Genomic DNA, 72,089 nt, shown 5'->3' on the forward strand with positions numbered 1-72,089 from the left:
TGGCAGGTGGGAGCGTGCTCGGGGCTCTGGGGGCAGTAATTCGGCCTTCTGGGCAGGAGCTTGGTCTTCCGTGTGCTTACGCGTGGCCAGCTTGATACGGAGTGATTTGGCACGTGAAAATTCTGCACATCAGCGTGTAATTCGAGGAAAGGCCCTTAGCGCGTAAGTGCGTCTGCACGCATATGCAATTTCATTGGACAGAAGGCCCCTCAAGCGCAAGCGCCACTGTGACGTGACGCGCACAGGCGTGCATGGGCATTTCAGCGCGCGTGAAAAACTGCACGTCCACGTGTAATCCGAGGAAAGGGCCCATGCGCGTAAGTGACGTGATGCGCGCGGGCGTTTCCCTCAGCACGGGTTAAAGGTGAGCGGGCCCAGCAGTTCGCTGTACGTGCCTTTCGTGGAGACCGACTTGTGTTGCTGCTTCCTGTTGTTTCGCGCGCCATCACAACTTCACAGCTATCAAGGACGTATCTCTTCTTTTGGCGGGGGTATTGGCTACGAGTGTTTTTCTGCATCGCGCTAGTCAGACGGTGAGTCGCACACGCTCTTTTTCCCACTGCGGGTGCCCCTGTGTATCGCACCCATTTTCGATGTCATAGTGGCCTGCGTGTCCCACGCGTATGTGATTTTTGTGTTACTGGGTTTCACCGCGTACTGCGGGAGGTTGATTCCACGCACGTAGGCTGCAGGGTTGCGTGCACGGTTTTGGGGTGCCTGAGAGTTGCGTGACCCGTCACTACATCACCGGGGTCACATACAGCCTTGCAGGTGCAGGGGGGCTGTTAACATCTTCCTTCCCACCCCCTTCACCCCAATTGCCCAGGTCAATTGTGGTGTACACCTCCTATTGGCACCACTCCATCTTTGCCGGCACTACTACATCTGTGCAATGGTTGGGAGGCCACCAAAGGTGAGGGGCGCCTCAGCTGGGCGTACTCCTCGTGGCGGGCGTGGTCGGGGACGTGACCGTGGTGACCAGGGAGTAGGGGGACTCCAGGGTGTCCAGGGCAGCCACAGAGGGGGAAGAGGCAGGGGTGCGCCACTTGAGCACAATGTTGTGCCATGTGTCGGTGCAGTCATGCCACCACCCCCTGTGGTTCCGGGGGATGCAGCTTCTGCATCTGGCACTGGCGCCCGTGTGACCCGGCAGTCCGTTCCATCGACTGCCACGGGCCCAAGGGTAGTGGTAGCTGCAGGTGCAGCTGTGGACACCGCCACCCAGGCTCAGGGTCTGCCAGTGCAGGCTGCGTTGGCACTTGAGGAGCCCTTGGTAGATTTCCAACAGGCCAGGAGGGAAACCATAGGGGCAGGCCGGGCTGCTCAGACCAAGACACGTGTCCCTGTGGCAGTCATGTCATCTGCTGCCCCGAACAGCCGGGTGTTGGCAAGTGCAGGGGCAGATGCACCCAACAACACCCCGGTTGTGAGTCTGCCAACCAGGACCGTTGCAGTCAATGACCCTGCCACAGCTGATGTTGCTGTGCAGGGTCCATTAGAGGGCACCCAGCTGCCACTGACACAAGTCAGGCCTTTGGTCGTCCCTCCACCTGCCACTCCCTCGGCTCAATCCACCGAACCCACTGGCCATACTGGTCGTGGCGGCATTAGCCAGCCAGGGTCTGCGCCACAGTCCAAGAGGAGGGAGGTTGCACCTGCAGCACAGGCTGGGACCCCACACACAGCCACGACCTCCTGCACATCGAGGAAGAAGCCTTTCTGCAAGCAGGAACTGGACTTCCTCGTGGACTACGTGCGGGGCCACAGCCGTGACATGCTAGTGGGTGCCAATAGTCAGACTACGGCTGCTCAACGTGACACCCACTGGAATCATGTTGCGGAACATGTCAGTTCATTCGGCCATGAGGTGTGCACGGCGCAAGAGTGCAAAAAGCGTTGGAATGACATCAAACGCAGCACTAAGGCTAAGCGTGCCTCTAATTACAACTTGACTCTGGTGACTGGCGGTGGGCCTGCACCAGAGGAGGAAGAGCTCACTCCGCATGAGGCACTCGTTGCGGAGTTCATACCACCTGAATTGGTCGAAGGAGTGGGAGAGATGCTGGACTTTGATGCCCAGTCCAGTGAGTGTTGATGCGTGTTTGTTGAGGATGTGTGTGTTTCACTTGTGGCATGTGTTGTGCATGATTGCCACTACATGTGACGTGTACATGGTTCTGATGTGTAAGTAATGCAATGCTTCCGTGATACATGTCTCCTCTGCCTGCATGCGTGGACTCCATGCAGGCATGCTCCCTTGCCCCTCCTCCGCCACTCTGCACCCCAGTTCCACCTTTGCACTGGTCTGCTTCAATCTTGCCAATGTGTACTTTCTTGTTCATGCGTCCTGTGTAGATGTTAACTTCCAGCGCAGAATCTGCCAGACATATGCCGTGTGGTACAGCCTTAGTACTTGATGCAGGGTATCTCACTTGTACTGTGCATAGGTCAAATGTCCCGCAGGGACATGAGTGCCCATTCATGCTCCATGTGCATTGCACGCATGCTCCTATGTGTCCTTGACTGGATGATCACTGTAATACAAGTCCTTGGTTACATACATTGCATGGCATCTCATCAGCCTTCCCATGTCAACTGTGGCTCAGTACTGCGTTGCACACCTGTTTAGGGTCTGACAATCTGTGTGGCTCACAGGCCTCAGCCTGTTCAATGGCCAATGACTCTGTCCAACTGTTGTTGTGTCTTCTTCACACATGGGCGGCATCCAGAGTTTTCATCATGTGTCCTGCTTACTGTCCCATCATCATTTGCAGTGTTGTCACTTGAATCACATTAAGCTGTTGATGCCAGTCAACACTGCCTGTCAATACACAGGTGTATGGGCAGCCTTTTGATACCATGCTAGGCATCCCTGCTTTGGTACTGGGCTGGAGGGGTGCTTGGCTTCTAGATATGGTACACATTGAATGCACAATGCACATGATGCCTGAATTTCACATTGCACTGCCTTCACATTTCCTGGCACACACCATGGAGTCCTTGTACATGTAGGTAGTGAGTTGCGTACACATTTTCTGCACTGCATAGACCCACTTCCATGGAAACTGCCACCTTTCAACAGGTCTGATCACAGAAGCAATTCAAAGTTGACCCAGCATGCATGCCAGGTTATATGTTGTGTGTCACAAGTCTGCCTGATGCAGTTGCTGTCGGTGTGTGTGTGTGTGTTGTGTGCTTCTGACATGTGTAGTGACCTTTTTTCTCTCTATTTTTCAGGTGATGACGCAATGGAGGTGGAGGATGGTGTTGTCATGCCAGACACAGGGTTGTTACCACTACATCAACCCGGCACTAGTGGGGGTCGTGGGGTGGTAGGCCACGAAAACCCCCAAGTGCTACAGTCCATCTTGTCTCTGGCTGCCTATGAGTTCAGCCTTGATGACGACTCTGACGTCCATGTTGAGTTGGATGAGCATCAAGTCCATGTGTCAGGGGTGAGTGATTCTGATGTGGACACTCCTATGTCTGCGACACCTGCACTGAGGGATCAGACAGTCTTGGATCCTCCGCCCGTGGTGGATCGGGACGCAGGGTCACCCTCCACACCAGTCACTGATGTGCCTGGGACATCACGTCGACGGGGGCATGTAGTCGTGCAGCCACGGGCGGTGCCAACACAGCGAGGACCCCCGGTCCTTGGGTCCCGCAGGGGTCAAGCCCGGCAACACGGTCGCCGCGCGCAACCGCAGTATACTGAGTGGGAGCAAGACATGACTGCCAATTCAGATCGGCAGGGGGCAGCAATGGAGAACATCGCTGAGAGCATGGAGCGTGTGGCCCGATCTGTGCTCCCCCCTGCTAGGCAGGTGCTTCTCCAGCAGCAGGCGGCACGGTCCACGGCCCGCTCGCTCAGGCTGGGCATGGCGGCCTCAGACAGGGCACGCCAGGCTGAAATGTCGTCTCTGCGTCAAGCAATTGCTGCTCATGCAGAGGCGCACATGGATGCCCTGAGGGAGGAGTATGCTTCCCTCAAATCCACTCTGGGTGTCCTTATGATGTCCCAGAGGCAGCGGGCAGAGGAGAGGTTTGCACAGCTTGAGCGTACCATCTCGGCTGAGCTACAGGCTTGCCGGGAGGTGCAGCGGTTGTCCAGCCAGGCCTTGCAGTCGTCCGTGTTACACGTGCTACCTTGCAAGAGGAAGCACGTGTATCACGTGAGGTTCTGCATGCATACCTACGTCACATTGCCACACAGAACCAGGCTCACCCATCCGGCAGACTTGCTGCCGACGAGGGGCAAGCTGCGGCTAGGCGTGGCCAGGCTACTGTGCCATGTCCTCCTTTCCAGGATGAGCCAGACTCGGACGACCATCTATCTCCCACATAGGTCGGGCTGTGCAGGCGTTGAGCCCATGGAGGTTTTTTTTTTTGGCTCAGCATCATCGCATGTGGATGTTGAGCAGCACCCTGTACCTCCCCCCTCCTGGGTGCCTCCCCTCCCCCCTGGGTCGTATGTGGCCATTTTTGATTTTTCTTTTAGTTTAGTTAGTTAAGTTTCTGTTTGATAGTTAGTTTAATTAGGTAATGTAGGTTTGCCATAGTTAGTGTAATTAGTTAATATAGTTTAAAATTGCTTGTCTATTGTGCTTTCATGTGACGGTGCGGTGCTTTGTGGCTTTTGAAAGCATCCACTGTCTGTTCCATCTGGGCCCTTCAGTCTTGTCTTGTGTATGTGTTTGCTGCTTGGGGTCCTTGACTCACATATGCCACTCCTGCCTCCCTTATCCATGGGCTCGCAAGGATGGTTCGGTGTCACAACCTATTACACAAGGGCTTTGGACTGTCATATCTGTGGCATGTCTGGTGCTGTGTGACTTGTGTTTACACCCCTAGTGGGGATGATTTTGGTGTTATTGTCCACTGTTCAGCTTTTGCTAGATGGGGTGTTTCATGATTAATGTGTACATTCATTGCTATGCATTGTGTAGTATGTTTCTTATCTTTACTGTACACGTGCTTGTTGCAATTCATGCCGTAGATAGTGTTCCACACTTTGGATGTGAAAGACGGACTGATGGTGTGATTTCTGATGTAACTCTCTGACATGGTCAAGTAATGAGATGCCTAAAGAGACACACACAGATGACTCTAAAGCATTTTTCATGTGTTTCATGCCCTTACTGCAGGGGGATGAGCCTCCAGAGCACCTTTGCCAGCAGACATGACCCATTGGACGTCTGAATTCTGGACATGTTTGTTGGTGCCCACATGCACATGTGTGCACAAGCAGAGGCACAGGGATTGCAGACCTACATCCTAGAACTGCTGACATGTTCCAAGGAACTCCAGGCAAGGTGAGCAGCACAGGGGGGCCACAACACAGCAAAGCTTGCACCAGGCGAGTTGCACATGCAGGCTTAGTCACAGCACTGAGGGTGAGCTTGGACGAATATTGGTGTTGAAGCACACAATGCAGCTCAGACGTGTTGGTGGACTGATGGCTGTTGATTGTAAGGTTGTCTGGGACACCTGCAGGGGCAGTGGCACTTAGCCTCCGGTACACCAAGGTCCATTGAGGCACTTGTATCAACCATGTAGCCTTCCGAGACATGGAAAGTGGCAGCTCACAGGGACATACAGCAAAGGACATACTCGGGTGCAGTGCATTTCTTTTCCATGTACATTTTGATAAATGCACTGCCAACTTTGTTTCGGTCATGGTGGTACACAACTTGCTCTGAAGTCATGCCTTGCTATATGGGTCTGTCTGCTTACCCAGGGAACATTGCATGTAGTGTGAATTGTGACACATTGGTGTTCCATTTGCCACGCACCCACCGGCGGCTGACTTACTGCATTGACTGTGTATGACCCATCACAGGGGTAATGTTATATATGGGTCTATAGACACCAGATTGTCTGTTTGTAGAGTAGTTTGTTGCTATGGGGCATGTTTGGCGGTGTGTTTTTGTGTAATGGGCACGTACAGGTTGTTGACTGTGGCTCACTTTGCAGCATTGCAGTGCTCCTGTAACCAGACCTGAGAGTGCGCAGGCAGGAGGCCAGCACTCAAAACCAGAGCTAAGTGTCTTGTTGTTTTTCTTTCAAACTGCTCTGCATAGGCTTGCTGGGGGGTGCACTAATGCATGGATGAATGTGTAATTCAATTTGGTATGTTTTTTTACCCCTAATGAACCGTAATCCTATGCAATTTTGAACCCTGTACCCTCTACCCGGTGTTCCTGCTTCCCGTACCTATCCAAGCAACGTTCCCTAACCCTCTTTCCCCGCTGGGGTTGTGGATTCCTGTGTAAGCCCCAAACTTGCAGGCGCCAAAACCCTAGAGGGGGTGGTTGGTTCGTGCCACTCCTAAGCCTGGACTACAGAAGGCCATGACAATGATGTCCAAGTTTGTTTGGATTGTGTATGTGTTCTTGCAGGTAGTACATTTTTGTGCATTCCCAACTTTCATGTGTCATTCCTCCTCCCCTCTCCTGCCACTCATTCCAGTTATCCAGTGTGCCAACACCTGTCCCGACTGCATATCCCTGACCCTCCTTCCCCACCAGGGTCTCAGAGGTCTGTGTGAGTTTGACCTTGCAGGCACCCAGGACACGGTGGGGGTGGTTGTTTTGTGACACTCACGCGCCTGTACACGGGACCTGTGACAGTACACATCCGTTCATGGTGCATCATTCTATGTTATGTACCACACATGGTTCACATCCTGTTGTGACATTGTTTTACTGTGCTACCTTGGTTGTTACATCATTGTGGTAGTACTTGGCCTTTGTGAGGTACTGCTACGTCAAGTCATCTACTGGAGGGTGTTCTGGTTTGTTTTTCTGGCTTGGATTTTGTGATTTTGGAAATGAGTGTGGACTCTGAGGGTGTAGGCACCTTTTTACACACAAGGTGGGAGATGGTGACGAAGGGGAAAGGTGATCCTGTGGCCAGGTGGAATTGAGGGTTGAAGGATCCATGACCCAGGTGCAGTTGTTCAGTGGGTCATGGTCATTTGTGAGGAAGGGGGGGTTGTTGTTGATAGTTGCCCTGCCCTGCAGTGTGATGGGAACCGTGACATTGTAATGGTGGTATCCTATGTACATGTTGTGTTCTGCTGATCAATGCCTGTTCATGTGTTGTGTTTACCTTTCAGGTGCGAGGGGATAGTTGTGGTTTGACATGCTGGGGTGTACACATGGTGAATGTTCACATGTGATGTGTAGAGGACACTGATGGCCACTTAATTGCACATGCATATGTTGAGTGCATGTCCTTACTGACCCACACACTTGCACTCTGATGCACTACATGTACAACCACCCTTGCATATCTACGTGTACAATGTTTGCCTTCTGGTGCCCACTGTGTCCCTGCAGCACATGTTCTGTGACCAATTATGGATTCTGAACATGCCCAATTTGCTTTTTGATGTGGTCTGTCGCTTAGATGTGATGCTCAGGGTGTGCATCACACACAATGGCTTTTCACTGTGCTGTGCGCTGAGCAGTGTGTTGCAGGAGTTGGACACAGCACAAGAAGCCGCAGTGTTGATTTTGCAATGCACAATGTGCATGTAGACAGGCATTCATTGTTATGTTACGTCTTTAACTTTTGTTATGCATTTGGAAATGACTTATTTTGGGTGGGAGGTTGTTGGTCAGTCATTTCATCTGATTCCATGTCAGGCATCATTGTCTGATGCCACTGTACATTTTGGACATGGCAATGTGTACCTTATTGTTACTGTGTTGGTGTATGGGTATTGCTTGCCATGTCATGTTGTGCTTTGGGAGGGTTTGAGTGACATAACAGTGATAGCCATGGCCTGTTTTGCAGGTGTGTGTGATTCACGCCTTGCATGTCAGGGTCATCTGCTTCTCAAAGCAACTAGCTGGGGGAAGATCTCTCTCCGCGGCAGGGGCCTCCCTCTGGAACAGCCTTCCTGCCTCACTGGAACTTGAGGAGAACCATCTCCGGTTCGGGAAGCACCTCAAGACCTTCCTCTTTGCTTCTGCTTTCTCTCTGCCTCTCCCTTGCAAAATTCTTCACTGGAACTGCACTGGATCTGCAACTGGGCCACTCTCACCGACCTCGGTCCCTGGCCCAGCCACTCTCCACTTGCACTGCCTCCCTGGCAACCCCTGCACTGCAGGACTGTCTCTCTATCCCTACAGCCCCCCCTTCCCAGCACTTGTCTGCACTTACCTTTGCAGTTGCCACCAGCTGGCCTATGTATTTGTTTTTTAGTCTACTTACCCTGTACTGCACTCCCCCTCCTCCCCTTGCACTTTTCCCTTCCCCCTACCCCTGCACTTGCACAATCTAAATGACACCTGGCCTAGTAGTATCGTTGTCTGTCTTCCCTTGTTCCCCCCTACCTGCCTCATCGCACCTTGAAATACTTGTGTATAGGCCATATCATGTCATGTCATATGTGTGCCTTTTGGTCACACAGGATAGCTTGTGTTTAAGTAGCTAGGGATGCAGACAATGTGGCACTTCCATAGCAACTATCTCAGGGTGGTAGGGTTGTGACAGTTGACTGTCTCTTTGTCATCATCGATTGTCACCTGGTATGTGCCAGGCCTGTGTGCACTCTGCAGGGGTGGGAGTTTAGGTGAAAAATGTGGCCACAAGCTGGGTCCGGGCTTCCTCGCCATGTGCCCTGTCCCCTCCCATGGGCAGCGCCTGTGCCTGTGGTTGGGTATGTGGGGGCACCACCATGTCCACCGGTACGCCCTGCCGTGTTGCAACATTGTGCAGGACACATGCTGCCACAATGATCCTGCACACTACTGGTGGTGCATAGAGTAGCTGCCCGCCAGAGCGGTCAAGGGAGCGGAAACATGACTTGAGCACTCCGAATGTGCGCTCCACTATGGCCCTGGTTGCAATATGGGCGGCAATGTATCTTACCTGGGGTGGTGTGGTGGGGTTCCGGATTGGCGTCATCATGTGGTTGCTCAGAGGGTAGGCATTGTCCCCTGGGGAGGTGTAAATGGTTGTGATTATTGGGGTTTGTGTATTTGCGCGTGTGTGTGTGACATGCATGCATGTGCAAGGGCATTTGTACTCACCTAGGAGCCAGGTGTCGCCATGCTGCCCAGCTTCCTGGGCCCAGCTCAGGGCGGACATTCTGTATATGAAACTGTCATGGGTGGAGCCAGGGTAGTTTGCATAGACAGAGGTGATGATTCCCTTTGCATCGCATACCACCTGTACATTGATGGAATGCCAGTGCTTGCGGTTTCGGTAGATGTGCTCAGTGGCCCTAGGTGGACATAGGGCCACATGGGTGCAATCTATGGCACCGAGCACTTTGGGGAAGTGTGCCACCCTGAAAAAACCCAGGACAACGGCCTGCCTTTCTGCGGGTGTTATGGGCATGTATATGTGCCTGTGGACTGAGGGGCGCGCTGTCATGATTGACAGTACCTGGTGTAGGCAGCGTGACTGCGTGGCCTGTGAGACCCCCCCCACTATGGCAGTAGTCCGCTGAAATGACCCAGTGGGCAAAAAATGCAGGACATTGAGCACCTTCTCCAAGGGGCTCAATGCTTGGGAGCAAAGGGTGGGGGATGTAAGGTCATCTTCCCACTCCCTGACCAGGTCTAGGATGATATGGGGTGGAAAGCTATACCTGCCGTAGACCTGGTCGTCAGGCATCCCAAAAAGGCTTGTCTGTGGTGCGAAAATGCGTGCCCTGGCTATTCTCCTCCTCCTGCGGTGTCCCACGATCAGTGCTGCGACAAATGGGGCATTCATCGTAGCTGTATATACGTGTTTGTTGTTTGCGCGCACTTTTATACTGTGCGCGGGGACGCTTCCGCCTGCCTTCGTGTGGCGGACGCGTTGACACCTGTGTGCGTATTTTGCCGTGCGCGGGTTTCCCGTATTCGAATCCATGAATACGGGTTGTTGGCGTGTGTGTGGGCGTTCCATGTAGTTCCGTGCAGTACTTCCCCAGTTACGCCTTCTTTTTCACGCGTTATTCCCCATTCCGCGTGTTACGTGTTACGCCCACTGTTCCGCCCACTTTGGTTGTGTGCGCCGCGCTATGTGAGCTTTTGCTGTGCGTGTAGCGCACACCGAGTGTGCCTGCGTGCACCATGGCAGGATTGAGCGCACGCACAGCGGGAAACACGCGCAGCGTCTTCCTTGAATCGCACACTGCGTTTCTCACGCTTGCGCTACCTTGCGCCTGCTTGCTCTGGGATTTTCGGCGCACGTTTGCTCCATGAATCGACCCCTGAATGAAGGGCTCCCTTGCTATCACTGTGAACCATTTTGTCCTGCCTGTTAGGCGGAAACCTGTGCAGTTCCCTCTGGGACCACTGCAAAAGATTTAGGACTACAGGTGTTTGGCAGTAAACCCACTTGGTAGCAGTCTGTACCACACAGATTCACTTGGTAGCTGTGGCTGAGCAGTCAGACTTCCCTCAAGAAGAGTTAGGCAGTATGTGGAGTATACAACCTAGGGCAATTCTACACAGTAAGATAAGCAAACACGCAACAAGGGTTCAGTGTAAAGATATAAAGGTATTTATTTATAACGACACATCTAGAAAACACTCTGGCACTAATACGGCAAACACTTCAATTACAATTACTCTACGAAGACAAAGATCAATCCCCCTAACAATAGTTCGACAAGTCTAGGTTTACCAGCATCACTTATTTGCAGACAGAGGTGTATGCTTCAATCTAGATGGCACTCTAGTATACGTTAGGACGGGAGAGAAAAATAGGCAGGTTATGAAATCAACACGGTTCCAATACTTTACGGACAAATGCAAGCCAAGAAGACAAGAACCACTGTAGATCATAAAGTTCAGAGGCCAGGCCCACTCGGAGAGAGGCAAGGCAATATGTCCCAAAAAGTATCTTAGTGGAAATGCGTTTGAGTCTTTGAAGCAAATTGTTATCGGCAGATTGGACCAGTTCAGAACAACACGCTAGAGAAAGCTTGGAGGCGACCCTATGGAGAGGCGAGGATTAAGACACCTCACTCTATCCGTCAACAAGGGAAGCCAGGCGGACACAGTACCTTGATTGTGGAGAGACAGCTCCGGCGGGGGCAGTTGTTCCTGGTGGTGGATGCACGTCCGGTCTTTGCCAAGCGAAGAGATGATCTTGTTGTCAAGGAAAGTTGAAGATCGTTGCACCACCTGGGAAGAGACCAGCCGCGGAGTGCTCTGTCACAAGGCACCACCTTTTGGTCGCGGTACAGGGGTAGTGGCTATCCGGTTGCCGAGGTGCGCTGCACGGGCAATTCGACCACTGCGTCCTGAGGCGAAGAAAAAGCAAAGGGGACTGGTTGTGCCCACCAGTCAGGGGAAGAGACTCTCCGGCAGGGAGATCTCCTCTGTCGTCGGGAAGTGGTGAGTCGGTTCAGCAGGGCTCCACCGGAGGTGTCGTCGTTGCAGGTCGGTTCAGCTTTACCCTCGTCGGATTCTTAGGTCCTGTGGCGACTTCTGAAGATCCAGTCCCAAAAGCCCTGCTTTTATGCAGAAAACCCCCATTCATTCAGCCTAGCTGTCAATCAACACACGCTAAGTAGTGAGCGGGGAGGCTCACCACTTGGGTCAATCACACCAGAGTGCGACCGGAGTTGGCAAGGCAACTCGGTCCAGGGTGCCTAAACCCCCTCCCACACCCCTGTGGTAACCCATGCAGAATGGCACCACTTTGGAGGGTCTCTGTATAGAAGCCCGCCAAAAGTGGAACAAAGGGCTCAACCTTTGGTTTAGGAGTCACAGAGATGAACACAGACGCCATTTTAAAAAGCCGAGTTCTGGCAGAAAATACCATCCGATAGACTTATTTAAGATAAGTAGACCGGAGGTATGTTAGAGATTAACGAGAAACAGTATCAATCTCCAACAATGGGAAGAATCCCATAGGGTTATATTCGGGGTCGAATATAACAAGTAGTTTCCACTGCCACCAGCCAAAACTCGACGAGGGGGGACGGGACAGTGCCCCCTCGAATAACAGACCCAGGAGTAATCGAATAACCCCTACTAGTACGTCCACAATAGGATGGTTTGTACTAGTTCTGTTAGGAGTCTATGATGGAGGTCCGCTAGTACGCCCCAGTGTTACAGCACGGAGGGTTCGGTGTAACACACATAGCAAAACATATGAGACCCTATGGAGTAAAAGACCCCATAGTCCATAGAACACATTGACATTCAAAGGAATTACACACATTCATGTCCAAGAGTGGGAGAAAAAGAGTCTCACTCTTGGCAGGATGGAAAAACACAAACTCCAGAAATCCAGCAAAGCTGCTGGGGAACTCACTAGGTTAGGAAATTCAGCCTAAACAGAGAATTCTCCCTAACACTGCCGGAGAAAGTCGAGATCGTCAACAACTGAGGAAAGTTTGCCGGTGGGTTTCCCAACACCAGAAGCTGACAAAGACGTCCCAGGGACACAGCCGACGTGAAGATCCGAAGTCCAGCCCGTGGTCGAGTCCTGATCGCCGAAGCTATCCAGATGCACGCTGCTGAGGCTACGTTCATCACTGAGTCTTCTTTGAAGCACAAAACTCTTTGCATCGAGGTGGACCGCATGCCTCATATTGACAGGACTTCCACGACCGATCGTCGAAGAGCACCATAAATGTCGAAGCTGCAGTCTCGACTCAAGTGTGCACCTTTCTTCGAGGAATCTCAACGCCCTGTGGCTCCTGCTTTAAAGGGAGTCCACTCTTGAGGGATCCATTGATGAACCATCGAAGAAACTCTTCTAACTCAGGTACATTGGGGTAGCTGAACATTTTGACCAGGAAACAAGACCATTTAAACATGAATGCACTGGGCTTGTTAAAACTCTTTTTTACAGGTTGCCCATGTGGGGGGATCCTCAGCCAGACTGTGTCTTAGTGGTTAGAGAGCCATTCTGCCATTGTTTTATCTAATTCTCCTTCCTTCCTAATATCTATGCTGATACACATTGCTTTGTGATTTGTATGCCATTATAATTGTCAGCACTTGATGCATTTTAAAAGAATCAGTAGCTAAGTGTGGTACAACATAGACATTGGATATATTTGGCATATTAGAATTGCCAGAGTACAAGGTGTGTTATTAATTGATGTATATATCTTGAACCTTATTTTTAAATAAAGAACTGTGTTAGCACATAACAAAGTGTTTGGACATCCCTTTGTGGGGGGTTGGGGACTACACTATACTTAAGAACCAGCCCAGATCACCTCCTGAGACCTTAAGCCTTGGTTGCTCGTACAATGCTACCACAATAGAGAACCTTGGCTGGGGTGCTCTGTGCTTCTACTATGCCATATAGAGGGCAGGAGTACAGATACCCTCTCCAGTCTTTACACTATACCATGCAACCCATGACCGGACCTGCGATTCCAAAGGCCGTAGAGGAAGCAGAACCACCACCACCAATTGCATCCTCCACAGGACCTCTTCCATCTACTTCACGTGGTGCCAATGATGGGAAAGTCTCCTCTGCAGCCTCTGCATTGGACCCTCCACACCAACGCAGATCTCCAGTATGTGGCATTTTCACCTGCAGGAAGTGCTATGGGGCAATAGCACTGAATGCAACCACTGTTGAGGCAATTGGGGAGGCCTGGGTGGAGCATGGGCAAAATTGCCAATAGTTTATTTTATTTTTTTAGATGTTTTTAAATGTTAACTAAAAAACAAAAACAAAACAATATAAAATGTGTCATTAAAGAATTGTCTACTTCCCACCTATCTTTCCTTCATCCACTCCCTTCCCCTCCCATGCCCTTAACCCCACAACTGTTCTTTTCAAAACCACCATAAAAGTCTTACAAATTACAAACTGGGGGGAAGTGAGTTTAAAATTAGGCACTACAGCAACAGGCTAAGCCTACCAGTAAGCATCAGCCACCCATATTAAAGGTCCGAATGAAACAAGGGTCCCATAACACAGGCAGTGGTAATGTTACCATCAGTCCCGGCTCACTGCCACAGATTATATTGCCATTAACACCTGTGTAGTTTCCTAAGCAGGTACTAAGGTTCTTTAATGAAACATAAAGACATTTACCTTGTGGCGCCATGCCCTAGTTCCTGAAATCAATTTTCACTGTTGATGGCCGTGACAACATCAACAGGGAAACAGACTTTTGAAGGTATGGCACAATGGCACACCAAAAGGTCATTTTTCTTTTTGTAAACACCGTTAGCACCCAGATAGAAATCTACACAGGTCCTAAGAGGTGAAGGAGGAGTGGGGAGGGGAAGGATCAAGGGAAATAGGCACTGGCCAGCAGCACTCGTAAAGCAGGCTTATACCCCGAGGATACAGCCCGCGTTCTAAGCATACATACGGGCTAGCGCCCCATTCCATGAACCTATGGAAATAAAAGCAAAACGTACCTTTAGCTTATATTGCAACACTGAACTCATTTTCATACAAATATAAACATAACACAGTTAACACAACACGATTATCTTTTAGTATACAAATGTACAATCTGCATCACAGTTCTCAAACCGATATTCATACATCTTTTACTTTCGGAAAATAAACATCTATAAACAAGATCTCAATCTCATTTTTCACATTTGATATTTCAATGCGCTAAAATAAAAAATATAAACTACTAGATGGATTTGCGCCATTTCCTTTGAGCACTTTAGGACTGACTTGTTTCTTATTTGGAGCCGACCTGTCCAGCTTGAGCAAACGTTTGACCATGGGAAAATGAATGCAAAAGAGAAAAACACATGCTTTTTTTGACCCTTCATATTTTTTTAACCATAACACAGAGTTGCATGAAACCCACCAGTCACTGGGGCCCGGGCCCTTATACATGAATGCCAAATGCTGTTCTGATCCTTCTGATGGCTCAAATATTATTAATCATAGAATATTTGCTTTTCCTATGGATGATAGGTTTCAGCTTAACTATATGGCGGCTATTTCCGCCCTATAATTATAGGGTGGTGGTCACCAACCTATAGTTAAAGTGAAAAGTATGAGCCATAGGAAATCTGAATGTGGCTGATACTTTCCAAACAAAAGGTTGTGACCCTCCCCCACAGTCTGGACAATTTGGAAAAGATTTGCTACAAAATGAAAGCGTTATGAAAAAAGCAGAAAAAACACTGTTTTCAGACTACTCCCTTTCATTTTCCCATAGAGGAAAAGTTACATTTTGGGAACGTTAAAGTGCAAATGCCACTGGATGCATTTGGACCAAATGAGAAACAGCTTGGGCATGAAGCGTTGACTCGATTTCTAGGACTGGTTTGGGGGCAAATGCATCCACCAGTTTTTAAAATATTTGACAGGAAGTGGGTGTCGTCTGTGTAAAGACCGGAGGGGGTGTCTGTACTTCTGCTCTCTATATGGTAGAGGAGAGGCACAGAGGACCCCAGCCAAGATTCTCTACTAAGGTAGCAATGGATGAGCAATCAAGGCCTAGCTTCTCAGGAGGTGATGCAGGCTGGTTCAGTGTAGTCACCAAACACCCACAAGGGAATGTCCGCACACTGTATCAGTTAAAACACAGTTATATAATTAATATTCAAGGTTATGTACAATATCACAATAACTCATTTTGTACTCGGTTATCTATAATGGCAAATATATACAGTTTCTAAGTGGTACCACAATTACTATTTGATCTCTTTAAAGTGCATCAACTGTACGGTTAAATGTCACACAAATCAGTTCGTAAAGGAAACCAAAACTAGATATAAGAGGAAGGCAGTTGGTTAGAACAATTGGCAGAATACTGGCCCCTACCGATAGACACAGCTCTGTGTGGAGATCCCCCCACCTGGGCAACCTGTAGAATAAAGATATATCACAAGCCCAGTCCATATGTTGTTCACAAGAGTCTTTCCAATAGTTTAGTAACCCCAAAGTACCTGGCGTTGTAGCGTTCCTCATCCGGGAATCGACGGCCTTCTTGAGTGCCTTCCCTTTAAGGCAGGAGTCACGGGTCATTGAACGTCCGGCGAAGAACAGGGTGAACTACGACAGTGAAGTGGCAGCTTCTTTCCTAGCGGTGCTCGTCGATGGGGAAGCATAAACGTCCTGCAAGGAAGTGGCGTGCGGGGCACCTCGATGTCGATAGTTCTGGACCACAAAGAGTTTGAAGAACTGCGGCCCAGCAAGGGCGTCGAGCTGTCTGCATCTCTATGGTCTTTGGGTAGGAAACCCACCGGCGGATGCTCCTCGGTGCATTGACGGCCTGGCCTTCTCCGACGGGATAAGGCGGGCGGTGGTGTGGATGAGCGCGGCTGTGAATCGAAGGTTCTTAGGCAACAGGAGCATGGCGGCTCCAGTCGGCGATGGCGGTCATCGACGGTGGCGAACAACAGACCGGGCGCTTCTCTTTGGGATTCCGCGGCAGTCCCGGTCTCTGGTCGGCAGCCTTTTGTAGGTCTGTCTACCAGGGAGCTTCGGCAAAGATCAGCTGGTGCACGATGGTCCCTCGTAGCTCGGGAAGAGGGTGCCTTACCAGCAATTATTCTCTTCCAGCAGGGATTCAAGGTCAAGCATCAGTTTCACTCCAGTTACTCTTCGTAGTTTGGACTTCAGCTTCTGAACACTTCTGAACACGATTCCTAGCAGTGAGAGGTCCCCAGATATACTGTTGATCTCACATTCATTCTTCTGGATCACACTTAAGCAGCCAATCACTATGAAGGGGATTCAGCAGTCAGTCAGCCAATCAAGCACACAGTGCATTCAGGCCAATCTTCTCCATCCAGACACTCACAACACAGAATGTGGATTCGGACAGTACCACGCCATTCAACACTACACACTGCATTCATACCAGTTTGAGGCAGGGCTGTCTCCGTCATTGTGTCAAACACCAGATACCAGACATCCACAACAAGAAGTGTAGATTTGTCACACATTCCATTCACCCAGGTCCCAGCCAAAGGTGTACCCACAACATACGGTTGTTGGGAAGGCTCCAGCCAGTCTGGCCGGCACTTCCCCACATTACCATATATGGAACTTCCACCCAACAGCCAGTCAGGGGGAAGGGACAGAGTCAGGGCTTCGCGGGACTTCGGGAAGATCAAGGTAACAGGCGATGGAAGGCAAGAGGCCACGGGGGCCATCTTGTTTCCATCAGGAATCTACCGATTCCAATGACAGGGCCTGGGCATCCCAAAATGGAGGACGCTCAGGGCACCAGTCAATTTAGCACAGAGGCGCCACAAGCCCGTACCCTGCTCTGTGGGCCACCCACAGGCACCCAAAAACATACACTAGGGGTACAGGGTTGTACCCCCACCCGGTGCCATAAGGGTATCCCATGGGTCTGTACACCAAACCAAAAGAGAGAGTTGCACCACCAGGAGTCCCACATGAACTCCTGTGCGGAAAACACAACAGAACACACGATAAAAAGCAGTAAAGGACAAGGATACAGAGGCCCTGTCCCTCCGATGCATTTCCAGCATCACAGTCTGCTCACAAAAAAATAGCTATATCTTCATTGGTGCTTTGCAGCATAGAGGTTCAGAGGTTTTTTAGAAATGAAAGGCTGCCATTTTTACCCACCATTCCTTTGCTAATAATGTTTTACTTGCTAAATGTATTTGGATAACATTTTCTAAATAGAAAATCTGTCAAGGCCCACAAATTGGAAATTTTGCAAACAATACTTTAACCCCATAACTGCCATGCCCCCCCTCAGTGCCAAGGCCTTTTTTGGTGATTTCGGTATGTTGCCATTCAATCCCTTGATTTTGTTACATGAGATATCTCAGCCAAATTAGTCCCCTTTTTTCCCACATGTAGGCGGTCGTAACGGCACCAAGGAATCCTAGTTTGCTTGTAGGGGGGGTGAAAGAAATTAACCAAAAAAGGAGAACATTTTGTTTTTTTTCAGAAAATGTCATTAAATGATGTACAAAGAAGCATGTGGTTTTTTTCCTTGTAAGTGCTGGGAACAAATGGTTTGCTGTGCTGCTGAATATACCAGTTTCCAAGCTTTCAAGAACAGATTGAGTGGAAAGCAAAAAAACTTATTTTGATATGGTTACCAGAAGAAAGAAAGGCATACAGTTCTGAAAAGTAGACAAAATTCCAAGTTTAGGAAGGGGTGATTTGCGCAGGTCAGGTAACAACTATGTAGAACAAAAATTGCATAGTTTGGGGGAAAATCGGAAAAATGACAGAAAAAAGGTATGTGGTGGACATGGTTGGCCGGTAAGGCAATGGCTTCTGTGAATTTTGAGAAAAACAATGCTCCGCTACATTCCCACGACTCTTCCAGTTATGAAATCACACATTTTCTGAATGTTTCACAAAACTAGCAATACCACAAGCCAAAACTGAGCCATGGTACACAGGAGTTTTATGCGTATGGCCTAAACAGACATACTTAGCATGTGTAAATAAGGGAAACAAATGTGGAGAGGAAGGGCAAGCATACATATTTTGAAAGAGAACAGGCAGACGTTTTGAAGGGTAGGTGAATTGTACAGGTTACAAAAGTGTATAGTGCCTAAAGCAGCAACTAAATGTAGGTCACATTTGGGAAATGAAAGGGTTGTGTGACAAAGTGCAGCAGAAAATGGGTCGAAACGTTATTAAAACCATGTAAAAACAACAAATGTCATACCTTCCCGTGTTCCCATAGGTGTCCTGATGAAAACGGTACCTCACATGTGCGGGTGCACCTACATGGCCACAAAGGGAAAAGGCTAAACCACTGGTAACACCAAATCTTTTGACAGAGCAGACTTTGCAGGATTTTGCTCACGTGGAGAACTTACAGATTTGGGCCTGTGGTGTCGCAGTCACAAAGGAAAATAGAGAACCCCATGCATTTCCGTAACAAAGACATCCGTGGGAATCCACAGAGGTGTGACTTGCGCGAATCGCCCCAGAATGTATTACCCACAATCCCTGGCAAATTCTGAAATTTGGTGAGAAAAACACAATTTTCAGATATTTCACTCTGCCCACCCATCGAAACACGCCGCCAACAACACATGTCCTACCTTCCCACATTCCCATGGGTGTCCCGACGGAAATGGTACCTTATATGTTTGGGTGCACCTACCTGACTGAAAAAAGGGAAAGGCTAAACCAGTGGTAACCACCAAAGGGTTTGGAGAGACAACCTACAGATTTGGGCCTACGGTGTCGAAGCCATCAAGGAAAACAGGCAACCCCATGCATTTTGGAAAAGGAGACGCCCGTGGGAACCCACAGAGGTCTGACTTGCATGAATCACCCCAGATTATATTATCCACAATCCCCAGCAAATTCTGAAATTTGGCAAAGAAAACACAATTTTTAGACATTACACTCAGCCATTCTCTCCATCCAGACACTAACAACCACTGCAACCCCCAAAGGATTTGGGGAGACAACCTACAGATTTGGGCCTCAGGTGTCCAAGCCATCAAGGAAAACAGGAAACCCCATGCATTTCAAAAAGAAGACACCCGAGGGAATCCACAGAGGTGTGACTTGTGCGAATCGCCCCAGATTTTATTATCCACAATCCCCAGCAAATTCCAAAATTTGGCCAAAAAAAAAACAATATTCAGACATTTCACTCTGGCCACCCACCCAAAAAGGCGACCAACACCACATGTCCTACCTTTGCGCGTTCCCACAGGTGTCTTGATGAAAATGGTACCTCACATGTGTGGGTGCACCTACCTTGGCGAAAAAAGGGAAAGGCTAAACCAGTGGTACCCACCAAAGGGTTTGGAGAGACAACCTACAGATTTGGGCCTGGGGTGTCAAAGCCATCAAGGAATACAGGCAACCCCATGCATTTCGGTAAAGAAGATACCCATGGGAATCCACAGAGGTCTGACTTTCATGAATCGCCCCAGATTTTATTATCCACAATCCCCAGTAAATTCTGAAATTTGGCAAAGAAAACAGAATTTTCAGACATTACACTCTGGCCACCCACCGAAACATGCTGCAAATACCACATGTCCTACCTTCCTGCGTTCCCACAGGTGTCCGACAAAAACAGTATCTCACATGTGTGGATGCACCTACCTAAGCGCAAAGGGAAAAGGCTAAACCACTGCTAACCCCAAGACTTTCAGCAGGGCAGATTTTGTGAGATTTTGCTCATGTGGACAATGTACAGATTTGGGCCTAGGGTGTCGAAGCCATCAAGGCAAACTAGGAACCCCATGCATTTCTGAAAAGAAGACCCATATGGGAATCCACAGAGGTATGACTTGCGCGAATCGGCCCAGAATGTATTACCCACAATCCCCGGCAAAGTCCGAAATTGGGCAAAAAAAACCACAATTTTCAGACATTGCACTCTGGCCACCCACCGAAACACTCCACCAACATCACATGTCCTACTTGTGCACGTTCCCACAGGTGTCTTGATGAAAATGGTACCTCACATGTGTGGGTGCATCTACCTGGGCACAAAAAGAAAAGGCTAACCCACTGGTAACCCCAAGCCTTTCTGCAGAGCAACTTTTCCGGGATTTTGCTCATGTGGACAACCTACAGATGTGGGCCTAGGGTGTTGAAGCCACCAAGTAAAACAAGGACCCCCATGCACTTCCGAAAAGAAGACACCTGTGGGCACCCCCTTTCCACTAAAAACATCCATGGTGGTTCAGTGCCCACCCACACCCACCCAAAACAAGTTATAATGTTTTTCTTTTCTTTTTGTTTTGCCCCTTTCCCAGGAACAGGTGGGCACATTAGTGTGCCCATCTGCCCCCAGGCTGGGCAAAACGTACTGCCCCATCTATTGAGGGGCCATTCCAATGTTTTCTGGTGCCCCCCCACCCCAAATGGATGGGGGATTCCATGTACTCCTTCCTAGGGGCAGATTGCACTATCAATCTGCCCCCAGGGGGGGCTACATGAGATGCCCCCCATCCACTTGGGCTGGGGGGGAGAGGGCCTCCCCCCTTTCCACTAACAACATCCATAGTGGTTCAGTGACCCGCACACCCACCAAAAACAAGTTATAATGTTTTTTCTTTTCTTTTTGTTTCACCCCTTTCCCAGGGGCTGGTGGGGACATTAGTGTGCCCATCTGCCCCCAGGGTGGGCAAAATGTACTGCCCCATGCAATGACAGGCCATTCCAATGTTTTCTGATGCCCCCCACCGCAAATGGATGGGGGGGGCATCTCATGTACTCCTTCCTAGGGGCATATTGCACAAGACATCTTATGATGTCATCAGTTCATTTTCTTCGCTCTTTCTCATATTCCTTCAGGGATCTCTTTCTGCCGGCCTTCATTACCTCATGGGCACATTCGATACGGTTCTCTCAATGGATATCTCCTTCCAAATACAAGAGGATACAAAGCCAATAAATAGTGCTGGTAATGTACATGAGGAGTTTTAGCTTTTTTGTAAATCCCGAGAAGGATACAAATAAAAACAAACAACGTAGACCCTTTATATTTACAAAGCCAGTCCTATTTAGGTTTAGGGGCCCCACAATGCCCTGTTAGAAGTAGCCATTTTTCTATTTTTAATAGACACCAGGTGGGTCCCTGAAAATGAATTAAGGAAAATCATGCCTGTAGCATGTAGCCCCGTGGTGGAACCCCTGCCCACCGACAAATCGGACATTTAAAATTGCTTATGAATGTGTCTAGTGCATCTGTCTAATTCTATATTTATTAAAACCTTTGCAGTGTAATTTGGGGTCATTTTAGTGGTGGGGCTACCTCTTCAGGGCTGTATGCATTCTTTTATTTTGCAGGAATTTGGTTGGCCCACAGAAATAATGTTCTTTTATGGTTTCAAGGGCGCTGTGTACTTTATTGCGTGTTTTTATTAACACTATTCAAATTCAATTTCTTTCCACAGGGTTGTGGACATATTTGTCTTTTTTGGAAGGTGTAACAAGAGAGTGTGAAAAAGGGGTGTGAGCAATGGCAAAAGCAAGACTCAATGGGCCTTGAGAGACACGCTTTGTATAATGGAGAAGCTGACTGACGCCAGGGTTCTACTGAAATATACACCTCCAAGACCTCGAGGAGAGTGCTATTGCATTTTCTAGATGAAACTAACAATCAAAACAAGCGTTGACATAGCATCATAAATAACTCAACCATATGTGATTATTACCCAGATGTGTTGTGACCATATCTTGCAGTGGGTGCGTGTTATGGTACTGCAACGTGCCATAAAAAACGCAACCACTGCATGTACAGTGTTTTTAATTTTTGCAACCACAGAGAATGCAGATAAAGGCACTGGAGGCACAGCATGGATTACATCACAGTGACTGATCTGGTGAGATGAAAGCTCAGAGATCTGTACACAACTCCAATCACAGGTATGAATACCTTCAGATCTGACTGAGCCATTTACCCTGTTGAGGTAGATAAATTAAGAACGGTTAGGATTAACATTAATAATACTTATTAGCATACAGAGCGGAATACTAGAATCCTGGGCTCCAATCAGGATGCAGGGATTCAGGGCCAATGTGCACCAGTAAAGCAAGTGATCGTCTGTACCGGTGCTCTCCCCCTTTGTGACCACTGCCTCCCCACTAGCCTGAGTTTACTCCCAGTTGCTTGCTACCCACTGGCTATTGCATCGGGCCCATCCGTCCCCTGTTTCCTCTCATGCACTACTCTTCTCTTCCAGCCTGCAGCAGGTAAATGAAAAAGGGACATCCGGCTGACTGCGGCTGAGCATTCATTGTTCTGTGGCTAATTTGATCTTACTGCTCTTTTCTATGCAGCCTCATCTTTCCTCTCCAGCATCCAGCCTCAGGGACTTGGTGCTAATAGCATTACTGCCCACACCTAGTGGTCAATACAGGCTTTTATGAGTCCACAACCCCTCTTTATTTGTCTTTGCTTTGCTTAGGCCCCTAAGACCGCTTCCAGCACCATAAGGGCCATCCCACCCTCAGCTTTGGTATATAATGCTTAATGATCAAATGGATTCCATTATAGACCTACCTTCACCCAATCAGAATGCACAGAATGTAGTGTACATTCTGTAATACATAACGTGTTCCAAACATTCTGACTTGAGCCGAAAATCATTCAATTTCCTTTTTTAGTTGCATAACTTCATGTGCTGACAGCCTTACAGACCGTGCCAAGGGGTCAAGATAGCTTGAGATAATGACCTTTCCCCAACTTATGGCCCTGAGTTTCGCCTCAGGCAATGACTTGGCAGTGGGTCATTATCAGACAATCATGACCCCTCAGTGGGTCCAAAAAACATAATTGTTATAGTGTTTAACAACTAGAGCAATCTGTCATGAAATAAGATAGCAAATGTGATAATCTTACATCCACAGGTCACCAAATCCAAGCCCATACCTTCTACATGCCCCATTATAATCTCTTGAATGGTGGCAGACCCACATCCTTCAATAACCCACCCTTCATCTCTCAGAAATCTTATATGCTATTAAGACTCCCAACTCATAATATTTCAAGACACCTACTGCCCTTGTCATCGATATAGGAAACCCTGTGACTGAGTGAGTGGCATGAAAGGATTCAATTTTATGTTTTATTTTTTCCCATTGCAGATGAGACTAAAGAGAAACTAACAGCACTTCTCCATTATCTCAACAGTTTGGCCATAGCACCAAACCACACAGATCTTGCTAACGGTTTTGGTCCAGTGATTAAAAATACTCTTAGAGAAGAGTTGCATGCTGGTTGATACATCTGCTGCGCGGGATCCAACCATACTACAATAAATTAGGTTTTTATCTTCTGCTGTACTTAACTAAGTGGAAAGCACTGAACCTTAAAGTTCTTTAAAAGCCAAAATTAGAATCTCCACTTCACAAGTACTAGCTTCGAAATTGAAATCTAATGTCCTAGGCTCATTGTGAAGTTTCCTTATTATTAAAGTGTATTCTGGGTGGGATGAGAAGCTAGTGCAGCTTCCTTGGGATGACCAATCAGGATGATAAAGAAGAGTCACATGTGCAAAAATTTCTCTTAATGCAGCGCCACTGATTAAACTGGTTAAACTCTGGGTTGTTAGAGATCTTCTTGACTATATTTTTGGTATCTCGTGGCATTTTTGTGGTATAGTGGTATTTTTAGTACTTTGTGATATATCGGTATTTTTAGTATAGTTGTGAGCCTAACTTCATAGTACCATCTGATAATTGTTCTTTTACCGGAATCACTAACAGTAATCAAATACTGGACTTAGTACACTCCAAACAATTAACTCATCCCCTCCTGTGGTATCTTATCTACAATACCACCTTATGCCATTTTGGCTTGCATCCCAGAATACATTTACCATGCAAATGAAACACAAACATTTATCCAGAGACTCTCAGAGCAACAGAATTTATGACTAACCTTGCTATTATATTTTTTAATATCTGCATCTCTCTGTATGCCAACCCAATGCAGCTGAGCATAGGATAAGTACACTGAGGCTAATTCATTGTTATTCTTTATCAGAAGTTGTAATTTAAACATAAGCAAAGCCTTTCCTGCAATGAGTTTCAAAACATTCTATTTGCGATAATGCCCAGAGTTCGACCAAGCCAACATCAGCCTTGAACTTCTCAACAAGAATTGGCAGAGCACAGGCGTTTGACACATCTGAGTTTTCTCGCAGCAAAACTTGTAGAAACATTAACACAGTTTGTTAAAATGTGTAAATGTCACAGTGCATCACCTATAAATGATATGACTTACTCACTCTACACTATCTAACATCAAGAATCACTTATCAGCACGCTCCTCAAATTGACTGCACTTACCAAAGACATCTTTAATCGTGTGTGTGTCTTGAACTGCTTGCAACCTCAATCTAGTTGTTGGACAGAATAACTCTTTATCTGGGCCACTCACTTTTCGCCTGGAACAAATCCTCTACCAGTCTGTCTTCTCCCAAAGTCAGCCACAGGAAAGGAGCACCTGGGATGAACACCTGGGATGAACCAGCCAGTAAGTGAGTGAGTGATCCAGCCATTTCTGCTGCAAGCCTTTTTCTAAGACCACATCTGTCATTCAAAATCACCTCCCTTTTTGTCAGTCAGCCAACCGAAGAATGTTCTGACAGTGTCCATCACCACTTCCTAGAAGCAGAAGCAAAAATAATAGCTACATCTCTGTGCTGTCTTTCCTGTGCTCTGAAAGCTTTTTAAATAATGCAATATCTTCAGCAGAACGGATCTCCCATTTCACACTTCTGATTTGTCATGTCCCCATTCAGACACAGAACAGCTTTAAGCCTGCACATTTAGTTAATTTCATTTCCAAACTACAATGCATTTCCATCAATATGTGCCATGTTTATATCACAGGCATGGACTGGTTTGCACAAAATGTTAGTATCGGAGTCTGTAATATGTTTAATGGATAAGGTAAATTACTTTGTTAGTTTCATGTTAGTTTTATTTTGAATGCAACTCAGCCCACAACTGTGGTATCGTGGAGCAAAGTTATTATTTTTCTAGCATGTATTATGTGCATTCCTAACATAACATTGGCATCTATTAGATCCAGCCTGAGTTTCACACCCTGAGAGTCAAACACATGAGTCTCAGGCCCTTGGCCCTAGTTAAAATTCAGACCTTTGCTAAAATGTGGATGATGAAATATTGAGCTAACCTTGTTGAAATTCAGAATAGGGAAAAGTATTTCCCTATTAAATTTGCCTAAACACCCTCCTTTGTTTTCTGCTGGGACACAACCAAAATGAATGCAGGAAAAAACAAACAATGCAATAACCCCGGCTTCAATACGTAATCAATGTGTGATTATGGGCACAATTCTATCTTGATTTCAACAGTTAATCCAATCAAATAGAGCTATAATCAGAAAACATGCAATTGATAACATTCATACACAAAAATATTATATATATTACATTTCTTATAATAATTTGTTTTCAATTATTATTTTTTGTTGATATTGTACATTTTTTTAATCTTATATTTTAATCTTCTGATCACCATTATCATTTATCTTCTTTTAATTGGTGATCTCCTATTTTTTTTGTTTTTAGAATAATTTTCTTTATCGTTTTTTTAATAAAACATGAAAGGAAGATATTATTAATTTCAAGACAAACATAAGTCCATACAACTGTGCCAGTGGACTCAGTCATCAATATTTGTAAAAATAATAAAATAAAATATGATGTTTAACAGTGAAGTCATCATCTTCAACCCCTTCTTCGGTCCAGTTTTTTTTTCAGGGGACTCCATTCCAGTGGCATCTTCCAGGGATCCAGCGCACTCTAATTCCCAGAGTGCTAATGGGGCAAATAATTATTTTTTTATAAGGTGAAGAGAAAAAGAAAACTTAAGAATCAAGTACATCAATCCATTTACTCTGGTATCTGGTCTTTAACACTTTTCCATTGAATACCTTTCCATCAAAAATTATTAATTGAATTGCCTTTCCATCGAACAGCATATTCATTGAATAATTTTCAATGGTTAATTTCAATGGATAGGGTTAGGGTTGGTGCTAGGGTTAGGGCTAGGGTTAGATTAAGGGTTAGATTAGGGTTAGGGTCGGGGCTAGGGTTGGGGCTAGGGTTAGATTAGGGTTAGGGCTAGGGTTAGGGTTAGGGTTAAGAGGGGTGGAACACCCCATATACAAAAAAAAACATTAAAACATTACAAGGAGCTGGCCAGGGCCAAAATTTGCCGAAATATCAGCACTGGCCAGCTTCATGTAAAATTTTAATGTAGAAAATAAATGCATCGAAATGCTCTCTTTTACATTTAAAAGTACATATCTATTCGATGGAAAAGTGTTGTTGGATATGTACTTTTAATGTAAAAAAATGAATTTTGATGCTTTTATTTTCGATGCATCTTTTTCGATGCATTGTCATTTCGATGCATCTTTTTCGATGCAATGACCATAAACCGTTTACCCTCCCTTTTCATTCAGGAAATCTGAAATCAAAATTAATTATGCACACAAATGCACATTATACACAAAATACCATATAATGCAGTGAGGACATATTTCTAGGACCATCTGAAAATAACATACATTGACCACACTGATACAACAAAACACTTTTTCAGCCAACTGTTTTGAACACAACCAATCTTAACACAACATCTAATAAAAATACTGCAAATTAACTAAGTCTTTACCTATTTACAATACCCCTTTCTCTTAGTTACCTATTCATATTTTTGTTCACTAATTGATACATCTTTCCCCTTTTCTCCATTCAAACCCCATTTTGATATCTTCAAACTATTTACACCTATTCTACTATTCTAGTCTATTTAATATGTGTAGTATCTGGTATCTAGTTGTAACTGCCCTGCATCAAGTGCACTAATGCAGGCAGCGGAATGTAGTGAGGTAGCATGGAACCTATTGGGTCTCCACGGTTCCATGACTGGCAGTTGGGGCATTCAGGATGGGAGACATACAAGAGAGGATATATATTAAGTAGCTCCTACCTCCCTCTTCCTATCATACCCTGTCACATAAATAAAGCCTACTTTCCTTTTATACTAACTTGCCTCCAGCGCCATCTCTGGTCACTAAGAACCCAAATACAGTGCAATGTGACTTATATGTATGTCTGTTGACAGCTAATTTAGTGTGTTGCTGCTTCTGGGATAAAGTACACCTCCTCAAGGTACTGGAAAAAAATTATGGCGTACATGGATGGGTGGCAGCGGTCTGAGCCTGTTGCTGATTGCATGATAAAGGCAGGCAGGTTGCCTACAATAAAGTACAGCTTCAAGCCCTGACAGTACTGCAAAAGTCTATTTAATATGTAACTGCTTTACTTGCATACCATCACATGTTTCACTCCCTGCTAGTCTCAATTCGCTCTAGCCTTTTCACCTGATGTTTCGAGTGGAAGGGCTTCATCTGATTAACACGGACAAACTGTTCCACTGGTAATTCTCCCTCCTGTTTACAATTCTATATGCCCCGTGCAATGCTGCAAGAAATCTAGAGTTTTCATGCTTACCTTTCCCAAAGTTGAATGTATTGACTTGGTCTCCTATCTCATATTCTCTCACAGATGTCTTCCTATTGTAATATGACTTTGCACTGTCAGCGGCTTTTTCCAAATTTTGCTCTGCAAATGCAAAAACACATTGCAAGTGCTTTCTCATTTCTTCGGCATATTAATGGATTGTGGATGCATTTACAAGAACCTCTTCATTTGTTCCGTAGAGCAAGTGTTGCAGTAAAACCATTGTCCTACCTGTCAACATATTGTGGGGGCTGTTATTTGTGGATTTAGAGGGCATCTACCTGAGAACCATTAGTATTAGTCGAAGCCGCAGATCCCAACTAGATCCTGCTTCAGCTACAAACTTTTTCAACATATCAATTATTGATCTGTTACACCGTTGCACTCCCTCTGAAGAGGAGGGTTGGTGAGATATTTGTAGCTTCCTCTTCACACCCAAGATTTGCCACATTTTTGTGATTACTGCACTAGTGAAATGATTTCCACTGTCCGCCATTTATGCACTGCAGTCTGGAGCTGGAATGCCACTCCACCCATTTAGACATTAAACAAATGATAGTTAACATGTACCTGTTTCCCCTGGCTTATAAGGCCCTATAAAATCTACTTGTAAATTGGATCATGGGAGTGTCAAACCCATTTTGATTAATGATGCTCTATGAGCTGGTGACGCAGGTTGAAACTGCGCACACACTAAACACCCTCTGGTGTAGAGCTCAACATCTTGAGCCATGTCTGGCCAGTAGGCATACTCTTTTAAAATGTCTAAAGTTTTCTGTGAACCTCTGTGGCCTGCAGTTATAGCATCATGGGCATGATGTAACATCAATCCTCGAAATGACAAAGGCACTACCCATTGGATTTGGCATATCACAGATTCTCTAATCATCAGTCCATCTTGTAACCTAATTATCTTTTTGTTTTTTAATAACACCCTCAATTCCTATTTCCCTTTGCAGTTCTCTTCATTCAGAGGATTTTGTTATGCATCTAGCAAATGGTTGTAAAATGGCCCTAAGATAAAATCCTCCTTTTGTGCCTTAATCAAGTCTTGTTCTGGAGTGTCAAAACTCCATTGTGCCACAGGCTGTTCAACGTTTATCAGAGTTTTGCAGCGTGTTATCACATCCACCTGTATTTCACCAAGCAGGTGTTCAATAGAAAACAACTTCCCCATTACAGCTCCTATTTTGGATAATTGATCTGACTTATCATTTCCTTCCTTTTCCTCGCCTGGTGTTTTCAAATGACCACATATTTTCCTCCAATGGATTATCATTTCATTTTCTGACACCAGTTTATTGATATCTTGAATCATTTTGCCATGTTTAAGTGGCTTCTTGTTATATGTGAGCATGCTTTTCACCTTCCAGCCAGGTAAATACTCCAAAGAACTATTTTGCATATAATCAGAATCAGTGACTAACACTATTTCTTTAAGTCTTTTTCTACTGCTGTAGATATTGTCTTATACATGGCAGCCAATTCTGCAACTTGACTGCTCTTGGGGCCTATCCTCATACGTACTCTTGGAATGCTCTCATATGTAAACCACTCATTACCTATTCCTGTCACAAGTTCTTTTTCAGCATACTTTTCTATGTGGTATGCACTACCATCTACATAATACACAGTTGGTAAATCCTCACATGTTTCTTCGTTGAAAGCCTTGTGTGGGAATTGCTCAAATTCATTTAAACTTGTCTATAGCTCTGTTTCATCAGGCGCACAGACAGCTGCACAATCATGCAACTGTTCTAGCCCGTGAGCAACCAGCTCTTTTTATTTTGTCCATATTTCACTTCTACTGGAAATCCCTGAAGTGCTAATGTCCATGAAGTGATTCTTGACCGGGCCAAATTCCCTGATCTCTCATTGAATTATGGGACGGAAATGTTGTAATACCCAGTCAGTGGTCAGAGGTGCTTTTTCACATTCACTAATTGTGATCTCTACCTGTGACAATGTCTTGCTAGCATATGCAGCGGTTCTGTTATTAGCATCATGTTTTTGATATAACACTGCTGACATATATTGATCTGTGAATCCTATTCCTACAAAGACATCCTGAATTTTCATTGTATATGCCAAACATGGCACTTTTATTAGACACCCTTTTAGCGTGGCCACTGCCTCACTTTGCTGATTTTCCCATTTCCAAGGTACACCCTGCTTCAGTAATCTCAAGGTTGTGTGATCTCTGCATAATGTACAATAAACTTTCCATTATAACTTGTCATTCCTAACAAACTCTTTAAACTTTTCAAGTTAGTGGGATCTTTTAGTTTCTGAATCGCTTCCACCATTTTCTTTTGTGGATTTAATTCATGCTCTGTCACTTCATGGCCTAAGAAGGTTACCCTTTTCTACACCACTGTGCTTTCTGTAAAGATACTTTTCCCCCAGCCTTCTGTAGCTGACTGAGTACATGCCTAATCTCATTAAAATGGCCGTTCAACTGCATCCGGGAGTGTCTTGCTCAGGAATATCCCAAACTCACTACCACTATTGACATATCCAAAACGGGTTTTGGACCATGCCTATTGTGATTTGTCAAATGAAAATGCAAATACATTTTGAATGCCTTCAGCTAGTGGCACATACCAGTATCCAGCTGTAAGATCTATGTTATGTCAATAGTGGGAGTGAGTTTGGGATATTCCCGAGCAAGGCACTCCCGGATGCAGCTGCAAGGAGTGCTGTGGACCTGTGCAAAGCCCTGATCAATACAGGTACCTTTCAATTCTTGTAGATCTGCACACAAGCACCATTGGCCATTGGGTTTTAGCACACCTAATATAGGAGTATTTGATGTACTATGAATAGGCCTAATGATTCCTCTAGATTCTAAATGTCTGATTATTTCGATAACCTATATTGCCACACAGATGCTGACTCCCTACCATGTCCTTCTGGTAGTGTGGCACCATGCAAATCGGTCAGCCCACAGTCACAGGCATCTTTGGCAAAAACCTGTTTGAATTCCATAAATATTTTCATCAATTGGTCTTTTTGGTCTTCATTTGTGCAAGCATCTGCAGCTTCAATCTGCTCCTCTACCATTTCGGAAAACTTTGGGAAATCCTCCAAAGGAGGAACCTCTGTACTTTCCTCTAAGCATGTGGCAGTGTCTCTTTGGAGAGTCGCTACACTCAAAAAGTTTGGAATATTGACCTCCACTTCAATATGCTGCTTTTCTCTTTTAAATTCATCTAATTCGAACAGGATACAATGATCTTGATGAAAGCATACCCTTTCACTTGGCTCAAAAAGTTAAACAGTCTGAACTTTAAAGATTCCCTTAGGCTTAGACTCCAATGATTCTGGTAATTCACCCTCTGCAGTCATATAGCTTTAGGGATATTCCCGATCACTGGGTTACTGAAATCAGCAGTGGAGTATATTTCTGTACTGCCATTCCTAATGCTGTATTCTCCTCCAAATGAGTGTCTTGGCACCTTTTATTGTCCAGGAAATACAATCAGAGCAAGGTTTGTCCTCTTTTTTGTTAGGGGCTCGTTGGGAGAGGACTGTAGAACAGTAGGAAAACAAGAAGTCCGCAACAAACTACCTATTAATGTCGCATAAAGGTTGGAAAATCAAAATAACACTGGGTGACTGCAAAAAAACATCTTCTGTGAAAAAAATACCAAAAGATGACCGAAAGGTTTGGATTACAAAAAAATACTTAATTTTATTCTTTAATACATAATAAAATGGACACCATTAGTCTGTCTTCTAAAAAACACATGTGACAACATAAAACACAATATGGTAAAGAACAAAAAATGGTTCTAAAGCACGAGAGTGCTTGTTAGCATATTTCTATCTCAATCAAGCTAATCAACAACTCAAGTGATGTTAGTAATTAATGGGTGACTTCAACTGGTATCAAATACAATTCATTCTCAGAGAAGCCCCCATATTTATTGTGCCAAGAGATAGAAATATGCTAACAAACACTCTCGTGGTGGGTTTGGCGGTAGGGCTAATAACACCAGCGCTATTAGCGCCGGCTTTACCGCTCAACTCGTGATGAGGCCCTATGCCTAATTCCAGTCTTAAAATCTCAACCGGCACTGCTTGTGCCAGACACAGCAGTTTCCTCCAACAACGACCCTCTAGTTCTTGCAGGAATTTTGAATGATTAACTGTTAGTGCCTCAATTCCATGTAATAGTGTAGCATAAAACAGTTTATTCAGCATGATGGGACTCTTCATAGAATAACCAGCTGTTTGTCTTTATGTATTATGCACACAAAAAAGGTGAAACAACCAGAACGATTTCATATGTATTCTTGTGTGCTATCTTGGAATATCAGGTTGACTAAAAAGGGACACTGGTCTGAATCTTAAAGCTAGTAGGTGGCCCTAGAAAACAATTACATAACCTTTGCTGAATACAACACACACATTCTGCGGAATGTCTTAGACAATAAAAAACAAAGAAAAGGTGATTCCCCCCTATTCTCGCTACATTAGCATATCCTCCTGGTGGCAAGGGAATTCACGTGCAAATGTCCTGCATTACCATGGAAATGCTGCTTATGGCTGCCACTTACCAGACATACATGCTATTCAGCTGACATAAGAATTGTAAAGTATGTGCAGTATTCATAGGATAAATCTGAGCCATTGTCTGCGTGGTGCAATCTACTAAAAGTACTACTTTTGATGCTATGATGTACCTCACTACTATGTGGATTGGTTTCCAGAGATTTGCAGATGCAGAAGCGAGTGGGGGAGGAGAGAAGGAATATGTTTGACCTCTTTGTTCCTGGCTGATTAACTAAGACACATGGTGTTTGTGAATCTTGTCAACACAGTTTTGTTTTTATTCTGAGATCAAGAATGAATTAGAAAAGAATATTTTTAGAAAATAAAAATGCATGAATTTGGTATTTTATGTGGCACCTATTTTGTCAATCTTCTCATATCAGTTAAATCTCAAATTACCTTTGCACTTTAATGTAATTGTTGCATAGCCACAAACATCCTAAGTTGGACATATGAACCTATTGGATTTACTGTATCCCTACAGCCCCCTTCCTAGCACTTGCTCTGCACTTACCTCGCACTTGCCACCAGCTGGCCCTTTTATTTATTATTTATTATTTTATTACGCTACTTACCGTGTACTGCACTTTCCCCCCCACCTCCTCCCCCTGCACTTTCTCCTTTTCCCCCTACCTCTGCACTTGCGCGATCTGAATGACACCTGGCCTAGTAGGATCGTTTGTCTGTCTTCCCCTTGTTTCCCTCCCTCCCTGCCTCGTCGCGCCTTGAAACACTTGTGTATAGGCGCGTTACAAATACCATATCATATCATATCATATCATACTATTGTTGTCTGTGAACTCAGTGGACTTTCGAAGGAGCACCGTCCTTCACAGTACATTTCTAGCATTTGGGATTATTTCTCTGTGACTTGTTCATGCACCAGATATTGGGCATGGCACAGAAAATATGCAGAATTATCGAAGGCATATGAAATTCCTTTGGACTGTACCTCTTTCTGCTAGGATCCACTGTATCCATATGCTACATGTTCTGAATGGGTCCTCAGCGGAAAGGACAATCCCTATCGTCGACCACCAAATTTGGCCCTGATTTAGCTAAAATCATTGGTTTTAGCTCATTTACCAGAATGAGGCTGTGAGTAATTCATGTTTTGCTGATTATTTTAACCAGTACTTCCTCAACTGTAAACTCTCAGTGCCATGAATGTAAACTCCATGTGGAGCTTCACTGGATCTCCCCAGTATCAAGGTACATTTTACATCTACCCCTGGTAATTATCCAACACTCTGACCTCCCCAGTTGGAAGAGATCAAGCCTACCGATCACTTGATGAACTCATCTAAACTTGACTACCATTCTGATAATAATAACCACATTGTTAATGAACAAGGAGATTGTTAGTATCAGCCTTGAAAATGCCTAATTGGCGAAACGTATGGCCATGATGGCATCTAGTTCTCGTACTCTGTTAAGCATTTACACAACTACAAATCCCATCTTTTATTAAACTTTGTAACTACATAATATGCATTTCAATAACATAATATACAGACTATAGATGAATTCAGGGCAAAAAACCTTTTTCAAAAATGTCTTTGTTCTGAGTTGGAGGTGCTTAAATAAAAAGGTACTTTGGGGATTTACTACATGATATGACACATGGTTGTGGGTCTTACCCTTTTTGTGTGAGCAGTCTCATTATTTTTCTCAAATGTGAACTACTCCGTCTTAATATTTACCAGTCAGGTGCAGCAAGAACAACATACAACCCACCTTTCTTACCTACCATAATTACCAAAATGCAAAAATATAGCACAGTGGAAGATGAAGTCCTGTTGAACTTCTGATCCAATTTCATAGCTCCCATGTGTAAGCAAGACAGTGGGCCTCATTACAACTCAGGCGTTAAGGGTTAACGCCACCGTTAACCCTTAACGCCTGATTCTGATTTTAACGCCTGCTTTTAGCAGGCGTTAAAATCCATGGCGCTAACCTGCCATGGTGCTAATTACGCCGCCGTAATTTACGGCGGCGTAATTAGCGCCTTCCCCACTCCCATTATGCCCTATGGGGCAAAAATGGGAATGGGGAAGGGAAAATGGGAAATGGGGATTTACCGCCCCACTCACCTTGGAATGGGGCGGTAAATCCGCCATCCACCATGGTGTAAACTCCGTTTACACCATGGTGGTAAAGTTGGTGCACTTAGCACCAAGGTTGTAATGAGGCCCAATGCAATGGAACGTTTCGCGTCAACTCAAGGAGTCATCGAATGAAAAATCTTAATGACGACCATACATTTTAAGATTCACAGAAGCATGGAATCAACCCTGACAGGCAAACATGAAGAACTCCTCAATGCTTTAGATGGTAACCTACCAGAAGACTTAATCTTATTTGATATCTCAGTGACATATGCCTATTTTGTCCACTGGATACCTTTCACCCAATTACTTGAGTGACTAGGACTCTGTGGATTAGCACTTGCCTGGATAAAATACATCTTCAGAGATGACACCTAATTGGTCAGGCTAGGCAAATTGCACTCAAACTGTACTGCTATCTTGTGCAGTGTCACTAAATGCTGATGTCTGCGGCCTTGACTGTGAGGCAGAATTACATTATCTTATAGATTCATTTGGATGAAACCCAAATCCACTTCAGGACGGATTAAGGATCTAAAAATCACTCCAATAGCTAGCATGCATCAACAACATCTGTTTCTTTTTGAAGGAGGGCTTCCAGTTCCTCAAAAGAGCAAACATTAAAGTGTTTTGAGTTCCATATCATCCGAAAACCTATTCCCTTTTTAGTGACTTCATTGTTATGTGGACTCTCTGACTTCATCTCAAAAGGATAAAAACAGGATTATATTTTGCCTCTGAATATTCCTTCTCATTCCAAATCAACTTGGCAACTATGAGCATGCACATCTGGTCCCAACCTCTGCACAAAGACCTTATCTTTTCCCAAAATGTGGAAGCCTCCGTGCACTCACCATCCCTCCATTTCATTTCTATTACTCAATGGACATGCGTTATTGCACAAAAAATAGATCATGAAAACTTAGCTATTCATAACTTTTTCATCAACAAGATGACGAGAGATTGATCCCACAAAATGGATCACCCTTCATGATTTCAATCCAATAGTGCATAACACAAACCTGGAACGTCTTCACTCCCCTCACCCACAAAACTCTTGCTGACAGCCTCATGTCACTTATAACACCCATATAAAAAGTTGACATCCTCATCACTAGCATACTAAAGCATATAAATTGGGTTTCCATCACCCCGCTGCTTGAAATAGTGAACGCCTTACTCATGTAGGAGATCATCCAAAGCACCCTAAAAGCAAGACGAATCCCTCCTCTCCTCAAAAATCCACTTTGGATTCCGACAATCTTGTGAACTACTGATTGATCACTCTCCTTCAATTCATTGGAAAAAGCATTGAGAACACAGTTACCAACCAATTCCCTAAATGGATTACTCAACATGGGATATACATGATTAGCTGCTAGATGATTAGCAATCTATCTGGGTTCTGACCAAGAAGTAACACTGAAATAGCCACCATGCAAGTAATAGATGACGCTTGTCAAATCATGAATAAACGTGACTCATGCCTCCTGATCCTCCTCGGCCTTTCTATGGTTTCATATTTCATTTAATTTAATTTACTGAATTTATTAAGCACCTTTCGCCAAAAGCACGATTTCAAAATATTAGAAAAACGGTACAATTTACAAAATAATGCAAAAAATAATTTAAAACAGAAAGAGGGGGAGAAAAACAGAAAGTCACTAGAAAAGAGAGAGAAAATTAGCTTTCCGGTTAGATTGAAAAATACAAGATTGGAAACGGGAAGAAGCACAGGGGGTTTTGAGGACAGTGAGAAGCAGACGATTCTGTGATCGGAGAGTCCAAAAGGGGGAATAGAACGAGACTAGCAAAGAAAGATAAGGAGGAGACAAGACGTGAGTTAATTTAAAAACAATAGAAAGAAAGGCACAGAAGAAGAGAAGAACAGTAGTCCATACCTGAAAAGACCAGGCAGAACAGAAGAGGTTTAGTAGCATGAAATGAGAGAAGGGGGGAGCATGATGGATGTGAAAAAGGGCACAGCAAAATGAGCGAACAGTATAAGAGATATGCAGTTTAAAGGAAAGTGAGAAATCAAAGCTAACATCCAAATTGCATGAAGAAGGGGAAAAGGGCAGAGAGGAAGGAGGAAAAAAGAGAGACAGAGGAGGAAGAGTAGATGGAATAGTTGAAGCTGGAAAAAACAGAACCTCAGTCTTAGAAGGATTGAGGTGTAGAAAATGAGAAGACACCCACTTTTGGACAGCAGAAAGGCAAGTTAATACAGTGGTGTGCAGAATAGAGTCAAAGGAAGAAAAAGAGAGAACGATTTGTGTATCATTTGCATACAGATGATAGGAAAGATTAAATTAAGAAATAATAGCAGAGAGTGGGGAAGTGTAGGGGGAGAAAAGGAGAGGACAAAGTAAAGAACATTGAGGACACCATAGAGAAGAGGAAGCGAGGAAGAGGTGTATCCAGTCCAAGTTACAGAATAGGACTGCTGAAAAAGTTAGGAGTGTAACCATTCAAGGACAGACCCAGTAATACCCACAGAAGAAAGGGAGGACATAAAAAAGATTATGATCAACAGTATCAAATGCCACAGATTAATTGAGAAGAACAAGTATAGAGGAGAGCTTAGAATGACGAACAGAGAGAAGAGAGTTAGAGATATGCAAAAGAGCAGTCTCAGTAGAATGAGAAGGACCGAATCCAGATTGGAGAAGCAGTAGAAGAGACTTACATATTAGGAAACTTGCAACCTGTGCATATGCAGCTCACTCATGAATTTTAGAGAGAAAGGGAAGTAGTGAAATTGGGCAAATATTAGCAGGAGTGGAAGGGTCAAGAGTCATTTTTTTAGAATTGGGAAGGGAAGCATGAGTTAGAAAGAGAAGAATCAAGGAGTGAAGTAAGATCAGGAAGAAGATGGGGATAGACATCTTGAATAAAGGAAGAGGAAAGGGGATCAGAAGGAGACGCTCTTGGATGAGCATGGGTAAGATGGGCAGTGGTATCAAAATCTGTAAGAGGAGAGAATGAAGATAAAGAGTATGAAGGCAAACTGGAAGTAAAGGAAGAAGGAGGAGTGAGAGAAGAACAAAAGCAGAATGAAGATTAGCAACTTTAGTTGTGAAGTAACTAGCAAAGTCAGAGGAAGAAAGAGATATAAAGAAGCTGTGTTATCACCTAACATAATATGTGGACAATACTTTGTGGGGGGTTTAGGTATTCACTGTACTTAAGAACCAGCCTGCATAACCTCTTGAATGCTTAAGCCTGGATGTTCGCACATTCTACCAAATTGAGAGCCTTGGCTAGGGTGTTCTCTGCCTTTACCCTACCATTTAGGGGGCAGAAGTACAGACACACCCTCCAGCCTTTACAAGTCTAGAGAAGAGAAAAAAGATACAGAGTCAAAGGAAAAAAGATTATGAAGAGTAAAAGTAGGTGAACAAGGAGGAGTAGTAGAAAGGGTAAGGAGAGAGAGAGAGTGAGAGAGTGAGAGAGAGAGAGAGAGAGAGAGGAAAAGAAAGTAAAAAGTGATCAGACCCTAGAAGGGACAAGAAGACAAAGGCTCAGCTGAAGGAAGTGAGAAAAATATTATGTCAAAAGAAGAGCCAGACTGATGGGACAGTGGGGATGGGAAGATAATAGGAGTCAGAAAGTTAGATCAACTGAGAGCAGGAAGGATTAGAAGAAGGGAGATTAAAGTCACCCATAAGGAAAAAAGGTGATGAAGAAGGAAGAAGAAAGAATAGAAGGAGTTCAAGATGGTCCATAAAATTACTGGCTGGGCCCAGGGGATGATACATAACAAGAGGCAAGACCGGAAAGGGGTACGAGAAAGAAGAACAATAAGATTCAAAAGAATTAAAGGTTGGAAGGCCAGAAAATGATGCTAAGCGAGTCCAGGAGGAATTATAGAAAACCTCAGTACCCCCGGTAATAGGGTAGAAACAATATGAAATGATGCTGGTATAAAAGAGATGTCAGGGGTAATCCAAGTTTCGGTAAATCAAAGAAAGTGCAAATTAGAACAGAACAAACAGATCAATAATCCAGTGAGAGTTATTGCAGACTGAACCGGCATTGAGAAGACAAAAAGTGAAAAACAGCAAGGCATCTGTAGAAATCGGAGGGAAACATAGATTGGAATGGTGGGGAGAATGAGCAGAGACTACCTTAGGAAAGGAACAGTGGGTTATCCTAGATGGAATAGAGCAAGGCATGAAAAACAGAGTGTAAAAGATAAGCAAGAAAAGGAGCAGGTGGGTGGCAGATTGGTGCACAATCAGGTGTGAACACGGGCAAACGGAAAGACAATGTCCTTAGAGGGTTGCCCTTTGAATGAGACTCCCAGGGCTAAGGAGGCCCTAAGGCTACTTCCTGAGTTAGCAGTCAGGTGATAGTCACGTCACCGCTCCTGCATGCCCAGGGGAGCAGGGGTCACAGCGGGGAGCCTGCGCCAGCGGCAGTGTTTAAACTGCAGATGGAAAGTCCACAATCCAGGTAGGAGGCCAGGGGCCAGTAGCAGATGATGTCAGGTAGGCAGGCAGCACACACTGGAACAGGTCGGAACAGCATAGCACTGCAATGTGGTTTCACATGGTCCACCACCTCTAACTGGCCAGCCTACTCACAAACGGAATGGCCTTATTGGATACAATTCTCAACATGTTCACTTTGTGCCTGTTAGACAGGTTCCACGCCATCGAACTTCAGGTCAGATGCCACTGGATCAACATCAGAGACCCACAAGACTCAATACTCTCTACAGTGATCATTACATCTATACATGTAGCCAATGGGGTTACCTCTCAATGACCCCGACATCTCACTCCAATATGCGGACAATGCACATATACTTAATGGTCAGTGGTACTCAGAACATCTCGTGCGTCAGGAATGCCCTCACCTCCATCCAAGACTGAATACAACCGTATACCTGAATCTCAATCCCTCCAATACAAAATTCCTCCTGTTTGGCCACCCATCTAAGCAGGATACCATTTAAGGGTGACTGAACAACATGATCCTTGACTGTTTAACAGCTCACTTGGCCATGACTGCTAAATACCTCTAGTTTATTTTAGACCACACTCTTCTTTCCAACAAACTTATAAAGAAACATGCTCAAACTTCCTGACACCAGCTAGCCCTCCTCTGGAAAAGGATACCCTTCCTTGCACTCAGGAACTTCAGAATCACAGTCCAGGTAATCTTCAAAATTGATAGAGCAAATTACCTCCTCACCAGCGTTCTGGTGATTCACATGCCCTCACATATGGGTGTCAAACAAGTCAAGGCATGACTGAAATTAGTCAAGAAAATTCAACCACATTCTTCCTGCCCTAAGGGAGCTGCACTGGCTCCCAGTCTGAAACAGAATAACCAATAGACTGCCAGCATTACCTATAAGTGAACCATTGCTCGAAGCACTGCATTCCTAGCTAAACAATTCTGCAGGTCAGGTAGGTCGCACTCAATCAGGAGCCATGACATTGAACCCATGGGGGGGCTTTAAATCAGTAACACTTCATATAAGGATGGGTATGCAGAATAACTCTTACACCAAATAATAAGACTGACTCATGAAGTTGGCAAAGTGTCTCCTGTGACTGTTTTATTTTCAGTTGTCTAGAAACATGGAGTTACAATGGACATCAACGGACGTTCACTCGAGCTCTCAATCAGTTTACATAAAAAACACATTTATATAGCAGAAGTTCATCATACGTGACCTCAAGCTACGTGGCACACTGGGAAAACCTACGGGGTGTTGTGGTTGGCTCAAGGGGAACATCTAAGTAACCTTTCTGTAAGGGATCAGGTTGTGATTGAGTCTCTTCAGTCAGGTGGACAACCTATGCCCATCCCTAGTGCAAGTCATCTTCATCAGTTACTAGATACATGGTACACTATTGGCTCTCAAACTATAAGGCCCTTTGTTATATGGCCTTCTGCAATTGGTTGGCATGCTTGTACTCTTCTAGAACATTTGACTCACTAGCAGCACTTAAGCTGGTACCCCAGGTGTCAATGGGTGAACTTGACCGTGTCTCCCCATCCAATTTGAACTTGTCCTTGCAAAGTATCACTGCTCCTGAGAACACAAGTGGGGATAGGCACACTCTTATCGCAGTTCTGGTCTGTACACCCAACTCCTATTTTCATCCTTGACTCACATGACAGGAGACCGTATTTCGGCCTGTTTTGGAGCATTTAATTGTCATGAATTAATACATTTGCCACTCATGTTGTTCTTTCTTGCATCTTAACAAAGACTGATTCAGATTCTCACGTTCACTGTTCTTCAAAGATAGATAACCGATTCTTGGCCGCTCCATCCTTTGACATCGGGCCATACAGCTATTCCAGGCCTTTCCTTGATATTCAGCTGTTTACTTGCTGTGACACAGCCCTCCGATCCTTCTTGTCTTCATGGGTCTGAGCTTACTAAATGTGTGACACTGATGTCCAGAATCTATATAATGGCGGCACTGCTTGCCGTCTATTGACTAGGTATAGCTAGCCTTTATGATTACTAAGTCTACCTGCATTGCTACATCTGTACAGTTATAAAATGGCTTGCATTTTCTGTAGTGCTCTTCACACGTGCAATGTTCAATCGACATGTGAAAGTTCACTTGATTCTTTACTTCATCATCAGCTTCTATAAGGTCTATGCATATTCTTCTTCAACCATTCTTCTCAGTGCGTCACGCTCATCTCCTGTGACGTCAGCAGCCTCTCTTTTTCTAATCTTCATATTCCTTTGGGGATCTCCTGCAAGAGACTGTCATCTCTTTGAGGGTACATCATATAGGGTCTTCTCAATGGATACCTTTTCTCAAAGACTCTCCGTGGAATTGGCAGTATCACTGGCGTTGTGCATGTCGCAATTTACGGCTTCCAACATACCAGCAAAACGGGGGCGGTCTGTCCTGCAGAAGCATTCAGCTTCTCCTCTACACTATCTCAATGCTCAAGACAGAACTGCAGAACAAGGGGATAAAAACGGGAACCAGGCCTTCTCCTGCTATGCATAATCCCACTGGAAAGTAAAAAGTGATTGCAATATTTGCCCAACATGACACATGGCTCTGCACACTTACTTTGGTCCATCACTATCTCTTGCTGCCTGTTCTGCTTACTGTTGCTATATTGTGATGCCAAGTGAGCTCCCTCCTCCATGGCCTGACCACTGTCACTCCTCTATGCTCATTCTAACTCTTTCTATCTCCATGCCTGGTGTAGCCCCTCAATCCATGAGGTGAAGCCGTTTCAACCTGCAGTTACTCATTCCTGCCTTTCTTAACTATATTCATGTTTTTTTTTCTCAATCCTCTTACATACTTTCCTGCACTCCTACCTTGTTTTGCATGTTTAATTTCTCTCTTCTCCCCCACCACTTTCTCTTCCTCCTCCCCTCCCTTCCCCCCTTTGTTTTGTCATGGTTTATTACGCTCAACTCACGGAGTTCCTTTTCCCCCAATCAAGGTAGCGCACAACAAAGCACTATTATTCTGATTCAGTTTGGTAAGGCCTCTAATCCGTCTCGCACTCAACCCCCACAAATACCTGGTGCCACGATGAACTAGGAACCAGGCCGGTGTGTAGTAAGAATATAGATGTATTAATTTATTTAAACCAAATTTTACAAACAGACTAACATCAGCCACCAATGCCCTGGCAACACAGGAGCAAACATGACTTTTATAATGGCACCAATACAGAGATAATACTAAGATATGCAGTCACAATTTCCCACAGCTTTCTTTTCAAATCACTCACCAATGCAGAAAAAGAACAATTCAAAGAACACAGTGATTGTTGATTTGTTTAGAATAATCTTTCTCCCAGCAACCCCCATGCTCCAAACATCAATTAGACTTCACCCCTCTAAATTGAAGGCAAGTGGCAGAGAGTGGGAACACAATGGGAAATCGTTTTGGGTTCTGATACAAAAATGCATTCTTTGGAACAGAGATTCAAGGGCGAAAATCGTTTAGCACTTATTACTACAGACAAAACATGAGGGAAAGTAACAGTTCGAAAAATCATTTTGCCACACATAAAAAGAACAGGCAGGGTTTTGTGGTTTGGGACAGAGTACAATGGGAGAAAAGGGGCATTTTCATTTTCCCCTCACACATGCAAAGGAAATACAAGGCTACAAGTTCTGATTTAAAATGAAGGGGATCAATGGTGAATTTTGTTTTGCACCATCCACACTCACTTGGAAACAGGGTTTTCGGGTTCATTCTTTTGAATTCAGGACCCCCCTTTCTGTAATGAAGTCAGGGGTTTTCTTACAAATAGTCAATCAAATCTTTATGTATATACTGGCTCGAAACAAACTGGGAGGAGGTTGCTAGTTTCGGATGCTAACAAAACACATCCTGTGATTTCTTTATGGGAATTAATTGATGTACTTTAATTAAATATGCTAAGGATCTACACAGATAAACAGGGTATTTTGCTATGGGGAAATAACTAGAACAATACTTGAGAAATGCAGGGCCTACACAGTCTATGGCTATAGTTTTACTTACAGGAGAGGCTGTGTAGTGGGCATCAGGGAACAGCAGGGCACCTCTGGGACAGCAAGGGTGTCATTCAAGGATAGTCCCTTTGGATCTACCATGGGGTCCCAGTCAGCTTCTATGTCTCCTGGTCTCTGTCTCCAATGCAAGATTTGGGGCCTCTCTGCTTGGGTGTTTCTCACAAGAGTTCAGCAGCAGGTTACCTCCTGGAATAAAGTGAAAAAGCCCAGTTCTGATGCAAACTGGTGCACTTATAGGGCAAATGACATCACACACTTTTCATGATTCCCGCAGAAGGGTTTGGCTGGTTCTATCCACCCACCTCCCACCTGTGTGCTAATAGGACAAGGAGTTGAGGGGTTTAGTTAGGAAAGCTGGGGGAGGAGAAACCTTTGTCATCCCAATCTGACATGTGGGTTTGGCATGTTTAAACTCTGAAAATCTATCAACAGGGCAAGTAACCTAACTGTTCAAATCTTTACATGTATGGATATATTTTTAAGAACTACATTTTAAGCCAAATGATGCTAATCTGAAGTCGGCATGCCATTCGTATGCAGAGATACTGTTTTTTTTGTTCAGTCAGGAGCCACATCAGTGAAAAATATGACACCCCATAGTTCCCATGTTAATTTTATCCTTCCCCCTCACACCAACTTTCAAATCTCTCAGAATCATGGGAAGGCCCAAATCAAATTTTCCTGAATAACTTCTGTTATGTTTATCAGACAAAAATCATTTTGGCATGGCAGGGGATTACTGTCACCTTTGATAAAAGTCTGGAATTAGTGCTGTGGCATATATGCTGCCCTTTTATGCAATAACATGTATTTTTCTATTAATTAAACCCCAGCTTCACAAGCCTCTCTCACTCTAGCCCCGACCTTTCTTTCCTCAGTTTCATTTACCCTTAAAAATGTGACCAGCCAGATGCTGGCTCAAGTTTATCATAGCCTCTCCCTCCTCGGCCTCCCAATGGTCCTGGCTGTAGCTTTAATGCACATTTCATGGGAGTTGTGACCTCAAGGTCACTTCTGGTGAAAAGACAGGCAGGGCTTTATCTATTTCCACTGTGGTTTCCATGAATGGCAGTGTATTCATTTGTATTTTTAAGCAATGGACCTGATTGATTGTTGAGAACCACACCTCCCTCTCTGGGAAGCAGAGGAAATGTCTTTGAGGTTAAAGTTTAATTTCAGTAGGAATGCCCAGCTGCATGTACAATTCTGCAAGAAATGGCTTTTAACTCGCACACAAAGCATTTTACATGAAGGATTTTATAAGGCATCTGGGCCTTATAACCATGTCTATGGTATTTATTTAACCTGACAGTTGCGAAAGACATGAGTATCACTTTTGGATTGTCCATGCACAGGGTAGTTTTATGAGAAAGCTATGTTCACCTGGAAGCCAAGTGGACACTTCTCTTTGCAGTACTGTCATTTGGGGATGAGGAAAAGGAAGTTCTTTTGTTTCTGATAATTGAAATAAGCTTTGTTTCACTTGAGATTTCTGGATCACAATCTGGTATTACATTGAAGATAATGTACATGCTGCTATATGTCTATTTAAGTAGAAAGTGTAGCTTTCCATGGATTTAGTAAAACAGCATTTTGAGCCATATGTCTTTCTTTTCCTTGTTGAAATGCATTGTTCCTATCTTCACACTTTTGAACTTCCCAGCATATGTCTCCTTCATTTGAGATTTAGGCCTGTATTTAGTTCAATAGGTTCATGTCTGACATCACCATTTCTGCGCTGGCTTTAGACTTCAATGGGACTCCACCTTAGCTAGTTCCTTTCAAATCACGCTGGCCATTTTATTTCTGGCATTAAGGGGCTATATTTCTGTTCACACGTCCCTCCTCCTGGGTCTTCGATTCCAGTGATGCAGAGAGAAGAGCAAAGAGAGAGTGGGGTTTCTGTTTCCTTGTGGCCTTGGTTCATTCCAGGAATTTCCTCGCCAGAGCACGTTGCCCTTTTCCTCATCCTGAGGGAGTGGTGCTATGATCTGCAATCCACTCTTTTCGGATTTTGGTTTTTGGTCCTGGACCCCTCATTTTCCGGTAGCTCCAACTCCCGCCTGTAGAGGCAAGGAGTTATTTAATCTGCCGAGAATAAAAGAGAGGATAAGTATTTTATACAGTACACATTTTCCATTATGATCAACGTACGAATTGACAACAAAAAAACAACTTAAACATTACGTTTCACTTGACGTATACAATTCAGAACATGATCATCACTTTTGGTACATTCCTGATAAGCATAAATTGCTTTACTCGCAGTATATGTGTGATTTTCTACATCCGGGTTTCCATTCTTTACTTTTAATCTTCAGATGGTACCTGGGCTCTACCCTCACTGGGTTCTTCAATCAGTCGCAAAGTCTGTCTGGGATGACAGCTTTTCAATTGATTGATATGGACCCATTTCTCTTCCATCTGTTCTCATTTAGGGATGCAGATCTTATAAGCGACAGATGAGATTTTATCGACAATTTCAAAAGCACTGCACCAAGAGGGGAGCAACTTCCGCTCTTTGGACTGATGCCTTTGGTAATTGTACCAGACCCTGTCTCGTACTTCGTATACTTTCTTGGTTGTCTTTAAGTCGTAGTGGTTTTCATCCCCTGAGCACAAGAAAAAGCATGCTGAAGGTGTTTTTGTAAATGTTCAATGTACTCATGGGTAATGGACGCATTGATCAGGGTCTGCTCTTGAGTTCTGTAGAGCAGATGCTGCGGTAGCACAATTTTCTGCCCAGTCATGAGCTCAAATGGAGACACTTTTGGTGTAGACCTAATGGCCATCAGGACAAGCAGTAATCGGATGTCTCAACTAGCTTCAGAGTCCGCCACAAACTTCTTCAAGATGCCCACAATGTTTTATTGTACCTCTCATCTCCCCCACTTGAGGCCAGTGGTAGGCAATATGAAGTTTTCTCTTTACCCCTAGTATCTGCCACATCTTTGTCATCACCTCACTGGTAAAATGACTTCCTCGGTCTGACTCAATTCTTTGGAGAAGGCCATAACAAGCGAAGATGTGATTGCTCATGAGGGCAGCAGATGCTTCTGCCTTGCAATTTGGGGCAGGAAGACTTTCCACCCACTTGGTAAACAAGCATGTCATAGTCAACATGTACTTGTTTCCTCTAGAGAAGTGATTCACTGGCCCGATAAAATTGATTTGCAAATCTGACCAAGGCAGTGTCATTCCCCTTTTCTGTAGGGGAGATCTGTGTATGAGGGAACCTGGCAGAAACTGAGCACACACAAGACACCCCGTTAAGTCTAGATCAAGGTTCTAACCCATGTGTGGCCAGTATGCAACCTCTCACAAGTTTTCTAAAGTTGTATGAAACCCCCTATGACCGACAGTGGCAGCATCCTGGGCATGACTTAACTTCAGGCTTTGGAATGAGGTAGGTACCACCCACTGGTCACATCCAGATATGGATCTCTGTACCAACAAACCACCTTGGATTCATAACATTTTGGAAAATGTCATCAACACCCGGAGATCCTCTTTCCCGATATAATCGTATTCTGTCCGTGGAAAATTCACGGGGTCTTCAATAGGTTGATTTAATTTCCCAATAATCGGGTCCTCTTTTTGTGCAGTAATCAAATCTGCATCTGTGTTTTTTTTACTCTAGTGGGCAGTTGGGAGTTCTTTTTGGGCATATGTTTGGGACCTGGACACAGCAGCGACCTGGATTTCCCTCAACAGGGATTTGGTTTCTAGGAGATCCCTGTGGATGACTCCAGTTTTGGCCAACTGGTGAGCCAAGTCATTTCTAGTTTTGTCTGGTCCCTCTATTTTGGCGTGATCTCTGATATTTTTCCAATAGATAGTCATCTTGTTAGAGGTGACCAGATCATCAATTGCTTGGATTCATTTCCTGTGCTTGAGCGGTTCGTTATTCGCACACAGCATGCCTCAATTTTTCCAATTAATTAGGTGCTCCACGAACCCATTCCTGACATTATCTGAATCAGTGATTATGACCAGTTCTTTGAGTTGGTGTTGCACAGCAGTAAGGAAGACTTGATATACCGCCATCAACTCTGCCACCTGACTACTTTGGGGAACCTACTTTGTACCTAGCAGGGCTCTGGGGCATCATTAACCCAGGCATTCCCAATGCCAGTCACTAGTTTGTTTTCCTCATGATTATCAACATGGTAGGAGAAGCCATCAACATAACTGTGGGTATCCCCTGTCACGTGTCCTCCTCATAGACTTTGTGCGGGGAAGTAAGTTATGTCTCCACCTTCAAGGTCCAAACGGATCATAAGCCCCTAAAAAGGCTTATGCATATGAAGGGTGAGAACCCGAAACTGCTCAGGTGGTCCATTAGCCTACTAGGGCTAGACTTCCCCATAGAGCATAGACCAGGGAAGAGTCACGATAATGCAGATGGCCTTTTCAGAAGGTATGTTGACCGTCTGGATGAGGGTGTCTATCTCATGGGAGATTAGGCACCCTAACCTCAATCTGTGGGGGGAGACGGTGATGCTGGAAATGCGTCGGAGGGACAGGGCTTCCGTATCCTTGTCCTTTACTGTTTTTTATAGTGTGTTCGGTCGTGTTTTCCACGCAGGAGTTCATGTGGGACTCCTGCCGGTGAAGCTCTCTCTTTTGGTTGGGTTTACAGACCCATGGGATACCCTTATGGCACCCATGGGTGGGGGTACAACCCTGTGCCCCTAGTGTATGTTTTTGGGCACATGTGTGTGGCCCACAGAGCAGGGTATGGGCTAGTGGCAGCTCCATGCTGAATTTGACAGGTGCTCTGAGTATCCTCAATTTTGGGATACCCAGACTCTGGCATTGGAATCCCTTGATTCCTAATAGGAAACAAGATGGCCCCTGTGGCCTCTTGCTTTCAATTGCCTGTTACCTTGTTTTCCCAAAGTCCTGGGAAACCCTGGCTCTGTCCCTTCCCCCTGACTGGCTGTTGGGTGGAAGTTCCATATATGGTGTTGCTGTGAAGTTCAGGCCAGACTGGCTGGAGCCTTCCCAGTGACTGTATGTTGTGGGTACACCCTGTGGGTGGGACCTGGGTGAATGGAGTGTGTGACGAATATGCACTTCTTGTTGTGGATGTCTAGTTTCTGGTGTTTGACACAATTAATGAGACAGCCCTGCCTGAAACTGGTATGAATGCAGTGTGGAGTGTTGAATGGCTGGGTACTTGTTCCAATACACATAATTTGTTATGAGTGTCTGGAGAGAAGTGAATGGCCTGAATGTACTATGCACCTGATTGGCTGCCTGCCTGCATGAATGCCCTTCTGACCGATTGGTTGCCTGAGTGTGACCTAGCAGAATGAATGGGAGATCAACTAGTATATCTGGGGGCCTTTCACTGCTAGAATTGGTGTTCAGAAGCTGTAGTCCACTAGGAAGAGAAACTGGAGTAAAACTGAAGCTTATCCTTGAAGCCGTGCTGGAAGAGAAGTCTTGCTGCTGCTCTACTTTGTCGATCTGAAAGCTGCTGTGTCTCCAAGGACTGGCCCAGAGAGGACCTGGTTAGGCTCCCTCTTCCCGAGCTATGAGGGACCATCGTACACCAGCTGATCTTTGCCAAAGCTCCCTCGCAGACAGACCTATGACAGGCTGCCAACCGGAGATGGGGAGCACCGCGGAATCACAAGGAGAAGTGCCCGGACACTGTTGTCCATCACCGTCACCGACCGCCGTCGCCGACCGGAGCCGCCGCGCTCCCTTTGCCTAAGTAACATTTAATCCAAGGACGCTCTCGCCTGCACCGGCGACCGTTTTGTCCCGCCGGAGAAAGTCAAGGCCGCCACCGTGCCAAGGAACATCCGCCGGTGGATTTCCGCCACCTGACAACCATAGAGACGCCGGGCGACTCAATGCCCTTTCAGGGCCACAGTTCTTCACAATCTCTTTGCAGTCCTGAACTATCGTCACTGAGGTGCCCCGCACGCCTCTTCCTTGCAGGATGCCAACGCTCCATCCTCAACGAGCACCGCTAGGAACGAAGCTGCCACCTCACCATCGTCGTTCAACCCTTTTTCCTCGTGTGATCTCAATGATCCGTGGCTCCTGCCTTAAAGGGAGCTGCTCAAGAAGGATCAGTTGATGACTTGACGTCGAACTCTGCTTTTCCAGGTACTTTGGGGTGGTAGAAACATTTTAGAAGGAAATAAGACTTATAGAACAATATATGGACTGGGCTTGTGATATATCTTTACTTTACAGGTTGTCCCGGTGGGGGGATCTCCACACAGAACTGTGTCTAGTGGTAGGGGCCAGTATTCTGCCAATTGTTCTAACCAACTGCTTTCCCGCCTATGTCTAGTGTTGGTTGCCCTTGTTAAGTGATCTGTGTGACATTTAACCAGAGTATAGTTGATGCACTTTAATGCGATCTGATAATAATTGTGGTACCACTTTAGAAATGTATATATTTGCCATTATAGATCTGCTGAGCACAAAGTGAGTTATTGTGATAGTGTACATAACCTTGAATATTAATTATATAAAGACTGTGTTTTAACTACTACAGTGTGTGGACATTCTTTTGTGGGGCTTGGGGACTAAACTGTACTTAAGAACCAGCCTGCATCACCTCCTGAGAAGCTAGGCCTTGATTGCTCGACCAGGATAGCAATAATAGAGAATCTTGGCTGGGGTCCTCTGTGCCTCTCCTCTGCCATATAGAGAGCAGAAGTACAGACCCCCCTCCAGTCTTTACACCTGTTCCTCCAGATGTCTTTATGTGCCTTGAAACACATTTTGTTGTATAGTGCGGATTGCAATTAGCTGATAAATAATATAAACATCATCCCGAAGGAAATCTGGACTGTGTTATCGTTCTTGCAGTTCAGAAAGGAACTCGAGACTTTAATGTTCAGTCAATAGCTAGGTGTACCCTAGGCTCCTTGCTTTCCTGCATCACACTCAGCCTTCATGGCTGGAAAATCCCAAAGCCCATATTGTAACACCTCATCCTTACCTCATATGTTACCGTCAACGACATGTACAGCAATCCATTGCTTCCTAAGTAGATTTAGGCTATATGAAGCCCACAAATACGAATTAGAGACTTCAGAAGGAGGCATCAACAGTATGCCTTGATCTTAACAGAGTCACACTATCACAGTTATGAAAGTGTGCTAATGGCTTTTATTAGAAGAAAGGATCTCATGTAAAATTGCATTCTTACTGCACACGGTTTACAGGAACAATAGTCGTCTTCCCCTTTAGTATCACTCCTGTGGATAAATATAAGGTCAAGCCCCTCAGTCGTAGTTTTCCAACACAAAATGGGACACTGAATACTCACATTTTTCAGCTTACCAGCAACCTCACCCACTGAGAGGAATTCAGAAAGCAGCTGAAGAAGCAACCTATCTAGACATGTCTACAAAAAGCAAAGTAACTTGAGGGCTAGTCAATCTTTTTTGTTTTGTTTTACATTGCACGGATCAGGCAATGTGGGCATCAGAGAAATGTCCATCATTTAAGCCAAAAACATAGGGTGGGCATTAAGACGAGTTTGCTTTATACGGTTTGCACAGAACTCATGTTCACAGATGTAGGGTGAGAGGGACATATATCAATGGAGTTTAACAAATATAATGGCTGTGACTACAGTCTGCTGGATGGAGATGATAAAGATGGGGTCAGACTCAACAACAATAGCAGAGAAGAAAGAATGTGGGAGGGAAGTGAAGACAAAGCAAAACATGGGGCACTTTATTACAGAAAATTGCTTCCGTGGAACAAAAGCAATCCCGATCTTTCTTAACGGCTGTGAAAAATTGACCATTTCGGCCTAGCGGACCACTGGGTAGAAATGCATCCATGCGGCAGATATGGACGGTGTGTGAGGCGACTCTGAGATAGCCCTGCATAGTATACAGGGGATATCAAGGGGGCACAATGGAGGCACCTCGCCCTCTTGCTTTCTGGCACAGCCTTGCAGAGGATAGTATTATTTTTCATGCTGACAAGAAACTCTTCCAATCACTGGGGGGATTACAGCCACCTGTCAGTAGCTCTGCTCACTACCCTGGTGACCATAACACAAGGTCAATCAATAAGAGGAGAGGTCAAGGATATCAGCATTACAAGTCCAGCATGATAGCTGACCAGGTAAAGTGTTGTGAGTTCCCTTGCCAAGAAGACACTGTACCCAGGCCTCTTATGTTAAGTTTATTGTCCGTTTATACATCAGGTAAGTGACATCCAAGTAGGCTCCTGGACAGTAATGCCGGCACATCCACACCTTCCAGCTCCAAGATGTAACTGCCACCTTTAGTATTCTCCAACAGTCACACTCACTACATTCCACCATGACATCACCACATTCCACTCACCAACTCATTTAACCCAGGTGCACCTAGAACCAAACTACAACACCTCTACGTCCGTTAATCATGTATACAATCAACCCCAAGTAAAAACGACCACACAACACGCAAAAGAGACTCTAATCCCAGAGCCAAGCTACTACACCTACTAGATCTCTCCGCCCGTTAATCATTCATACAATCCATCCCAAGACTACAACATAAAGCACCTGTATTTGAGTTCTGTATACAACCTTGAACTACAGGTTTGAAGTCCCAATACGCGCACCCAACCTCACTCGATAGTAGATAAAGTGACAGTCACACATGTGGGGTAAACATATTGTCGTGCATCCCTCAGAGCAATCCTTTCTGTGGCACCATGTTGAATGAAATTGATATTACCATTATTATTTTGATACAGCGCATGGCCAAACATTAATGTGCGTTGCACTGCACAGGGACAGTGGGTGGTTTAGTGAGGTCACCTTTTTATCCAATTAAAAGTCCTCATACCAATAATTGTTCAAGCATAGAAAGAGAGAGGTTATCAAATGTAGGCTTAATTTTACAGAAGACGTGTAAGTCCCAATGTAAGACGTTCACCTTCGGCTTCTGGGCCGTGTGCTTCACCATTATTTACAATCCATTGTGCCTGATTTACAAAGCATATTTCAATGGGATGTTACCACTGAAAAGCGGCCATGTGTTTTTCGCATTGAAGCATCCCCATGCGGCGGCCATGATGAACTTTTCCCAGAAACCTGTAAAAGCACCACTAAAGACTGCAGCACGTCATGGCCTCTTCCTCACTGGAGACTCGCCTGCCTTCTTCCATCCATCTGCCCTCATCGGTATTTTACAAGCAGAGGCAACCCCGTGGCTCTTACCTTGTCATAGATAAATGGAAATCTAATGCCCATTCAGGCCCGCTGCCATTTTAGAAGTGTCACCGATGTAAGAGCCCATTTCTCGCACATTCTATTTGTCATTTGGCTGCAAACTGAGCAGCCTGTAACTGATTGGATCTTGACGGAATGCGGCAGAGTTTTTGCACTTGTGAGAGGCCATTTTGTAGACTAATAGTAGCTTTCGATTCACAATAAAAGGGAGCAATTTTGACCACCTTGTTGCTCCCCTGACAATTGCAGTTCATTTTTTCAGCATTTCTTCCCTGCCCCTGATTGATGCACAACTCAGTTCAGGTTTAGGACTTTGCAAGATGGAGACGTGCAACTGACCAGCGGTATTAAAGGTGAAAACTGAGCTCTAGACTCAGTAGCCACATGCACCTATTTTTACATGAAACCTAACCCAACCAATGCCTGCGCACACATGGCCTTTTCACCCAGTGCCCTGGTTAGGGCATCACGAGGCTTTGAGGATTGTATCAACGCCCGAATTATTTATTTATATGAAGTATGTGTATGTATGTACAGTGGACCTGTTCAGACCACAACAGGACTCGTCACAAATGACGAGCTGAGTGTTTCTGTATTCATTTGGAATATTATGTATATAGTGCATTCCTAGTCATAATGCTGCAGAGTTCTTCCGCAATAACAAGCAAAATAAATCATTGGAACAGACATATTACACAGCCCTTATCTAGTCATTCCACACCATAGCAGGACTATTGACCAATAACAAGCTGACTAATGCATTTATTTGGCACATATACATTTACATCGCTCTGTTCCAGTCAATCCACACCACAGTGTCACTCTACACGAATTGCAAGTTGAATAATTTCATTTTTTGGCAATTGTATATTTACGTAGCTCTGATCTAATCAATCCTCAACACTGCACACCGTTTTTTAACACTAGAAAGCTGAATAATTAAATGTATAGTGCTGAACTAGTCAATCCACACCACTCCGTAAATCTACACCTACAAATTCCTGTATTTGCCACTTTTATATTTACTTGGTGCTTTCCTAAATCCACACCCCAGCTGAACTCATCACAAATAACAAGCTGAATAATTAATTTGCTGCATTTACATAGAGCTGTTCTAAGCAATCCACACCCCAGCAGAACTCATCACAAATAACAAGCTGAATAATTAATTTGCTGCATTTACATAGAGCTGTTCTAAGCAATCCACACCCCAGCAGAACTCTTCAACAATAACAGTCGATTATTTATTTGATGATGATTATTTATAACGCGCTTAATACCCAGAGGTTTCTAAGCGCCGAACCGGGGATCGAACCTGTGTTGCTCCGTGTCGTCTTTCTTTTAAGACGAGCACTTTGCTCCTGAGCTATTCTCCCTAGACATTTGTAATGTTTGTATTTATACAGCACAGACCGTTCATACCGCAAGATGATTTTTAATAAGTAGTACGTTTGAATTGCATTGCACGAGGGATGGAAAGCTAGTTATGCATTTTAGGTGCGGGGGGGGGGATGCATGTGTCATGATGCCTACCTCCGGAGCACCAGGCCAGGCCCAGCACCCCTGGGAGCAGGCATCATGCCCCCGGGTAAAAGCCCAGTGGCCCCTTATAGGGGCTCTTTGGTCTCTGTCCTGGCGCCTTTGGCGCCAGGCTCATGTTGGACATCAGTCCTGGCGCCATAGGCGCCAGGCTCATAAAGGAAGGTGTTTTGTGCACTTACCTGATGCAGACCATGCTGCAAGATTCAGGCCTCCCTGAGACCTGAAAGGGACTATTTTTTCATTGGGACTATTTTGCCACTCGGGCGTGGCCAGGGAAGGATACTTAACTGGAACTACTTTGGGGGCTATTTGAGCCACACCCAGACAGTAGCTCACGCTTCGCATTGTTCTGCATCCAAGCAGCTGAACGCTCACCGTGTCTGCTCCTGCATCTGGTCTCCAGCCACGCCCGCCTCGATCCTGGAAAACCTGCAAGGAAAGAAGAGAAGAGAAAGGTGAAAACCAAGAATTTTATCAAACTTCTTACCTGCATTCGGAACCTTCACGCCAGCGTTCCTGAGAAAAGACTTTCATTTAAAAGCACCGCGTTGCTCGCTGCAGCGCCGCGCTTCACTCACCTGTCCTCGGGAGTTCTTCTGGCTCCACCGCGACTGTCTGCACCGGTCGCCACATCTCTGTGCCTAGGGAAGAGAAGAAGAGACAAAAGGTGAGCAGAAGGAACATATGAGGAAAGCCTAATCTTCCGCCATAACACTTACCGGTCTTCTGTTGGTGGATCATTCCTCATTTCGGGTCGGCGCTGCTACGTTGGCAGGTACCGCACCCCGGCCCCTATGGGGAAAGGACAAAAGACATTATTGGAGGAATATAAAGACATTAAGAGGGATCGCCCCCATCGCTAACTCACCTGAGTTTACCATCGGCAAGTCAATCCCTCAACGCATCGCCTTCATTCTGCACCTGAAATAAAGGACAGATCACAGGTTAGGAAGGCAACAGAAAAGGAGGCTCAACACTTGAACTTTTGTAATCTTCATACTTACGCATTCCGCTCGGAAAAGTCAAGTGGATTTTGCCAGCGCCATTCTGAAAACCAGTGAAGTAACTGGACAAACACGCGCCCCTGCACCAGAAGCAGGATGGAGAGTTCATCCTTTCAAACCATAAGGTGAGCTTCAACCGGGGATTTCGGAGGAAGTTACAGAAGAACGAAGTGGGGAACGGGGGAGCAAGCACACTATTCTGCAGACTGTTAATCCACTTTCTCATCTGCAGAAGGATATTCCTACGGGCCAGACAAGCAAGATTTGAGGGTCCTGTTCAGTCAGTGTTCCGAGTTCTGCGCATCACGCTCGAAGAGGCCACAGCAACCCAGACTAGACCAGCGCTTCCGGGGGAGTCAGGTGAGCGTTACAGCATGGTAGGAGAATAAGGGGTGTGATTATACCTGTAGTGGTTCAGGTAGATAATAATTATATCCAGAGTAACTGTGTCTGAACCAGATGCATTTTTGGGGACTTACCAATGTGTAGGTCGGTCATGATTAGATAGCTTAAGCAATCATTGGCAATGGGTACAGTTTGGGCTTCTGTGTAGGCATGGGAAAGGCACTTGCTAAGCCGAGATGTAGTGCTTTTAGCTACCTATTGTTGGTAGCAGGTTCAACATGGTATGAGTACCTGGGCATCTAATAGCAGTGCTGGGCAAATGCTTAAAGCGTATGCACAAGCTGGCATCTCCTGTTGTTGACAGTGCAAAACATAGAAATGGTGCCTCACCAAGTTCATAGCCATGCCATCATATGCCCAGGCAGTATCACCATTATTCGGCTGTTGCCATCTTATGGCTTGTAAGTACCATTATGGCAGTGCCTGGCAAATGCCTATAGCATGACTCTGCAAAACCCAAAACCGTTGGCTTTGCCACTGATTGATTTTTTTGAATTCTGGGATGTGTAGTCCTTTATTTAAAATAGATAAGACCAAGTCCCTGAATTCCACATAGATAAACACGACTTGATTACTTTCTCATGCTTCAAATTGGGTACTTGAGAGCTTTGGAAAGGGAAAGGGGCAGAGAAAAGGATGGAGAAGGTGGGGATAGTAGAAAGTGGGTTCTTATAGGTGTACATACCACACCCGCTGTGATCAGGGAGTCCAGCACTTGGCCGGTCTTGAGGATGCTATAACCCTCGTCATTCTCAATGCCTGCGGATTTGCTCTCCTGCTGGGCTAGGAAGGCAGCGGCCGGGTCGTCCCACAAGGGTCACCATTTCCCACCACTGTGGGCACCACCGAAAATGTCAAAACCTGCCTTGGTACAGGTATGCCAGGTGAGTGTAGGCTGGTACTGGAGCTACGGGTGGGGAGGGCAGCAACACAGACAGGTCACCCCAATTGGACAGCAGTGGAAACAGAAGACTGCTCATCCAGCCCATAGCGCCGACCTAGAAGATGGACTCGGTCAGACCAATCCACCTTTAACAGTCAACTAGCAAGCCGCCATCTTATAGAGGTACAAACAATCTTCACAACAACGTCTGCCACCACGATTCGTCACAAAGATATTTCTTACATATGTCGCTCTCTTGATGATTTGCATTTTCCTTTCCGATTTTAGGGTTGTTCTGATTTGCCAGTGAATCCTTGATTGCATTAGTATATGTGTTTGCATTTAGTTCCGTTTGGACACATTGCAAACTGTGTGACGAAAGAAGGTCAAGTATGAATAAATGATTTAATTAACATTATTTTGACCAAATCACTTTAGCAACTTGGTTTGAAAGCATCTTGTATTGGACATGAGTTTATTGCAAGACAGCCTTTAGTCACTCTTCCATACAGCGAGTCCCTTGGGTTGTTCTTGCAGTGCATTTCCTATGTCTTTTGCACGCTAAAAAGCCTGCTACTGTTATAAAATAAAGCGAGCAAGCTCAAAGAGTTCCCAAGAGGAGTTTTTGGCTGGGAGAGGCAGGAATGGGTGGGAATAGCCACAGGATTTAGCATGGCTGTGGGCAGGGAATGGGTGGGCTCATAACCAAACAACACCTATACACTCTGTGTCCCTCTTCCTATTTTGGCAAGGCAGAAGGCTCAGCTTTCAGTTTCTGATTGATTGCATTTGAGTGCCAGCCTGCTGTTGCTCCGGGTTATGTGGGGGCCACCTCCCTGGAGAGTTTGTTGAGGTGGTCGGAAAGCTGTTTAAGGTGAATCACTTGATAATCACTACATTCTACCCAGAATATCACTTGAGGAGTACAATCTTGGTCACAGTGTGCATGGAACAATACGCAGCGCAGTAAACACGCACTTAGTTACACAGTACAATTTCAGTTTCACATAGGAAGTACAATCATGGTTATGGAGTACATGGAACAGGAGTGAAGATGGGGGAAAAGGGGAGGAAAGCGGGGAGAGGGGTTTGTTGAATAATGTGGTTTTCAAAGCTTTCCTGAACTCTGTGAGGGAAGATTCCGCTCTAAGTGCGTTGGGCAGGGCTTTCCAGAGTTTCGGTGCTAAATGAGGGAAACCAATGCCACCTGCTTTAGCTCTTTTGATGGATGGGATGAGCAACTGGTTTTCATGGTGGGTTCTTCTTGGCCATGAGGAGGTGTCTCTTGCAATGGTTTCTGATAGCTAGGGTGGGGCATCGTGTGGGAGGCACTTGTGTGTGAGGGTGAGGGTCTTGAAAGTGATCCTTGCCTTTACAGGAAGCCAGTGGGCGTCTCGTCTGGCTTGTGTGATGTGATCCCTTTTTGCTATATCTAGGGCAGCTCTGAGGGCATTATTCTGAATGACTTGGAGCCTGTTTAGATTTTTTGTGGAAGCACCTGCTAGGAGGACGTTGCAATAATCTAGTTTGGCTCCGATGGTGGCTCTAGCTATGGCGAGTCGGATTTGCTTGGAAAGGAAGGGTTCTACTGCGTTGATGAGCTTGGTGGTATGGGCAGAAGCAGAGGCAATAGTGCTAACCTGACGCATCCTGGATGAGGTGGAATCTAAGTGGACACCTAGAGTCTTGACGGATGAGGAGACAGGGATGAGGGAGTTATGTATAGTAAAGTTATAGTATTGTTGATCCATGTTAGCTAGTGTTTCTTTGGAGCCAATAATGATGATCTCAGTTTTGTCTCCATTGAGACATAGCCCATTTGACACCATCCAGGCTTGGATGGTGCTATAGATCTTATGAGGGCTGCAGTGTCATGGGCATAGGAACCTGAGAGGGGGAGGAGAACCTGCGTATCATCAGCGTAGTTCGTGTACGCTATGCCGAGGGAGTCCAATTTGTCGAAGAGGGATTTACTGAACAGATTGTAAAGAGTTGGTGCTGTGCATGAGCCCTGCGGAACTCCACAGTTTATGATAGTGGGAGCTGCTTTTGCCTGGCTGGGGGAAACCTTCATGGCTCTTCCGTTTAAGAAAAAAGAGATCCATGTGGCAGCCTTTTTGGAAAATTGTGCTGCGTGAGTGAGGTGTGAGGTGAGGATATTGTGGTCGACAAGATCAAAAGCAGCCGAGAGGTCAAGAAGTAGAAGGAGGGCTGGCTTGCCTTTGTCCAAAATTGTAGTTATTTGATTTTTAAGATCTAGGAGGGCAGTTTTAGTGCCATGTCCTTTACGGAACCAGATTTTCTCTTGCCGAGCATGGCATTGGTTTCAAGGAATAATTGGATCTGGTAGTGAGCAGCTTTATCCAGGATTTTTAAGAGGAATGGGACAGTGGTGATGGGTTGGTAGTTATTAGGCGAGGTAGGCTCCAAGGATGGCCTTTTTAATAGAGTGCATACCCAAGCCTCTTCGAGGCTGGTTGGGACGAGTCCTGAGGTAAATGAGGCATTAATGAATGCTGTTAGGAGAGGAGCAAGGGATTCAGTGCATTCCTTGACAATGTTAGGAGGGCAGATATCGCCTTTGCACATGGAATGTTTAAGATGTTTGAGGAGGTCGAGGACTTCTAATTCAGTGACCTCATGGAAGGAGAATAACTCATTAGAGGAGTCATGGGACGGGTGGAGGGGCAGAGAGGGCTGATCTTGCTTAGGCCAGTCTCTGAATTGAGCTTGAATTTTGTCTTGAAGTAGTTCTATTGTTTTTTGGCATAGCTGCTTGTATGCTAGAGTACCAGGCTTCATCTTTAGCAATCTCATCGGAGCTGGTGGAGGGATTCATGATGTCTCGGAAGATGAAGAACATTTCTTTAGGTTGAAAGTTGGCCATAGAGCTCCGCATGTTGACGGAGAGAGATTTGGATTGAGTGACTGCATCTTTTTATTGAGAGGTTATTCTTTTAAATTCAGTTTTGTTGGTGTCCCTCGGATTGGCTTGCCAGTTGGATAGAGCATTGCGTTTATTTTATTTTTGTGACGGGCTTGTAGTTCACCTTTGAACCAGGCGTTGACATGCATTTCTTCTCCTTTTTGTTTTCTAGGGGATCTATAGCCTTGATTACTAAGTAGGATTACTAAGTAAGAGTGTCAGAGTAGATATTTGCGAGGATGGCATTGTCACTGGAGAAGGGTGGCTTAAGTTCTGGGACATCCAGAAAATGGCAGAGGTTGTCCTTGGTTAATTCTTTGGAACTTCTTACCTGGGCCCGTGGTGCATAAGTGAGAGATTTAGTGGGTGGGGTAGAGGGGATGGAGAAATGAATACAATTGTGATCCGTCCAGGGGGGGTGCAGTGATGGCGTTGATAGTGGTGGGGCAGTTGTGGTCGGCAACCCAATCGAGGGTACGACCTTTGCAGTGAGTTGGGCTGGTGACATTTTCCTTGAATCCCATGTTTTCGAGATCTTTCATGAGTGCTGTGGCTGAATTATCTTTAGGATCATGGAGGCCTAAATTGAGGTCTCCAAGTAGAATTTGTTTTGGTGGATTCTTTTAGGTTGTCTCCTAGTAGATGGAGGAGATGTCCTTGGAAGTCAGGGGCAGGGCCAGGCGGCCGATAAATGGTGTGTACATTTATGGTACAGCTGGGGGATAGAGACAATTTAGCTGAGATTGCATCAGCATTGCCTTCCCACGGGAGGATGCACTGTCTGATGGAGAGCGAGTCTTTTGTTATGAGGGCTACTCCTCCTCCTTTCTGCAGCTGTCTGTCTTGATGGAGGATAGGATAACCTGGAGGGAGGGCTAGAGAGATAGGGTCCGCAAGCTTCATGGAGCCATGTCTCCGTAATAGCTAATATATCTAAATCATGGATGGTAAGGAGGTCATGGATCTCAAGGGCATGGGCATTGAGGGAGCGTACATTGATGAGAGCACATTTGAGGTCAGGTGGGAGTGTGCTCTTATGATGGAACTTGGATTGTGGGATGGCAGTCGTAGGGGCTGGGGCTGCGTTGGTTGGCCTTGTGGCTTGAAGTGTACGTGTGAGTGCGGGCATGGGAAGTGTAGTGGGAGAGCTTGGCATGGGTTAGTTAGGTGAGGTAGCAATGGAGGTATTCGAGTTTTTGGCTGTGGTGTGCTTGGTAGCATAGATGGAGTATGTGCAACTGCCCAGGGTGCGATTCCTGGTTGCAATAGTTTCGGGGAGGCTCTGGTGTAGTGCGGGATCTGAGCCTATAGAGTCTGGCTGCTGAGTCTGCTTAAAAGTATGTTGTGGCAGAGTAGTAGTTGTAGGCGGCAAGGTGTGGAGAGGGATGGTGAAGAAAGTGGGAGAAGGTGGTGAAGCCATCGTCACCTAGGTAAGTAGTGGCGGTGGAGATGTCACTAGGGTTTGTCATGATGGGTGGTGCAAAAAGGAGGCGAGTAATAATGCCTAATGCTGTAGCAAGCACTACGAGACCGATAGGTGTCGATTGGGGTGAGTGACACAGTGAGTCCAACCATTGGATCCATATATGTAAATTAATTCTACCTCAAATGTGTAGCCAGAGGAGTGAAATAGCCTTCTCTGATTGGTTTAACTCTGTGCTATATTTCCATATACAGGACTAGGTTTCAGCCATGTCACAATCGTACCCTGAACCCTTCACTTAATTTGCGGCCACTCAGCTCTGGGTGTCTTCTTCCTGCTCCTCCACTGGCTGTGTTTCATTTTCAGGTTTTCCCCAGAGTCCACTGGCAGAGATGGTACAGGACGCTGCCTGGAGCATTTGCCAGTGGATAGCTTTCATTTAAAGCTTTTCCACCCATCTCACTTTGTGTCAGAGTCATCCCAGCCCATTGGTATTGCATTTGATGCTTGTGAACTTGATGTGCCTACAGTCCTTATCTGCCCCTCATTGATGATGCCAATGAGGCTGAAACATATCTGGGTTGCACGTTGTCTCGTATAGAAGTGATGTGAGCTAGCAGTACAATATAGGATGTCCATTTTGGGTAGGGGCCAAGCCTGGATTGCATATTTTCCACATAGAGAAATGGCAATGAGTGTGGCATAACACTTTACTGTGGTTTGTGGCTATAGGGGATCCCTGACAAGGAAGCTTTTTATTGAATGAATTAAACCGGTGCACGTTACAACACATATGTCCAAAAAATTGATTAAAAGCCATACAATGTACAGTCAGTTCTGTGATGTCAGGCCATCAGCAGTATGGAGGATCATTTTCCAACAATTGTCAAATGTGGTATATCCACAGAACACCCATGAAGCCTATTTTAACATGTTATGCCAATATTGCCCGGCAAAACACATTTTGATACTGCCAGTGTTCAACATATTCCAGTATTGTAACTATAAAAAACACATTTTCACAATTTAATTCTGTCTTTGCACAATATATGCCAGTATTGCCACTGTGAAAACACAGACATGCTACCTGTGAGCAATATATGTCCATATTCCCACCTCCTGCCATAGCTATGCCCATGTTCACCCACAACTTGTTTCGTTAAGTGAATACTGTACAAAATGTCTTAATATTGTCTTAGTTCTGCATTTTTATTTATTTTATGCACTCACAATTGTTTACAGATAGGCTCTTGTTTTGTGTAGATGAGTAGATCACTCTGTGTGAAAGGATAAAAACCAGAGGACAGGCAATGGAATATGATTTGCAGGATTTTAAAAACATTGAAGTGTGCAGAAAGTGTTCTGGGGCGTCTGCAGCATGTTGTGTTCTATTGTTTGCTCATATGGTGTTGGTTTTGACTGGGTACTGTGCTTTTAACTGCTTCACTGCAGAAAACTCACAGGACTTTAAAAAGCCAATCTACCGCGAAAGCCGAGCGAAAGTGCGCAGAAAGTGTTCTGCTGTGTTTGACGAAACTTCTGAGACAGAGTCTTAGGCCTCCACGTCAAACAACACTGTAAGCCCCCCTCACCTCCTTCGCCGCCTATCCTCATTGCGGATTTACATCTGTTTTACACACCCGCAAACACTGCAAGCCCTTTCCTGTCTCCAGTGAGGAAGTAATCTCTACTGTTGATAACTGCAGGTTTAATCCTTTGAACTGACCCGGTGTGTTAAACATTATCACAGCGAATATCTCCATCTATGCAATCAGCAGTTAAGGAAAAGACAATAACTAAACCATTGTCCAAGACTGTGAAGCACCAAGGGACTCGCACGGGCCTAATTTAAAATTGCATTCCCTTGCTTGTCGGCAAGTGCCAACATATCTTTTTTGAGCCGACCCCATGCCTCAAATTAATACTAGCGGACTCCACTTTCACCGAGATCTGTAACAAAGGGAAAAGCGTTGCAGCTAAACTTGTGTGGGTTACTTGGAAATATTAAAGCAGCCCCCCTCCTAGGAGAACTAACACAGAAGTACAACCTTCCCACTGTTGAGAACAGTGGTTCGATACCTCAAACTGTAGCAGTCAAAACCTCTTTGTCTACAACTCGCACCGAAAGGGAAAGCCCTCTGTTACTCTGGCACAGAGCATTGTAAAAACACTAGAGTACCTCCTCCCCCCAGAGGATTAACACAGAAGTGTTATCCACCCTTTCCCCATCAATTTCAGATCACGCTTTTGGAACCACAGCACGGACAATCAATGTCCCAAATGTACTCCTTTCCGAACAACAACCTCTTGCACCAGCAACTGACGCACTACCAATTCAACGACCTTCCTGTTATCGATTAAATGGAGTGACATTTCCTACTGGTAGAGCGAAGGATATCAGACACTACATGCAAAATAATAAAGCCCCCAAAAATCATAATTGGATTCTAGATCAGAAAAAATCAGATCAACCGGCCATTAGCAGGAAATATTGAGATGCTGTTGTGTGCCCAGTTGCTAATTTAATATCATTTTTAGATATATCAGGTACCATCTTGCTGCAGATTCCAGCCGCTGCTGAACACTACCTAAAAATTCACTAAGCCCCCAATTACCTTTTCAAAAGGAACCAAGATCACCTAAAGATATAGCGATTGCAGTGACTGCACAAATACATGTGCCAGCAAATCACTTTACTTTCTCAAACAGAAAACATAGAAGCACGGCCTCACTTAAATTTGCCTACAGGAAAACCTCAATGTGAAAGTAAATCCCACAATTCAATTCGCAAGCAGTCAATCACTGTATGACCAAGATGAAGAAGTCAGAGTGGAAACTGCCAAAGACTCAGAGACTGCACTTGATCAGACAATCCTCAATCATAACCTATCTGCGTCACCGATATTGCGGAGGACTGCTTCAGAGTCATCCGACCTATCAACATCATCGTCGCTGTCATTTCGGCATCCTTCCCCGAGATGATCTTTTGGTTTAACCAATCCTTTGGCCTCCTCCATAGAGCTCACACTCACTGCAATGAACACCTCCATGGCCACTCTTTTGGGACTTTATTAATCACTCAACAAGCAACTGATGTGGCAAACAGAGCTGTTAAAAACACTAGCTCCAAAAGTAACCAATGTAGAAGAAAAAGTAATAAAACTAATAACAAAAATTGTTAATCAGGTAAATACAACCACGCAACCCATGGAGAAATCAGTAACACTTCAAAATCAAACTGTACAGATAGACCTAACCCCAGTCACAGTACACAATGAGAAGGCCATTTTGTACTTGCCACAGTCCACATCAGAAGTTGCACGAATGGACCAAATCACCACCCAACCAAGTGAGGTGCTTAGCAACCAACAAGTCTAAACTGAGAAACCCACAGCCAGTGCAAACAGTGGACATTCGTTGTTTCAGATTTTTTTAAAACAAAAACCCAGTTAATGTGACCGCAAAAATGATCAAAAAGACCAAGAATCAAAATTCATCTCGCCAAACAACTCAGGCAGCTTGTAAAAAAAACGTACAATCCCCAGGAGCCACGGGAGGCTCACAGAAGAAAGCAACTATGAAACACAAATGATCAAGTGGAGGAAAGAAAAAAAAAACATATTGCTTCCTCCAGCTTGCATAATGGAGAACATAACTCTTGAAGACTCAATAACCGAATCGTTAAATGTTTCAATCCCGATTTCAATAACTGTCCTAGCACACTTAACAACACATTCAGTCATGGACATAACATCGACTGCTGCCTTGCATTCACAGGCAACAGCCCCCTTGACACCATACCAATCAGAACTCACAACTGCCACATTTAAGACCATAGAAGAAAAAAGAACTCGCCTAGTTCAAGTGGACCAAATAACAATGCCTACCACATGATCTCTAGATAAATGCGAGATCACTTTCCAATGACTTTGCAAACAGACAGAGCTCAACAGAAACTCTCCCACCACCAAATAGTAGTAATCAGAACTACACACATGCAATTCAAAACTATGGGCCTCATTACACGGAAGGCGGTAAGGGTTAACGGTCACCGGTAATGGTACCGGTGACCGTTAACCCTTACCGCCTTACTACGAGGTCCCTTTGCGGGTTGGTACTTTAACGCCTGCTTTTTAGCAGGCGTTAAAAACCAACCCGCAAAGGGACCAGGGTGCTAATTACGGTAACGCAATTTGCAGTACCGTAATTAGCACCTTCCCCATCCCATTATGCCCTATGGGGCAAAAATGGGAACGGGGAAGGGCAATGGGGGAAGGGGGAATTACCGCCCCGCCAACCTTGGAATAGGGCGGTAATTCCCCTTTCCTCCAAGGCGATGCCAGTATTTTACCGGCATGGACAAAGGTGCTAGTAGCACCTTGGTCCACCGCCTACCGTGTAATGAGGCCCTATGTCTCTGATGCTAATCTTAGACAAACATTCAAAGGCAACACAAAAGATCCAAGCAAATCATCAACATTCTGGGCCAAGGTGAATAAGTGGGGATGTCCTATTCATTTGCTTGAAATTATAAAAGACTTATACTAGGAAACAACGGTCCAAATAAGACTAAACCACTAAGGCATGTTGACTTGGCCAATAAAAACGAATCGTGGCCTGAAGCAAGGATGTGTTCTGGCATCAATACTATTTAATCTCCTTATAAGAGACCTTGGCTGACACCTGGCAAAACTTTGAGCATTTCTGCCAAAGCTGGCACGCTAACCCGTACAATGGCTACTATATGCTGATGATGTAGTCCTCATGGGCCAAACCCCCATCGGGTTGCAACGCCAATTGGATGCATTACACACTTATTGCCAAATTAACAGATTAACAATCTATACCAGGAAATAAAATATCATGATATTTATCCCAGGTGAGCAAAAAAAACGGACCAGACTACGATGGAAAATTCATGGTGAACTTTCAGGAGTAGTCTCTGGGTCTCCTTATAAATGCAAGTAGAACTGACGTGCCTCAGAGAGAGAATCTGAGAACAACGGCAGACACAGCAGCATCCCAAGCATTCATAATACATAAGAAATACATCTGCTTCTCCCGTTTGCGACAATACGCTTCTATAAACAGAAAGTTGTGCCAACATTAACCTACGCGGCAGAAGCTACGCTAAATGGTGCTCATTCACATTGGAACAGATTGGAGAGCGAATTCTTGAGAAAAAAAACATTGAGCCTCCCAAAATGTGTTTCCATACAGATCCTTAGATATGAGATGGGACTGCTATCACTTGAAGCAATCGCAACATGCAAAATCTTGCCCTGGACCACAAGATTCAATCTTAGCGAATATCGCATCCGAATCTGAAATACAGCCATCATAGCCAAATGGAGAACTCACTGTTCGAACTGGCTAGATGAAATCGGATCCACCTGGGAGACCTTAATAAAAAAACCTAACGCTGTAAAAATAAACATGTGGGGAATGGACTTGTGCAAGACAATCAACGAAGGCCAGAGATACCAAACTTTTAAAAATGTTCAATTAGAGCCCAAATGTCCTCCTGAATTACCTTCAAAACTTCCTATGCGACCAAAGACAGATGGGTTTTTGAGATTCCTCCTAAACCTACGGAAATCCCTCGAAATACTGGCAACCAGAAACCCTCAGCAGAATCTGTCATCTATCTGCCCTTTCTGTGGGCAGCAGACCGAATCATTGAGACATTTGGGGGCTGATTCATGGAATTCTTTGCGCCATTCTGCCCGCCATTCTGCCCGCAATCCCCATTTGTTAAACAGGGATTTGCGGGCAGAATGGCGCACAAATCCCCGTTTTGCGGCGCAAATAATTCCACAAATCAGCCCCTTAATCTTGGTGTGTCCAGAACTGAAAGCCCCAAGATACACATTTTCTAAAACACATTTCAAGGATTTTATAAGCATAACAGAAAATGAAACCTGGGCAATGATTTTTAAAGGAACGTCCACTTCTTTGATTTTAGATACCTTGAGATTCTTAGAATTCATTAAAATTGAAGCACACATTATCAACTATTGACTAATTTTTTATCTTCTTATACTTTGTTTTATCCTAATGGTTGCTGTATCATTTAGCAAATCTCTTTACTATTGTATTTTTCTTTTGTAGTGTAAAGGTTTTCTTATGAAACTAAACACACTAAATTAAAAAAATAACAAAACAATTAAAATAGCTACATTTTCCTTTCCTAAAAAAACACTTCCCTTTGTCTTATGGTCCCCTCAATAATATAAATATAGTTAAATGCAAGTTAAGGCAAAATGGGTGTGCTCAGTGTGTCAATGCTAAGGAATGTTGCAGCACTGCTGTATGCTTTGTGTGTGAAGGAAATGCATACTGCTATGACCCATTTGTTCTGCGTTAAGTATGCTCGCGGAACTGTTGCCCAGCTTGTGCCAGTTCTGTGCCTGTGAGGGAAGCTTGCAGTACTGTTGCCCATTGTGTGCCTCTTCTACTGTGTGATGGAGGTCGCACTGCTGATTGTCCTGTGTCTCTTCAGTGCATAAAGGAAGGTTAGTTGGCATGCACACAGAAGATAACTTACTTTATAACATGTAAATATCGTATATTTTGAGCAACTTACTGACTGATCATCTCTCTTTGTTTTGTTGCCTCCTTTGCCGCATTGCTCCTGTGGACCCCAACTTTGCTGTTATGTAACTAAGGCTTACATCCATAGTCATTATTCTTGTCATCTCCAGCAATGTAACCTCAGCTGGACCCCCAACTTTTGCTGCTATGTAACTAGGTTTCGCAACCTTCTTGATGCCTCTGCACCTTGTTACCCTTGGGTTATGTGCGCAGTATAAATAATAAATACAATACTTAGGAAAGTTGCACCCCTACAGCATGTGCTGCGTTTATGGCGGAAGCCTTGGCTGCTGCCATTTGCTGCACCTGTTCTGGCAGTGGAAGTAGCTTGCTCTGCTGCCTTTCTGCAGCTATTGACCTGCCTTGCTAATATGTGTACTGTACCTGCTATGTATGTGACGATAGAGTGCTCTGCGCGTGCGCAGCCTTCTTGTATTGCATGTGGGTGAAGTTGGAAATGCTGCTGTATTCGCCGTTTCTTGATTCTGACTGAGTGACGCTTGCGCCATTCCTCTCTGTAGTGTCTGCGTGTAGGAAGCGTCTACTGCCGCTAACGATACACTTTAATATAAGAAGGGGGAATTGGGGATGGTCACGCCAGGGGTTTATTGTTTCTAACCCTCCCTGATATGTAAACTGTTTCGCCTTTTTCCTACTCTAATTGTAACCCCCCTTAGCATGGTCATTGGTATCAATTCTCCTTAACCTGGTAATTTGCATGTTGTTAAAAGACAGAAAGGGAGGTGGTTCGCACGGCAAGTGAGTGGGTGGTGCACGCATGTGACGAGGCCAAACACCTTTCGGTAGGGCGTGTGCTGGCCAGTGTATGAGGTGAGGGCGTTGTAAAATGATCTTTAACCCGGGGCAGCAACATTGCACCAGCCCTGCACGTACAGAGAAGCGCTTCCTCCGAATATTACCAGAGCAAACTAGGAATCACAAACGCATTTGCCACTCTATAAACATGTTTAAAAAACTGCGGACAGGCGATGGATATGGTTTGCAGGACTTTAGAAACGGTAGCTCTCAAATAACCCCCATTTCTCCAAAGAAATGGACCTTGTCGGTCTCTGACCCTCGAAATTATGCATCTAGTCTAACGCATGCAAAGTTCAAGTGAAGCCCGCATGTATGTGTCCGGCGAAACCCATTACATCTGAGAGTGAGACAGCTACGAAAAACAGCTTTCTCATTGTCCCGAAGATGGATGAAAGGCAGAGTGGAAAGCCTCACAGGGACACAACTTTTACTAAAAACAACTTAATCACACATGTCAGCGCGAGAGCTGAATCTCCCCTGTCGCCTTTAGGCAGCTCACCTGCTGGTGTCTTAACGCAGGGCGACAGAGAGAGGAAAGTTCTAGTAAGGATTACTTGATTAAGTCGCGTGCACTCGCCTTTACATCAAGGGTCTGCAACCTTTGACTCTCCAGATGTTTTGGACTACAACTCCCAACGCCCCTAAGCAGCATAGCCAATAGTGAGGGGGCATGAGAGTAACAGTCTAACAAATCTGGCGAGCCACATATTGGAGAGCCCTGGTTTACCCATTAGCAGACATACCTCAGACATCTTACTATGCCGGTCTGATAGCACAGCGAGTAGAGCGCTCGCTTTGACATCTGTGCAGAGCCTGCTGACGGCAGGGCCAAACTCAGCCTTTCATCCATCCGAGGTCGATAAATGAGCACCACACACCAGGGGTAATAATCACCAGTGGTCAAATATCTGAGGGTTCGTGGCGCTATATAAATGCTAAATTATTATTATTATTATTATTGTAAACTTGTACTGCAAAAAACATCTTACTGCAAGCGGCTGAAGAGTTACTAGTGTTTGGTTTTGACATTTCCTTGGAACCAGATCTGACAAATCAAAACCGAAACCCGACCAGGAAGCACAACGCAAATAAACCTGAAAGAAATATCAGTCGAACGTCCTTACGGAAATCATTATCGCTTCCATCTAGATCTCGACAAGAGCTGGTTCTCAAAACAAGAAACGACGGGGGCAGACAAGAAGTCAGCAGAAGTAACGACCAAAACCACTGACAATGAGCAACACAGACACAGCTCTGTCTGATCTCCTGGAATACCCGTGGTTTTACGCACCTGTTCAATGATTTTGTAGAACCTTCAGATTAGGTTTTCATGATCTGCCTCCAAGAAACATGGCTTCGTGAAGCACCATCTAAAGACGGATTCAGTGTTTTTTTGAACCCTGCGAAAAAAAACTCCAAAGGCCGCCCTTTCTCAGGCCTACTAACTCTGGTTAAAATCTATAACTGGATGACCCCAATTGTTACAATAAATCCGAATCCCTTTGTGCAAGGAACGATTATCCGATGTGACACGAAAATTCCAAAGACCCACAGTCATTTACTTGTAATCAACAGTTATTGGAACCCAGCAAAGATCTCCACCACAAACTTTATTGTTTCAGTCACAACTCTAATTGACAATGCCTTCCTTAATTTTACTGATCTATCGGTAATTATATGCGGCGACTTAAACTGCAGCTGGTTTCAATTCAATCCTGACAACATGGAGAACAACCCCATACCTGAAGCCGAAGTATCTGATCGAGGCAAATTGTGGTCTCGAGCACTTGCCTCACGAAACTGTCAGATGGTCAACGGAAACACAAAGGGCGACCAACCCTGCAACACAACCTGGAAGCGACTCCAATGCAGGAAAACCCTGGACTACATTTGGGCCTCTCGAAACATATTCGAAAGGGTGGAATCACTCGAGGTAATCCCGAAGTCCGCTAGTGACCACGACATGCTATGTTTATTATTACATCACGAGACCCCCTTTCTGTCTGAGACTTATGAAATACCTCTGTCGATAAACGCTGCTGGAAATCGGCTTAAAACCAACGGCCCGAAAATCCTGAAACTAGTCTCCGATCTTGATGATTCTAATGACGTTGAATATGTTCCCCTGCTGGCCGCGTTCCTGCCAAAACACTCAAATTTAAGATCCTATGGCAACACTACAAAACATCTTTACAGCAATAAAATAGTTGCAGCAAAAAAATCATTAAGAAAAGACATACGGCTGATAAGAAAGTCCAAACACGATCAAAACGACATACAAAAGGAGATAAAAACGCGCCGCCAGGCCTACAGAAACTGGCTCAAATCTCACTCTGCGATCATCGAACAAGACAGAGCTGAAATTATGTTAAAATTAATAATCACCAAAAATTCTCGTGACATATGGGCTATACTAAATAAAGGAATAACAAAAACCAACCCAAACATGTCAAATGAAATTCCTAGCGCGAAATGGGTCGATTATTTTACAAAGGCATATGAACAGCTGCTCCAAGACACCCAAGACTTTTTCTCTGCCTCCTCCAAAGCCTGGGAAATAACACCCTCACAGGAAGACCTGGCAATAGCAATTGGAAACCTAAAGAACTCAAGTGCAGCCGGACCTGATCACATCTCCAACATTACATTAAAAAAACATAAACATCATTGGGCCAAATTTATGGAAACTCTATTTCGACAAATTTCAAAGTCTAGAAAAACGCCTGCATCATGGGCCAAGGCCATAGTGGTACCAATCTATAAGAAAGGAAGTCGAGATGAGCCTTCGAATTACCGGCCTATTGCCCTGCTGGACACGATGGGGAAAATATTCGGATCGTTCCTTCGCTTGAAACTGACGGCTTGGGCTGCCAAAGAAAAACAAACAGACTGTCGACAAACAGGTTTCGTCGAACAAGTCGGTGTTGATGTAAATCTCACCCTGTTATCCATCTTAAAACTAGAAGCCCTAAAAGCGAAAAAAAAAATCTTTTTTGCATTTGTCGACCTCAGACAAGCGTTTGATGCAATAAACCGCGGCAAGCTTTGGTCTAAACTACGAGGGTGGAACTGCCCAGCACAACTTCTTGACCCCCTTATAGCGTTGCACACTAATACAACAATACAAGTGAAGGTGAACTCTCAAGGTACACTCACAGAGCCGATTCCCACGCATAAAGGGGTCAAGCAAGGTTGTCCCCTTGCTGCTGAATTATTCAAACTTTTCATCTCTGATCTACCGCACTGGCTTGAAACTGTTCATTGTTTCTCTCCAAAAATAAACGGATCCTCCATTAAATGTCTCGTATATGCCGACGACATCGTGTTGATCGACCTAACTCAGATTGGCCTACAACATCTACTACTTAGTTTGAACAAGTACTTAGAGGCCAACGACCTGCAACTAAATACAGACAAAACAAAGATCATGTGTATTGGAAAAAGTTTATCGAGAAAAGATAACAACTTTAAATGGGTAATTGAAAAAGCAGAATTAAACATTGTATCATCTATTAGATACCTGGGCATCCTGGTTAACAATTCCATCTGTGAATCTGCATGGACAAGCGATCTTCTAGAAAGAGCAGACAAATTAGGTCGCCAAGGAGCCAAAATCAACAAAGACTTTGGAAAATGTTCAAAAGCCCCACTACTAACATTCTACCTGCAGAAATGTATTCCCATCATAACTTTTGGTGGGGCGACAGGCTGGAACATCGAGCATTCCCTGTGGCAACAACTCGAAGGGAGGTTCTGGAGACGAGCTCTGAGTCTTCCAAAATATATTTCAACTGTAGCTCTGAGATACGAATTGACGCAGAACTCTCTCTACATGACAATACTATGGCAATCCCTATCATTTATGAGGAAAACACTACTTGGTTCACAAATTCCAGCATATGGAATTTTTGCAAAGGAGTCCGAATATTCACAATCAAACATACTTCAAACATGGAAGCGTAAAATAAAAACCATCATGGAAGCCGCTAACATCTCTATAGACGAGCTGATCAATCGACCTCAGCACGCAAAAAAAAAACTCGAAACCTGGGACTGGATATCAACTCACGAGCTTCGTGTAACTCGGAAAGCCACTCTCCCAGACTTGACGAGTATGCTGAAATTACACTCCCCCCCGAAGTATCTCACAACGTGTCCATCTCGTTACCACAGGAATCAATTCCTGAAATTCAGACTAAATGT

The sequence above is a fragment of the Ambystoma mexicanum genome, chromosome 8, assembly GCF_040938575.1.
Source record: "Ambystoma mexicanum isolate Mex_15411 chromosome 8, UKY_AmexF1_1, whole genome shotgun sequence".
NCBI classification, from domain to species: Eukaryota; Metazoa; Chordata; class Amphibia; order Caudata; family Ambystomatidae; genus Ambystoma; species Ambystoma mexicanum.